This window comes from Spinacia oleracea, chromosome 2 (genome assembly GCF_020520425.1).
Source record: "Spinacia oleracea cultivar Varoflay chromosome 2, BTI_SOV_V1, whole genome shotgun sequence".
In the NCBI taxonomy this organism is placed as follows: Eukaryota; Viridiplantae; Streptophyta; class Magnoliopsida; order Caryophyllales; family Amaranthaceae; genus Spinacia; species Spinacia oleracea.
Window position 1 is genome coordinate 39,371,474 of NC_079488.1, and position 72,089 is coordinate 39,443,562.

Consider the following 72,089-nt stretch of genomic DNA (forward strand, 5'->3'; position numbering starts at 1 on the left):
GTGTGCATTTCCTAATTCCTTTGTCACTTGATGCTTGCTCTTGAACATAAGGTAAGAGTTGTCATCCTTATTATGTCCAGAGGTGTTTCTCGGTTTCAGAGTTCAACTGATCAAATAAACAGATAATCATAGCCTATGATTCATCCGAGCACGGCCATGCATTTCACAGTTTCTAGCTCTCCGAGTGGCCTTGTACAACTTATAAGCATCTCATCCCGATTTATGGGAGGACAATCCCAATCTTGCGATCTTGAGATTAGACTTCGTTTGATTGGTGATTACCTGAGCGTTGCCTTTATAGCCTCCTTTTACGGTGCGACGGTTGGTCAACGTAAAAGCAACCAGTTCTCAAACAAGTAATCTCAAATTACTTAGGTATTGAGGATTTAGTGTCTAATAATTTTAATGAAATTTACTTATGACAGATTTTCATCTCTTACAGTAAAGTTTCATAGGTCTGTCCGATACTAGTCTTCTCAAAGTAAGTATCTATACAAATGATTATGACATTGCCATGTCCACATAGTTCAAGAAACAGAACTACTAGTCATCTTGCATTCTAGTCGTTTAACGTTTTCTATGCGTCCAGCTTTATAGAAAACTCCGACCAGGGACCATTTTCAACTTTTGACATTCAAGTTTCACTTCATAGACATTTCTTAGTCACAGGACTGGTCCTCACAGTCTATCTTGAATATATTGTCAAATTGAAGGGATTCATCATTTAATAAACCACAAATTAAATGGAAAAATGAATTCTATTCATTTATTGTGAATGATTAACAAATAATGTTTTACAAAGATTTAAACTCTAAAACTTTAAAACATTAAATAAGGACATCAAAGCCATTCTCCAATATGCTTGATTCCCATGGCTGCAGTGTGCGAGTTGTGCTTCGCCTGCGGCAGAGGTTTAGTCAATGGATCTGATATGTTGTCATCAGTTCCAATCTTGCTTATCTCGACTTCTTTTCTTTCAACGAACTCTCGTAGAAGGTGAAATCTACGAAGTACATGCTTGACTCTTTGGTGTGTCTAGGCTCCTTTGCCTGTGCAATAGCTCCGTTGTTATCACAATACAGGGCTATTGGTCCTTTATTGGAGGGGACTACACCTAGTTCACCTATGAACTTCCTTGGCCATATAGCTTCCTTTGCTGCTTCATGTGCAGCAATGTACTCCGCTTCAATTGTAGAATCCGCAATGGTGCTTTGCTTAGCACTTTTCCAGCTTACTGCACCTCCGTTGAGGCAGAAGACAAACCCAGACTAATCTGAAATCATCTTTGTTGGTTTGGAAACATGCGTCCGTATAGCCTTTAACAATTAATTCATCATCTCCACCATAGACCAGGTAGTCATCTTTGTGCCTTTTCAGGTACTTCAGAATATTCTTGGCAGCAGTCCAATGTGCCTCTCCTGGGTCTGACTGGTATGCTCGTAGCACTGAGTGCGTACGCAACATCCGGGCGTGTACATATCATAGCATACATTATTGAACCAATCAATGATGCATATGGAATCCCATTCATTCGTCTATGCTCATCAAGTGTTTTTGGGCACTGAGTCTTGCTTAGAGTTATTCCATGAGACATGGGTAGGTAGCCTCGCTTGGAGTCTGCCATCTTGAACCTATCAAGCGCCTTATTGATTGTAGACACCTACTTTTGTCCCCATTCCCGAAAGGGAAAGGTTCGATGATGAAAGCGTAAATCTCCACTTGACAACGCATCTCCTATAAAATAACGAATCTCAATTCCCCTTTTCATTTCACCCGAAACCTGCTATTTATGGAAACCTGCTAAAAATAGTAACTGCCGTAAAGGGTAGCTTCTAAAAGTGGCAAGTCATAAAGATAGAAACCTGACAGAATTAGGTGTTGCACTCCAACATAAATCCTAAATGAGATAGAAAACTGCGAGAATCCTATTCCCAATATGATTCGGAAATAAGAGTTACATATTAATTGAAATCCTAACGAGCCTAGAGTTCGTAACGGGCCCAGACGCATTCCGTCATAAAATTGATACGCACTAAAAGGCTCGATTAAGTCTCAAACACTACGGATTTCAGGAATCCGAATCTGACTAAGAAAACAGCCCAAACATCAATTTCAACGCCCAGCCCTGGGCGCTGAAATTGCATGGGTCCTATTTTCAACGCCCAGAGCTGGGCGCCGAAATCTTTGACGCCCAGAGCTGGGCGCTGAAAATACCTGGGACGTGTTTTTTCCTAATTCTTTGTGGATTAGAACTCTGCAATTCTATCTTTCCACGAACTCTTCCCTATAAATACAGCCCCAAATTCGACGTGAAACACACAACACACAATTTATATTCTGAGTATTGACTTAAACCCTTAGCCTAAGCCTTACGCTGCAAAATTGTTCACGCGTTCTGTCGCAATCGATCCATAAATCGAACAGAACGTATCCTGTCCCATAATTGAGATTCGTTAAATAAAAAGGAGAAATAGCAAAGTCAAAGTGGTTAGTTTTCTGAGAACCGTGACGCACCTCTCAAGGGTGCGTCGTAATGTCCCCCTTTTCGATGATTTAACTGCTTTCCTCGCCCTTTTTATGAACTGTTAAACTAACTAAATCTGATTGTTCTATCACGCCTAACAAATGTAATATTTTCGGGAAATTGGATTATCATGCTAGGTCCCTTAATAATATTTAAATCAGATAATCACGATCGATCTAGTATTATATGTTGCATATTTCTAAAATCAACTCAGATTAGTTTAATAGTTAACGCATGTCCCTTCAATTATTTATGCTGAGCTAGTAAGGATATCTTGCCTCTGGAGTTATCGACGAGCGAAGTACTCCTCTCGGTAGTTACAGTCCCCCGAACCCTCAATCTCTACCTTGCGGGTGTATGTTGAGAGATCCCCACACCAGGGATCACAAGGGAACCTACGGCCGTCGTGGTCAAACATAATTGCACCCCCTTTATGTCACGATAACCGGGTTTTGTCAGTTTTTCTCATTGTCGTTAAAAACTGAATGGCGACTCCTATATTACTAGTCAATTGGGTGTAAACTCACAGGAAATTAAATTACACTTGATTGAATAAAAAGAATCGTCACACCCACGAGGGACGAGGTCACGCATTAAGCCTCCTGCTTTTTCGACCCCCTCACAGTGGCGACTCCACTGGGGATAGTGAAGGAAAGACTCGTGCTTGTAGATAATCAAAATAGCCGAAGGGTGAAACGATCCTACCCCGCGTTTATTTCCCCATCAAGTTGGGACGACCTGAAAATCAGCATATTAATGTGAACGGGCAGAACCGCATAACGAATCTCGGCTCCCTCGGGAGTTGGGACTAAGGATACCTTTTTTCGCCAATAGGGGGGTGCATACGCCGCGCATGTTGCCCACTCGGTACTTGTGCAGGTAGTACACCTATCCCGAACCCAATCGCTCGCTCATTAAGTCCCTCTCGCCTGCATGCCCCCTTGGCTTGCACTTGCGGGTTGGCCTCTTGAGCGAAATTCGTCTGTTGAAGACACTACCTCGACCGGGGCATGTGTTGGATCTACGATAGAAGCGGTACCAAGCCAGGCGCAAATACTACCCATAGAAGCCTATCATAAACTACGTGACATATTTAATTTTCAAATCCATGTTTGTAATGTAGTTATGTGTAGCGAACTATGTGACTATGTTATGATTGTGCGTACGAATAATGCTAGACAAATTATGCTAGAAAACCAACGACCTAAAAAAAAAATTGCCCAAACATTCATGAACCAATTTGCCAAAGAGTTATACCAAAATACGTGTTCCGCAAGCCCGAACGATCGCCACAAAAATAAGCGACGCTCGGGATGGCCGTAACGAATCCCACAAAAGCTGCACAACGCGTAAAGGACGTTATAAGGCAAGCACGCAAATTTAAAGTCGCAAAAACAAAAGTAGACGAAAACTGAAAGCGAGAACCAGCCAGGGACGCATTTTCAACGCCCCTGGCTGGGCGCAGAAATTTCTCACGCCCACTACTGGGCGCTGAAGTTGCTGCCTGGCCTTTTGGTCAGGCACAGCAGCCTCGGTGCCCGCGCATAAAAAAATATATACGTAGCAAAAAAAAAACATTTTGAAAAAAAATTGCTGCGAGGGCGTATGAAAGACACTCGATTCTAAAAAGCGACTTGTAAAAAATAAAATAACTCTTTGTGTCGTTGTTAGGCCTCCTACGACGACAATGCTCGGCACCAAAACCGAACATGCTAATTGAAATAACCTTGAATGTCACATGGGCAAAGTATTCAAAAAATGATGTTCGAATAAAGTCTTCAAGAAAAAAATAATGTTCAAATAAAATAAATAAATCCGAGTCTAGACTAGGCTATGCCAAAGTACAATCTAAATCCTAAGTCTTAGTTGTCTTATCTATAGAATCGGTCCTAATGCTTGGTGTCGTTCTGCAAGTAAAAAGGTTAAACCATATTGAGTCTCCATTCCTAACATTTAAATCAATAAACACCCATATGTAATTGTCATCCCTTGCTAAGAGTCTACGGCCTCAATACTCTCTCTCACCAATAAAAAGAATATACTATAGTATTTGCAAAATGGAAACAGTCTTATTCTGAAAATCATTCCCCATAGTCGCACAACCCCCAAAGTGAACCTAAGGTGTCAATACCATTAGCGAAAATTAACGGCCTCAAGGCCTATGATCACATTGGGTCACGACTATCATAGTCCTCTCGAGCCACTCGCTCCTTTAAATACTCCTAAGTACGGACTAAAAGATTTTCCATGAATGCAACATGACAAACCATGAAAATACCCAAATCGGCATACCATAAGGCTACCATTGGGGTAAAGCAATACACACTAAGAGAGAAGCCGCACTAATGATTCTAGTCTTGCAAAAATAAAAATTCGATCTCCCCAATTAACTACCTTGCCAACATTAAGCAAAATGGCGCATGACAAATGAACACCCAAGGGTTAAAATCTAAAGTGTCAACCAACGAAAGTTATGGTCCAATTAGCCTAAGTCTGAGAGTCGCTTGGTCAAGTATTATAGGCTTATGCCATGTCATTATTTTGAGTCTAGGCCACCTCCTTGTATTCATACACGGGTTATAATCAGAAAGATTAATGAAAGTTTGAGTCTAAATCACAACTTCCAATTAAATCCCGAAAACTGGAATCTGAAAAGAAGCAAAAAAAATTATTTTCGATGTAATTCTTTCGTTAAATTTCAATAAAGTAAAAACAAGATTTTGAATCTACGCCATTTGCACATTTTAATAAATGACTAAATACGCTTGCAAAGTAAAACAATTTAAAGGTCCACCCTAGGCCTACTAAAATTAAAGGTCCACCCTAGGCCCACTAAAGTTAAAGGTCCACTATAGGCCTACCAAACGAGGCTCACTCAGTCTCGCCTTGTGACTCAAAGACCACAACCATCTACCTTTTAGCCCAAATGGATTGAAGGATTTATGTTGGGGAGAAATCCCGAGCGAAAAGAAAAAAGAGAAAGAGAAAAGGGAGAGCGAAAAGAGCGAGCCATGGAATACTTATCCCATACCTCCCAAAGTGCAACATTTACCCAAGTAAACGAAGGAAAAGAACTGAGTCAACCAATCCAAATCATGCCACAAAGCTACATAAAGTTCTACGATGTCTACCCTTTCCAGTCCTTATGTTCTTAGACGCCTTCGCTCTGGGGCCCCTGTTCAGCTCATTTAACCCATCCATGTTCTCATCGCCATAACCCAAGAAACCATTACCTCGACTCTTGTTCTCGAACTTGTTGTCAACCGCAAACCACGCACGGCCATTGACACGTGCGTCATACCCATTATTTCCAAAGCCCAAACCTGCTCTTACGCCACCATTAGTATAATGACCATATAACTTGTGTGGATACATCCTATACCCTTGAGCTGTCCCCAGGCTACTCATTGGCCTTGGTTGATGTAAACTCGTGACACTAGCACGAAGCTGCAAATTGTGAGCCCTAGCAGATATAATCCTCATGCTTGACCAACACCTATACAAATTATCCTATCTCATTCAACCCATCTTTCAAGCCGTCTTGAGTCACAAAAAAAAGGGGGGAAACAAAAAAATATATATATAAAATAATAAAAAAGCAAACTTTGCAAAGCGCCTTTAAAAGTTCGTCTAAAAAGAAAAAGAAGCATTTAGCGCACCAAAAAAGATCCTCCCAGAAGTCATTTTCAGCGCCCATAGCTGGGCGCCGAAATCTTTAGCGCCCCAGCTTGGGCGCTGAATCTCTCTGCTTGCTAAAATTTGTCCAGAAGTGCTCGTCATTTTATCCGCACATGCACGGAAAAATAACGAACACTTGGAGGTGTACAGCATGTATTCAGATATACGTACCACCAAAGAAATACATGTACTCAATCAAAAAAATATAAAACAAACAAATTTTTGGCTTACGGCAAGGCAGCAGATTAAAATAATAATAAACTTCACTTATTCTACCGTTTCAAATAATATGTTTCCACCTCAGAACATACTTATCGAATTCGGCATTCTAAGAAACCATTTTCTAGGCTAAGAACTACGCAAGACCTGATTCCAAATTAAATCTATTTAAGGCGGATACGTAGGCAATCCATGATTCGGTCCAACCAATTTGCAAAAATATTAAAGCCTATAGAATAACAAGAATAAGAAATAGAGTCCCTTATTGAAATTTAATTACTTGCAACCCAAGTCGAAAGAAAATTTAAGTCAAAGGAAGAATCCAAGTCATCAAAATGCCAAAATTAATGAGCACACATCGAAAAATAATAAGGGCACGTACCCTTGCCAGAAGGAGCACTCACACTCCTAGGCACTTAGCCAAGACTCAAAAAGATCGCTTTGCCTCAATTGAATAGAGGGCTAGCGCAAGCGTCCATGACCTCTAAAGTACTCGACTTGACCCTCCCTAAAGCGAACTAACTCACCTAAAGACTTACTTTCACCACTAGACATAGTCGTTCACTTAAAGACCTTCTTTCACCCCTAGACACAGTCATAGTCGCCGACAAGTAGTAAAGGCAGTAAAGCTTGCAATGAAGAGGATTATTCTACGGCATCGCCCCATCGCTCCTTCGAACTCAGGGCACCCGTTCACGGTAATTCAAATGCTTGCGAATCCCCTTTGAAAAAAAATCAGACATTGTCAATAGGACTTGGCACTTAACCGAGGCTCACCCTACTCAGACATATGACACGGGCATCTAAAATCGAAATCTGAAACATCATTAATGGGAAGACATAACAGCAATTGGGGGCTAAAAAATTGAAATTAAAGAGCTAGGGAAAGAACTAAGTATACCTTGACCTTTTGTGCAGACATACATCAAGTAAATCTAAGTCAATTTGAAAACGGTTTATATTCCCGCAATTCTGGAAAAGATGGCCCTAAAAGCCTAAAGCATATGCCGCACGGGCACAAGTAAAATCTTGGCGCCTGCACCCTGGCTTCCAGCAAATCCTTAGACAACATTCCAAAAATCATAACAGTATTTTGATACACCCATGTAATCCTGTACGAACCCTTCTATAAGTCAAACGTACTTAGGACACCTCGGATTGTACACAGTAGAACTCGGATTTTAAATAATTTTCAAATAATTTTCAAAGACTTCTTCGAACATAATAAAGTGTCGTTGGTTTAGGCTAAGTATGCGTTTATCTCGATATTGCAAGCGAGTCAAAAGGATTTCTAAATATGATTATGGGTAAAGAAAGGCACCTAACTTTTGGCCAAGACACACTACAACATGTGACTACCTTGACCATGGCAATGTCGCACAATACGACATTTACAAGAAAAGTAGCAGATCACTACTCGAACGTACCTCGCACTAAACGAGTCTGGTTCAGACTATTCATGATCCATTCGCCATGAATGCATAAAGACGTATGCAAAGCATTATAGCACCAAGCCAATCCCGTAGCTACAATTGGGGGCTTGAGAAAAACACTCTAAAAATGCTCGAAATGAGGATTTTATCGCAAATTCTTGACGCTAATGCTATACATACATCATAGGGGCACAATCCTAAGCTTTAATCGTGTAAAACGAACCTTAGAATGGCTACAACCCCTCCCAAATTCTAAGCACTACTTAGAATATATAAAGTCACCCCACTAACAAGGGTAACTGAAAATCGCGAGTCACCAAAAACTACTGCACATAACGCTCGCCCTACAAGCGCCCGTTATACAGTCTACCTCGTTCCAAAGGAAAAGCGAAAGAAAAAAATCAAGGATAAGAACTGTCAAAATATACCCAGAAATCATTGTCAACGCCCAGAGCTGAGCGCCGATATCTTTAACGCCCCAGCCTGGGCGCTGAATCTTTCTGCTAGCCAAGTTTTGCCCAGATAAAAAAAAAGAGAGAGGAAGAAACACCTATGAATACTCGCATTGAACGAAGTAAGGCGTGATGAAGTACTCCAATGCAAAAATAATAATAATATCCCAACACTTGGAGGAATGTTCTAAGACACGCCGTTAGGCCACACAAGCCTACGTTGCACCATAAGTTCAACCATCCCACAGTACAAGTCTAAAAAAGGTAAGGTACATTGCACTAATGCGGGCACGATCAAAGAGCATGTGTAAAAGAGGCAAAGACTACTTATCGCCCAAATTCAAAATGCAAGCCACACGACTTCTACATTAAGGATTAAAGGTAGCAAAATATTACCTACCACGGAAGGGATAGCTCGCACCTACACGAGCGGAACCCCAAGGCATCTTTCTCGAAAGAACCTACAAAAATCGTACGCCAAAAGGAAAGCATCCCAACATGCATATTTGGCGGCTCCAAGCTACGAAACAACCATAGCAAAATAAAAAAATCTCGAAGCAAGGTTTGAACAATCGAAAGGGCACGATGTTTGAGCCCACCTCGTAAATGGGCCTGACCCCTATCAAGCTTCTAAGCAAACTATTCAAAATCAGTCATTGTTCAAAAAATGATTCAAGCAAACTGATTAATGGACCGCACACGGCGGCCATTCTATGAACGCTCGTTCGCACATACATATCATCATTCTAAGTATCGAACATTCACGAACACATTCAAAAGAAAAAATATGTACAAGAGCGATCAAAATCTTACGCCTCAAGGTATGTTCCTCGGGCCAAATAGACTCGCCCAACTATTGCAATAACTGTACGCCTTAAGAGCAACAGTTCCTTAAAATAAATCGCCCCAAAGCGACAAGCACCGTAGTCCACCAATCGGCTACGGCTTCTCAAGAAAATCATCACGTTCTAAAAATAAAGAAAAAACAAAAGAGAAGAGAATACATAGAACTTCCAAGTGAAATAAACGAATGAACAAGAGGCCAACTGTGTCATCAAAAGACCAGCCCAAACAACATTTTCAACGCCCCACCTGGGCGTGAATTATTTCAACGCCCAGGCCTGGGCGCCGAAATTAACCCAGGCTCAAAAAAGGCCCTAACTTCTATTGGGCCCTGCCGCATCCATTTGACTCGAAAATTGCCAATTTCCTTACTGAAAGTTGCACCTCATGACTCTGTCAAGAGTAGCACACCACTACGAAGATCGCTCGCACTTACGAGCACGATCCCAAACACAATCAAGGACATTACAAAATGCGTATCCCCAAAGAACCTCTTTGACAAGAATTGACCGCCAAGCACGAGTACTTGGTGGCTCGAAAGGAAAAAATATATCTCAAAAAAAAAAAAGGTATGCAAAGTTAAAACAATATTCCCAGACTACGCTGTACGAAGTCCCATGTTTGGATGTCTCAAAAAATAAAACCGGTTTACGACCTCAAGACAAAGGTCGCCGTTGATACCTATACGTAGTCCCCTAATCAAGGACCCAAGTAGTGGCAAGATTGAGCCGTAAAGACTAGCTCAAGACCATGAAAGATGATGACCACGAGACAATGGTCCATCTAAGCCCGTTGTCAACCCATATTCAGGTTGCAACTAAATCCGAGCATCCCTCGAAAGAATCCGCTCCTGCGAGAATGAATAAAAAAGGAAATTCTCAAGAGAAATCACAAAAAACCAAAGAAATAGGAACTTGCCCATCTTCATTTGGCAAGATCGCGGAACGCGAATCCCAAATCGAAAAAACGAATTCAGGGACGTCCACCCTCAACGGACAGGGCTCGCCCACCCTCAGCGGGCGGGGTCTGCGTCACTAGCCGCGCAGGTCCTCAATTTTCGAAAAATAAAGTCTTCAAATTTAAAATAGGCTCGCCATCTTCAGCCGGCGGGGTCTACGTCACAAACCACGTAGGTCCTTATTTTCAAAAAGCACAAACAAATTTCAAAATAGATTCGTCCACTTCTATCGGACGGGGTGTCCACCCTTAGCGGACAGGTTCGCCATCTTTAGCCGGCGGGGTCTACGTCACAAACCGCGTAGGTCCTTATTTTCAAATTTCAAAAACAGATTCGTCCACTTCTATCGGACGGGGCGTCCACCCTTAGCGGACAGGCTCGCCATCTTTAGCCGGCGGGGTCTGTGTCACTAACCGCGCAGGTCCTTAGTCGCTGCAGCGATAACTTTTTTCGGTTTTCCCTTTTTCCAAAAATTAAAAGGATTGGTTTTCCGTTTTTTCGAAAAAGAACGATGTGATGGATTTTCCTTCGTTTTACGTCCCATAAAAATAAGGGGGTTTTCTCGTTTAGCTAGCCCTGAAAATGAGAATCTTTAAAAACATTTGTACCTCGTGATTGGGCTTGGCCAGGCCCAATTACACTTTATAGCTTTGATTTCGAAAATATCTGTAGCTACTCCCAATGACAAAGTGAGGGAGTTTCTACGCCCCTTTAGATCCTTCCAATGACAAAGTGAGGAAGTTTCTATACTATCAGTTGACAAATCCCAATGACACGTGAGGGATATGTCGACACTTCAAAGTGATGACCCTTAAGTCAAATGTTATCACTCGGGGGCTCGTGAGACCCTCGCAAAACAGGTCACATACACCATGGCTTGTGTGACGCACTCCGTCTAGTACTTTGACCATCGTCTTACTCCAAGACTCAGTCAAAGTGGGGGCTAACTGTAGACACCTACTTTTGTCCCCATTCCCGAAAGGGAAAGGTTCGATGATGAAAGCGTAAATCTCCACTTGACAACGCATCTGCTATAAATAACGAATCTCATTCCCCTTTTCATTTCACCCGAAACCTGCTATTTATGGAAACCTGCTAAAAAATAGTAACTGCCGTAAAGGGTAGCTTCTAAAAGTGGCAAGTCATAAAGATAGAAACCTGTCAGAATTAGGTGTTGCACTCCAACATAAATCCTAAATGAGATAGAAAACTGCGAGAATCCTATTCCCAATATGATTCGGAAATAAGAGTTACGTATTAATTGAAATCCTAACGAGCCTAGAGTTCGTAACGGGCCCAGACGCATTCCGTCATAAAATTGATACGCACTAAAAGACTCGATTAAGTCTCAAACACTACGGATTTCAGGAATCCGAATCTGACTAAGAAAACAGCCCAAACATCAATTTCAACGCCCAGCCCTGGGCGCTGAAATTGCATGGGTCCTACTTTCAACGCCCAGAGCTGGGCGCCGAAATCTTTGACGCCCAGAGCTGGGCGCTGAAAATACTTGGGACGTGTTTTTTCCTAATTCTTTGTGGATTAAAACTCTGCAATTCTATCTTTCCACGAACTCTTCCCTATAAATACAGCCCCAAATTCGACGTGAAACACACAACACACAATTCATATTCTGAGTATTGACTCCAACCCTTAGCCTAAGCCTTACGCTGTAAAAATGTTCACGCGTTCTGTCGCAATCGATCCATAAATCGAACAGAACGTATCCTGTCCCATAATTGAGATTCGTTAAATAAAAAGGAGAAACAGCAAAGTCAAAGTGGTTAGTTTTCTGAGAACCGTGACGCACCTCTCAAGGGTGCGTCGTAATGTCCCCTTTTTCGATGATTTAACTGCTTTCCTCGCCCTTTTTATGAACTGTTAAACTAACTAAATCTGATTGTTCTATCACGCCTAACAAATATAATATTTTCGGGAAACTGGATTATCATGCTAGGTCCCTTAATACTATTTAAATCAGATAATCACGATCGATCTAGTATTATATGTTGCATATTTCTAAAATCAACTCAGATTAGTTTAATAGTTAACACATGTCCCTTCAATTATTTATGCTGAGCTAGTAAGGATATCCTGCCTCTGGAGTTATCGACGAGCGAAGTACTCCTCTCGGTAGTTACAGTCCCCCGAACCCTCAATCTCTACCTTGCGGGTGTATGTTGAGAGATCCCCACACCAGGGATCACAAGGGAACCTACGGCCGTCGTGGTCAAACATAATTGCACCCCCTTTATGTCACGATAATCGGGTTTTGTCAGTTTTTCTCATTGTCATTAAAAACTGAATGGCGACCCCTATATTACTAGTCAATTGGGTGTAAACTCACAGGAAATCCAATTACACTTGATTGAATAAAAAGAATCGTCACACCCACGAGGGACGAGGTAACGCATTAAGCGTCGTGCTTTTTCGACCCCCTCACATTGATATAAGTGCTTTGACTAAGTCCAATCATCTTTTTAGATCTATCTCTGTAAATCTTGATGCCTAATATGTACTGTGCTTCTCCTAGATCCTTCATCGAAAAACATTTACCAAGCCAAATCTTGACAGAGTTCAACATAGGAATGTCATTTCCGATAAGTAATATGTCGTCGACATATAATACTAGGAAAGCAATTTTGCTCCCACTGACCTTCTTGTATACACAAGATTCGTCTGCGTTCTTGATGAAACCAAAGTCACTGACTGCTTCATCAAAACGTATATTCCAGCTCCTGGATGCCTGCTTCAATCCGTAGATTGATTTCTTTAGCTTGCATACCTTTTTAGCATTCTTTAGATCCTCAAAACCTTCAGGATGTGTCATAAACACAGTGTCTGTTAAAACGCGTTTAAGAAAGCGGTTTTGACATCCATCTGCCATATTTCGTAATCGTAATATGCAGCGATTGCTAACATTATCCGAATAGACTTTAGCGTTGCAACTGATGAAAAGGTTTCATCGTAATCCACACCGTGGACTTGCCTGTAACCTTTTGCAACCAATCTAGCTTTGAAAACTTCAAGTTTCCCATCCTTGTCCTTTTTCAGTTTGAAAACCCATTTGCTTCCAATGGCTTGGTAGCCATCTGGCAAATCGACCAAATCCCATACTTGGTTTTCAGACATGGAGTCTAATTCAGATTGCATGGCTTCTTGCCATTGCTTGGAGCTAGGGCTCGTCATAGCTTGTTTGTAAGTCGCAGGTTCATCACTTTCAAGTAATAGAACGTCATAGCTCTCGTTCGTCAAAATACCTAAGTACCTTTCCGGTTGAGATCTATATCTTTGCGATCTACGCGGGGTAACATTTCTAGATTGACCATGATTCTCACCAGATTCTTCTAAAGATCTCTGAGTTTCATCCTGAATGTCGTCTTGAGCATTCTCTAGAGTTTGTTGTTCGACTCGAATTTCTTCGAGGTCTACTTTTCTCCCACTTGTCATTTTGGAAATGTGATCTTTCTCCAAAAAGACACCATCTCGAGCAACAAACACCTTGTTCTCAGATGTATTGTAGAAGTAATACCCCTTTGTTTCCTTTGGATAGCCCACAAGGATACATTTGTCAGATTTTGGATGAAGTTTGTCTGAAAGTAATCGTTTGACGTATACTTCACATCCCCAAATCTTAAGAAAAGACACATTTGGAGGCTTTCCAAACCATAACTCATATGGAGTCTTTTCGACAGCTTTAGACGGAGCTCTATTTATAGTGAGTGCAGAGTATTTAGTGCATGTCCCCAAAATTCTATTGGAAGTTCGGCCTGACCCATCATTGACCTGACCATGTCTAGCAAGGTTCTGTTCCTCCGTTCCGACACACCATTCCATTGTGGTGTTCCAGGAGGAGTCAATTCTGACAGAATTCCACATTCTTTCAGATAGTCATCAAATTCATAGCTCAGATATTCACCGCCTCTATCAGACCGCAGTCCCTTAATCTTCTTGCCTAATTGATTCTCTACTTCACTCTGAAATTCCTTGAATTTGTCAAAGGATTCAGACTTATGCTTCATTAGGTAGACATAACCATATCTACTGAAGTCATCAGTGAAAGTGATAAAGTAGCTGAAACCACCTCTAGCATTTGTACTCATTGGTCCACATACATCTGTATGGATTAAACCCAATAGTTCAGTTGCTCTTTCTCCAACTTTAGAGAAAGGTTGCTTTGTCATTTTGCCAAGTAAACATGATTCGCATTTACCATAATCCTCTAAGTCAAATGGTTATAGAATTCCTTCCTTTTGAAGTCTTTCTAAGCGTTTCAAGTTAATATGGCCTAATCGACAATGCCACAGATATGTGAGATCTGAATCATCCTTTTTGGCCTTTTTGGTATTTATGTTATAAACTTGTTTGTCGTGATCTAATAAATAAAGTCCATTGACTAATCTAGCAGATCCATAAAACATCTCTTTAAAATAAAACGAACAACTATTGTCTTTTATTAAAAAGGAAAATTCCTTAGCATCTAAGCAAGAAACTGAAATGATGTTTTTAGTAAGACTTGGAACATGGAAACATTCTTCCAGTTCCAAAACTAGCCCAGAGGGTAACGACAAATAATAAGTTCCTACAGCTAATGCAGCAATCCGTGCTCCATTTCCCACTCGTAGGTCGACTTCACCCTTGCTTAACTTTCTACTTCTTCTTAGTGCCTGTGGATTGGAACATAAGTGTGAGCCACAACCTGTATCTAATACCCAAGAAGTTGAATTTAGCAAGTATACAGTCTATAACGAAAATACCTGAAGATGGAACGACTGTTCCGTTCTTCTGATCTTCCTTTAGCTTTGAACATTCTCTTTTGTAATGTCCTATTCTGTTACAATAAAGACAGTTTGATGTGGACTTGTCCTGCTTTGATTTAGCATTGCCCTTGGACTTTCCACTTTTCTTGAACGGTCTCCCTCTAGCCTTGAGTAAATCTTTGGCTTCACAGTCCAGTATTATCTCAGCCTTTCTGACAAGGTGAACAAATTCTGCAACTGTTTCTTCTCTTGGTTCACTTAGGTATAGTTGCTTGAAGCGACCAAACCCACTGTGTAGTGAATTGAGCAAGATAGAGACTGCCATCCTTTCGCTTATTAGTGTTCCTAGTAGACTTAGGCGATCAAAGTATGAACGCATAAGATCCACATGGAACCTCAGTGGGACGCCTATCCTCTATTTAGTGCGAAGGAGCTGAACATGTGTTTCTTGGACTTCCATCCTATAACACCTGTTGGGAGAACTAACCTTTAGACCAGACATTGATTCAATCAACTCATGGACGTTCAGGTCCCTGTCCTCCGTGCTTCCACGACAGATATCCCTCAGATTCTTGATGAGCGTAAAAGGTTCATAAGCTACAAACCTTCTAGCCCATTCATCAGGGATATTGTTCAGCATGAGACTCATAACCTTTTTGAGATCCGCATCCCAGGCGAAAAATCTTTCAGGGGTCATGTCTCTGGCATAGTAGCTTGGCATGGGATGTAACAGTACATACTCAAGTCCATTGAGTCTGACTATTTCAACTAGCTTAGCTTCTCATTCAAGAAAATTCGATAGGTTCAGCTTGACCATAAGCTCAGAACCCATGATGATGTTTTGATTGTTGTTTGCCATAATTAAAACTACAATTGAAAAGAATAAACAAATAAATAACCATTCACAGTTTCTCTTAATAAACTTAAATTCTAGCATACATGCATAATTCAATGTTCATTAAGCATTTTATTCAAGTTATGTGTTCCGGCAGGTGTGAATAAAATGATTCCAAGATCCTAAAATCCATTGAAGAATTAAGCACAGTTTGTCGACTCAATCATAAAATATCTTAGGTAAGCAAAAACCTTTTGCTAATAGTCTAGAAATTATTCTTGGTTGATAGGCACGTCTAAGAACTTATTAGGTAAACCTATCGATTTTGCCACGACATAAAAGGACTCCTTACTTATATCGTTGAGTTTCACCAAAACTAACATGTACTCACAATTATTTGTCTACCTTTCCCCTTTAGGACCAATAAGTAACACCTCGCTGAGCGAAAACTATTACTAGATTGATGTAAAGGATATCCAAGCAAGTGTATATTTTGGCATGGCACCTTTTAACTCAATTTTTAAGTTTGGAACTTAAGGCTCTTACTATGTTGGTTAGATTTTAAGTGAACTAAAATCCTTAATCATGCAACATAATCAAGCCACAATCTCATGCATAATTAAGACATATTTAAAGCAATAAATAACTTAAAGCATGCATAAGATAAATGTGATCTAGTATGGCCCGACTTCATCTTGAAGCTTCAACTTCAAAGTCCGTCTCGAAAATCTCCGTGGGAGGCACCATTTTCTTCAAATAGGATAAGCTATAATTAAACTAATTACAACTATTTGATGGTACGCAGACCATATTTGAATTGAAAAACAATTTTGGTACTTTAGACCAATTACATTTAAATTAATGGTACGCAGATCATATTTTCTATCCTATTTGGGCCATACTAGTCACTTCATAACCTGCAAAACAGTACATATACAATATATACCATTCACCCATTCATTATCATGAATGGCCCACATAGCTGGTTAGTAAAACACGTTATGCATCACATAAATATTTGCAGCAATTAATCAAGGGCACCAATAATCTACAAATTATTCAGTCCTTATTAATTCTAATCAAGTTATTTTAACCTTAAGGATTTGTAGACCTAATCAAGAGTTTATGACTAAAAGGGCTCCCACTTAAACCAATAAATTCATATGCTTTACTAATTTTAAACATAAAAATGTATTTCTAGTCTAACCGGAAACATACAAATTTAATTAAAATTTAAAGCTCATATAAATTTATAATTGAATCCGCTTATTTAATTTATTTTCAGTCGTATTTAAATTAATTCATGATTTTAATTTTAGTAAAATAATTAGAATAAATGAAATTTATTATAATTATAATATTCAAAATTAAAATCCAAGAAAACAATTTAAATTGTTAATTTTAAAATTAATGTAAATCACGTAAACTGAAAATTTCAAATTAAAATTTTAAAACGATCTAATCGTAACTCAAGGCACGCACCATCACCACGCAACGCACAGCCATAGGCCACACGCACGCAGCCATCGCTGGCCATGTGCGCGCAGCCTATGTGCTGCGTCGCATCTGCTGCTGCTCACCATCGCAAGGCGCGCGCCAGCGCTCGTCGCAACACGCTCGCTGCTCACCATCGCTGGGCGTAGCGCTCATCGCACGCGAGCTTGCGCTCGCTGCGCGCGAGGCTTCGCACGTTGCGCGCGGCAGTTGCGTCGTGGCGCAGCTCGCCTGCTGCCCACACGCGACTGTCGCTGCCTTGCTCTCGCCCTTGCCCACTCGCCCATCGCACACAGCACACGACACAAGGCAGGGCTGCTGCCTTGTGCTCGTGCACCATAGCCTTGCTCATTGCATTCGTACCGCATGGGCGACGAGCTCCCTTGCACGTCGTCGCATGCCCGCACTATACAACACCCCTTAAGGGTAACACGTAGCGTCCATTGCTTGATCCGTGCAAGTTATATGAGCGAATTGCATAAAAAATTAAAAATTTTATTTTCAAAATTAATGACAAATTAAAAAATCATATTAATTTCATGATTTTATGGTGAAAAATCGAAAATTTATTAATTAATTGATTTCCGATTGACATGGATTCAAGTCTAGGTCATAAAAATTTAAAATTTAACACAAATTTACAATTTTTATGGTGGTTTTTAATCATAGGTATCTAATTAAATTATTATCTAATTATGAAAATCAAATTAATTCTAAATAATTCCAATTTTCAACAAATTAACAATAATTCCAAATTAGATTGCATAATTAACAAGGCTAGGCATTCAAACTTGTTAAACATATACAGTAGGTCAATCAAAAATTCAAGATTTAACAACAAGAATCGCAAATATTTAATTTAACATCTTAAATTTACAAAATTTTGCGTTCGAAAAACTAAAACCTCCGAAAAGTCATAGTTAGGCTTCGAATTTGAGAATTCTGGGTTCGGTCGAAAAATAATGTTTTTGTCAAAATTTTAGAATGCCTTTTACATGCGGAATTGACACAAAAATTACTCGATTTGGATGAGTAACGAAGAAACTGCCGAAAAACTGCGTACATATAATTAAATAAACACAATTTGCAATTAATTAACAATTACGAAAATTAATCACCCCTTTTAATTCTTGCAAATTTGTAATATTTAACCATGTTTATGCAATTTAGATTATGAAAATAATAAGAGGCTCGTGATACCACTGTTAGGTTATGATACATATGACAATACATAAATCATGCGGAAAAACCATAAAGCCAGAAAAGCATATTATTTACACATAATCATGTAGCATAATTTAGGAGCATACACTTTGTAGCGTGCCCTCCCTAGCTGCGCCCGAACCGAACAAGAACAAGTCTTTAGGACTCCAAATGTCGTCCCTCCGTAGATAGTCCACAGTACGTCCGGATCCGCCTCAAGATTGACCAACTAGAATCGCCCTTAAGGTGCTAGGAATTTTCGGTTATTGTTGTGCAAGTGTATGGCTGAATTTTCTTTCAAAAACTTACCCTTTGAATACTTCAATCGTATCTGTAAATAATGACCCTAGGCACTTATTTATAGAGGTATGGAAAAGGAACTGGAATCCTATTAGGATACTAATTAATTTAATTAGAATCCTGCTAGGACTCTATTTAAATAAACTTTATCTAATAGGTTTAGGATTTAATCTTTTATCGAATCCCGATAGCTTTAGGATTCGCACACGAGCATCGCACGAGCACCGTACACCCGCGCAGGCCTTGCGGCCCACGCTGAGCGCACAGCGCTCGGCCCATGCTGCTGTCCGCGCGCACCCATGTCTTCGGCTGGGCCTGGCTTGCGCTGGGCCTGGTCGAGGCTTTGGCGTGTGTTGGTGATGCGTGTGGCTTGCTGGGCGATGGCCTGGCTTCGTGCTGGGCCTTCGTCTAGCGAGCCTCGTCCGATGCTAATTCGTACGATACGCTTCCGATTAAATTCCCGATTTCGGAATTCATTTCCGATACGAACAATATTTAATATTTCCGATTCCGGAATTAATTTCCGTTTCGAACAAATATTTAATATTTCCGTTTCCGGAATTATTTTCCGATTCCGATAATATTTCCGTTTCCGGCAATATTTCCGATTCCGGTAATATTTCCATTTCCGATAATATTTTCCGATACGTACCATGTTTCCGTTTTCGGCAACATCTACGACTTGGATAATATTTATATTTCCGATACGATCCATATTTCCGTTTTCGGAAATATCATCGTTTCCGGAGTATTCATTTCTTGCTTGTGACGATCTCAGCTCCCACTGAAACCAAGATCCGTCGATTCCGAATATCCATAGATAGAGTATTTAATGCCATTAAATACTTGATCCGTTTACGTACTATTTGTGTGACCCTACGGGTTCAGTCAAGAGTAAGCTGTGGATTAATATCATTAATTCCACTTGAACTGAAGCGGCCTCTAGCTAGGCATTCAGCTCACTTGATCTCACTGAATTATTAACTTGTTAATTAATACTGAACCGCATTTATTAGACTTAACATTGAATGCATACTTGGACCAAGGGCATTATTTCCTTCAGCAACATGGGTGCGGGCGCGGGCCTCTGAAGCGTTGGAGGCGCAATGAGGCTCAACATGAATCTGAAAACTGCATTTTTGGGCTTGGTGCGGGCGCGGCTCTTTTGGGCGCGGGCGCACCTGCACAGTTTCTTCAGTTTTTCCTTAAACAAAATGTCTTAACGTTTTCGCTACAGAGGGGTTTCCCTTCGAGTGCGGGCGCGGCAGAAATGGGTGCGGGCGCACCTTCATACAAATGCTTCTTTTGAAATTTTCAAAAGTTCCTGTAAGTCCCAACAATTTGGTGCGGGCGCGGCAGATACAGGTGCGGGCGCACCGGCTTGCATTCATGCTCAACTTGTTTTCCATTCTCAACTCCATCCGAAATCCTAGAAAAATCAAACAAAAACGAAATAAAACCAAGGAAAAACGAACTAAACTAAGAGACACTACGAATTCAATTAAAACTAAAAAGTAAGCAAAATCATAGAGCAAAAGGGAAAATAAGAACAAAAATTAAAAGAAAATAATAAGAAAATAAAGGTTTAGAGCGACATAAATGTCGCTTATCAAACTCCCCCAAGCTAAGCCTTTGCTAGTCCTCTAGAAAATTAATCAAGGAACGGGAGGAGAATGAGATTAGTAAGGGACTAAAGGAATGAACACTAACTCACTGTCGTAGGAATCACGGTTGCATTTAAGCACATGCAACAAGCTCTTTGAACCCCACGATCGCTCATGAGGGCGAGTGGGATCTCGCAAGGGTTTCCTAAGAGTTTACCCCATAACTCTTTCGAAAATTGGCCAAGGCAATACCTAAAAAGGAAAATAAACCGAAAACAAGAAAAGAAAAGAGAAGAAGAGAAAACAAAAGAAAACAAAACTACAAAAATCCAAGAATCGGGCTTTTGTTATGGAACGAGCACAAAAGGATGCAAATATTCCTAAATCGATAGACGAATGTACGCTAATCAATGTCCGAGGTCGAGTGAAGCATAGAGAACTAAGGATTTGCACTAATCTATCCCCCTCCAACCGATCTTACTGCGTCAACTCTCTAGATCCTATTCACCCTCAAAGATAGCTTCTCGTGACACCGCGAAGGCACCGGAAAAGACAAGAATCACAAGAGAGGAAAGAAGGCTACTCGACATCTTGGCATGACAATCCCGCTCCACAAATTTGACCAATTCCTCCCTCCACCGACAATGACACAACTCAAAAGGGTTAAGAGGGATTTTATGGTGTAACGTATTGGCTAGGGGTAAGGGTGTGGAATAAATTTGGCAAAATCATAGAGCAAAAGGGAAAATAAGAACGAAAATTAAAAGAAAATAATAAGAAAATAAAGGTTTAGAGCGACATAAATGTCGCTCATCATTCAATTGATCTATTTAAGGTTTGCTGATTACTGTATAACCTTTGACAAACTTCATGTAATACCTTGCAAGCCCTAGGAATCCTCTAAGTTCCTTAACAGTAGATGGAACAGGCCAACTCTAAATAACATTGATCTTGTGTGGATCTGTGTGAACACCATCAACATATATATAGTGGCCCAAATATTCCACTTTATCAGTTGCAAAGACACACTTTCTTAGCATAACATATGTGTGGTGAGCTTTCATGAGCTCAAAGACTAATGCCAAGTGAGTCCAGTGATCCTCAAGTATTCTACTATACACCAAAATATCATCAAAAAATACAAAAACACACTGTCTGAGAAGAGGTTTGAATACTTGACTCATCCAATTCTGAAATGAAGCAGGTGCATTGGTAAGGCCAAAAGGCATGACACGGAATTCATAATGGCCAGTGTGAGTCTTGAAAGCTGTCTTGTAAATATCTGTAGGGTTAACCCTCCTCTGATGATATCCATCCCTACGATCAAGCTTGGAAAATACTGCAGCACTGGACAACTCATCCAATAATTCATCTATCACTAGAGTTGGGAACTTATTATTAACTGTCTTGTTATTAAGATCTCTGTAATCCACACACAACCTCCAAGTCCCATCTTTCTTCCACACCAAAACCACTGGAGAGGCAAAAGGGGAGACACTATTTTGGATAATGTCTTTGTCCAACATCTCTTGAACAAGTTGTTCAATTATATCTCTTTATTTCAAGGGGTATCTATAGGGTATGATGTTATCAGGGTTAGCATCTGGAAGTAAGGGAATTTAGTGATAAAAAAGCTCCTCTTAGGGGAGATAATTCAGTTAGATCTTCAAACACCATTTTGTAGGTAACTTGCGGCTCTTTTAACTCTTCAGAATCAGTTGGCTGATGAGAGTGTGGAGAGTTAACTTCTGCATTCAAGAAAGTTGGATCTTACACCTGTATCAAACACAAGTGAGCTTCTGTAGAAAATAACTTGGAAAAAGGTTCTCCCTTAACTACTTTCAATTTCTTACTTGGAATTCCCTTCAACAATATTTGTTTACCATTCAGACTGAATTCATATGTAATTGCATAAAATCCCAAGAAATAGGACCAAGTAAACTGAGCCATTGTATACCCAATACCATATCACAACTACCCAAGGGAATAAGTAACACATCAGCCACAAATGCAGTGTCCTGCATTTCCCAAGAGAAGCCTTTACAAATGTGTTGACAAGCTAGATGGTTTCCATCAGCCACAATAATGGCTTGAGGTGGGATTATTTCCACCATACATCCTAGTTTGTGTGCTATATTCAAATCCACAAAATTATGAGTGCTTCTCGAATCTATCAAAATCTGTATATCTCTACCTTTCACCAGACCTCTAACCCTCATAGTATTGAACCCTTGACTTCCAAACAATGCACTAATAGAAATTTGTGGCTCATTAACTTCTTTGTCACCCAAATCCATTTCCTCACTATCACTGAGCTCTTCAATTATATCTCCAGGAATTTCAACTGTAAACAATTGTGGTTCTCCGAACTGGCACTTGTGATTTCTGTTATAGGGTGAATCACAGTAGTAGCACAATCCTTTGGCAATTTTCTCTTGCCTCACATCAGTAGATATGTATTACAAATTTTTGGTTCTTTTTGGAGGATATTTGGCTAAGGATAGGGTTGTGTTTGTCTTAGTTTGTGGGGTAAGTAGAAGTGGTGGTTTGTTACTAGGTAGAAGGGGCACATATTGCAAATGTTTAGGGCTGTAGTAAGGCTGTTTGTAGGTAGATTTAGTGGTGGTAACACTCAAGTTTTCCTCCTGTAATCTAGCCAATTCAATGGCTTCGGAAATAGAATCTGGTTTGAATGCTTTGACAAATGGTTTAACGGTAAGACTACCAACAAAGCTTTCAAGCATGTATGTTGCAGTTTTTCATCATCACAATTGAACTAAGATTTTCAAACTCATCAATATAATCTTCAAGTGAACCAGTCTGTTGCAGTTTATTACAATTTTCTACCATATTTTGAGCAAAGTTATCTTTGAACCTAGTGCAGATCAGCCACAAAATCATACCAATCTACTACCATACTCTTCCTAACAGCAAGATAGTTCATCATCTAACCCTCAGCCTTATCATCTCTATTATATAAGCCAAGAGGGGAGGGACATTTCGCTAATCCCACTTTTGGTGTCCCCTTATGAATAGACTTTAATACCCTTTGGTGTCCCATATGGAATAGATTAAAAGAATGATTTTTTTAATATCAAAATTGAATTCATGTAATAAACAGACTATTTAGTGCTATTATCAGTTATCAAAGTATAACGCATAAAAGTTAAATTTGAAAGCAAACCAAAAATTTAATTCCTACTCAAGAACACATATTATGAATTGTAACCGTTTCTAACAAATAATATATACTTAATGACAATTACAAATCAATCTCTCTCCTTAATATATAGTCAAACTAAATTAGTAAAACATCATAAATAAAAAAGGAAAATTGCAATCAAATACTCAATCACATTAAATAATTAAATACTCAATCACACTAAAAAGGGGAAAAAATTACAACTAAATGCTTAATCACAGCAAATTAAACCCACCAAAAATCACGCTAGAAATGTAACAACAAGCAAAAGTCAAAGATAAAAATAGAAATTAACTATAACTACTTATTACAATTACCAAAATCAAAATTCTCGAGTCGAATATTTCAACAAAAAGTAAACCGCGCAACCATCTACATAAAATCCATCACCGTTTCTCCTCCTACGATTGACATTGCCGATTCAAGTAAGTACATTCTCGAAACAGACGTAGTATTTTCTAACATTGTTGTAAATGTTATTGCATTCTTATTTTCGCTAAATATTTTGTTATGATAATATCAGTCGTGTTCTTAAGTACTTTAATAAATTTTATTAAAATTCTTACTTTACAATGTCGCGTGCGAATTGTTACCTTAGAGGCATTAATTTTCTATTACGGCAGAATTAAATGTATTCAGCTGCATAACTTTTTTTTTCTTTTTGTTATATAGACATTCATATATTGTGTCATTTTATGTAATTCTACTTTTATTCTAATTTTTTTTATAGGATGACAGAGTGTCACTGTCTACTCTTTATTCTCAAGGAACAACTATTATCTCATTGATAAATGCTTTTTTCCGATGTCGTGGGTAAATTTTTTATATTTTAGTCAGTTTTTATTAAGTTATTTTTCTATAACATAACTTTTTTCTGATGTATTTTTTTTTTTTTTGGTAGAGTGAAGGCATACAGTGTACTATTTTCCTGCCTCATGTTGAAAATTTATCGAATGGTTTGCAAAGGGGTTCATTTATATACTTCATAGAAGAAAAAAAATCTTTAGATGATCGAGCTTTGTGAACACTTTTTTTTGCCTATTGTTTGTGATGATTAGTTGTAACAACACAATTTTCAATTTGTACATAATCCCGCACGCATCGCGTGCATATAAGATTAGTTCATCTTAAGAGAGGCTAACTCAACCTTATGTTCCTCTGAAATTTTGCACATAATGAAATATTTGCAATATTTTTTCACCCAAATTCTAGGATTCGTACCATCAAATTTAGGAAAAGATAATTTGGGATTCATACCTAAGGTTCTGGGGGAATTGAACCTTGGACTGGTGAATGAGGTCTCATCATGGTTGTTTGCAGAATCCTCGAAAGCTTGCATGAATTTCATCATCTCATCAAACTTCGGATCCATTTTCTTGTTCAGGTCTTCCAGCTTGGAGTTTTGCTCTTCATGTCGTTTTTCCAGGTTTTTGAAGTATTCTTCCATGGCAGCCTTTTTTCTGGTAGCAACATGAGCCAGAGTTAACAAGACATTTACAGAAATCTGAAAGAGAATGGCAACAATCGACTCTGAACTAATGATAAGGGAGCTTTCTAAGCTCACCTCCAATGATGATCACTGGTGATCACTGATGATTTCAGACGAGAGAAATAGATAAGAAGGAGAGAGAATGCAGAAGAGTGGAGGAATAAGTTGTTTGTATTCATTGGATTCCAAAATATAATGTATGTTTTGTTTTATAAGCTGATAAAACCAACTAACAAATTCTAACAAAATTCCTGGTTTTAAGGGAATTACTCTCAACATCTAGCTAACTAACTGCAACTAACTTTCCCACACAAAGCTAGACTTAACTAATTTGATTACAAGGAACAATCTCCTATATCAACGTAGTGCATAAATACGAGTGTTTTGCTTCATTTTCCTTATTTGTAAGTTCTATTTGTCCCCAGTAAGCATTATGAGCTATTTGAAGGTGAAGATTCTCTTATCATTTCCCCTCAAACTTTTTTTTTGACAGGACCATTCCTCCTCACTTTTAATGAGCATAGGTGACAGGAAGTGGGGAAGTATATAGGAGAAATATCAGTTCAGTATGATCCGTTATCTTGGAGAGGGGAAAAAAAAAAAAAAAAACCTTTTTTGTGTTTTTCATTTGCCAAATTCGGAATATATTTTTTTTTTTAGAAAAAAGGGCAAATTTTTTTCGCAGGAAAGGGTCCTCCAAACCAGAAGTTGGATGTGTTGAGTAAGAGGAGCAGAAACAGGGGAGAAAGGTGAGTGATAATGTTGGTTACATTTACAGAGGCAGCAGCAACTGCTTCTACTTCTTCTCTTATCTCATTTTCTCTCTCCTCTCCTCCTAAATTCCATCACAAATCCAGAATTTATGGTTGTAAGGCTACCTTTGGCCTCCGTACTAAACCCACTTCATGGATAGCTGCTGCTTCTCTCTCTTCCTCCACCACCACCACCTCAAGGTCATTAATTGCTAATTATCTTCAGTTTTTCGATCTAAATATTGTTGAATTAAGCATTTCTGGCAGTTGGATGCTTGCAATTTTGTTCTTTGAAACATTTGGATTAGTGGGTTCCATTAGTTTATTTGGATAATTTGATGCAGCGTTATGTTTTCTTTGAAATTTGTGGAAGCGGGTGCCTCTAATTTCTAAGTGTTTATTATAAATGTTGAACCTTGCTTCTTTTCAGAGTATTTTGTGTAGTAGTTGCGGTATTTTTTTCTCAGTCTTCATGCAGATTTTGACTAGAAATTGGTAGAAATTCTCATTGCAATTTTATGCATTTTGGCAATTGGGTGCTTATAATTTTGTTATCTGAAACACTTTTGGAAGAATTGATGCAATTTTATGTTTTCTGTGACATTTAAGGATATGGGTACCTCTAATTTCTAAGTGTTAACTAGTTTTTGTGCATTTATTTCGAATGGCTAGGAATTCTAATTGCAATTTTAATCATTTTATTTGTAGCAGCTGTGGAAGTTCAGTGTTTGATCCATTGGGAATAGAGCAGGATAATTCATGGGGTGTAGCTAGTGCTTGGGATGGTGTTTTGAAGTTTGTTTCACAGACTTTTGAGAGCAGTTCGGGTACACGAAAAGATAGATCATCATCAGCTCGGGGTGTTGCAGGTGTGAAATATAGCCATATTTTGTACTTAAGTGTTACGTATGATTTAATCAATGGTTGTTGTCTGAGTCTTTTTTTAATTTTGTTAGTGTTAAATTGACAGCTGCAATTGAGGATAGTTCCATTGATTTTGGGGACTTCTTTAAGGGTCCATTACCTGGGAAATTTCTGACATTGTTGGGGTTATTGGCCTTGTCTCGACTTGGGATATATGTGCCTCTTGGTGGCGTGAATCGAGAGGCTTTTGTTGGTAACTTGGATCAGAACAGTTTCATTAGTACTTTGGACTCATTTTCTGGCGGTGGTATCGGACGGCTTGGGATATGCTCGCTTGGAATTGTTCCTTTCATTAATGCACAAATTGTGTTTCAACTACTTTCCCAAGTTTACCCCAAGTTGCAAGATCTTCAGAAAAAAGAAGGTGAAGCGGGGAGGAAGAAGATTAAACAGTATACCCAATATGCTTCGGTAGGATTCGCTTTAGTACAGGTGAGGAGGTTATATATCAATTCGAAGATCTGGTTAAACTTTTTTTTCTTGAATTTCACTAGTAAGTCTTCTATAATTTGGATATATGGATATCATTTTTGAACTTTCCATATAAAAAGTTCAATACCAAGTTAACCACTATCAAAATGTACTTTAGATGTTTAATATTTGCTGATTTAGTGCAAATGGAGTATTTTGAAGTGAATGTGTCTCATGTTCTAGAACACTTGTCAGTGAAGCTAATTTGGGCAAAAAACCCTACTGAAATGGCTTCTCACCCTTAATGTTTCTGATTAGGTCGCTTAAAAGCTACTGTAGCCAAAGAATTTGCAGACAACGCTATCATCCTCCCTCACCATATGATGTCTACAGTTTCAACATCTACATTAACGTATTCTATTCAACAATAAGGAAGAATGTTATCTGCGTATCTTTTGGCTGCATTATTATTCTAAACTACCTAATTACAAACTTCTAGTACATGACCCCATTTTTTAGGGACTTTACCCACAAGCCTATGCGTTACTGTTGATTTCTCTGCTGGATTGTATCAGAGCTACCTTGCTTTGAGGTTCACCATTTGAGTCTTGTGTGAGCCACACTTCTGTTCAACTGCAAGTTTCCTATCAGTATCCTTCAACTTGAATAATTCTTCAGAGAAATCAAACTATGTCTTTTATAGGCCTTGTTTATAAACAGCTTAAGCGTTTGCAATGAATTCTCAGATGCTGTCTTAATTTTCAGTGGTTTCATTAAAACTTTGTGATACACTGATAGAAAATAATCATCCTATGTCAGGCAATCGGCCAAGTACTTTTCCTTCGGCCCTATGTGAATGACTACAGTACCGAGTGGGTTCTTTCATCTGTTATCCTGTTAACACTTGGTTCAGTATTTACAACATACCTTGGTGAACGTATCTCTGACCTAAAACTTGGAAATGGTACATCTCTTCTGATCTTCACCAACATCATCTCATACTTGCCAGCATCTTTTGGAAGGACAGTTGCAGAGGCGTATCAAGAGGGGAATTACACTGGCCTCGCTATCATAGTAGTATCATTCGTGTCATTGGTGTTCGGTATTGTATATGTTCAGGTAAATAAAAAGATTTACGTTTTAGTAGTATTAAATAACAGGAGAAGCTAGAAGCTTATATGGCTTTGACAAAATGTCTCAGGAAGCAGAGAGGAAAATTCCAATGAATTATGCATCAAGATACTCTGGTAAAAGTGGAGGACTTCAAAAGTCTGCTTATCTACCCTTCAAGGTTTGTCTTTCATCGTAGACATCAATTTAAATATACAAGCTTCAATAGTTATTACTAGTCATTTTTATATTGACGACAATAGAATGTTTTGGTGTCGCACATATATTTATGAGACCCTTGTGATGAGAGAGAGAGCGAGATAGAGACACAACGAACCAAAAAGGAGAGGTTCATTTATTTCAACACTCCCAAAAATGGGAAGTGTTAACACTTATATGTTATATCAGAACAGAGGAAGTATTTTTCTTCTGTCTCTTCCCAGACTGCCTCTTTTCTTTTAGTAATTGTGTGGATTACTAATCACCACACAGGCACACACACTTCATGTAAGCAAACCTATGAGGCTATGAGACTAGTCATTTTGGATGTTTGCATTCTCTTCTCCCATTAAGGGCATTTTCAACACTAACCATTCAGAGTGGCAGGTTTTAATACCCCAAACTCTTAATTAAAACAGAAGTGGATATGGTGGAGTTTGTTTATTTGGTCTTGGGGAAATACCCTATATTTAACGTGTGACTACATTTGGTGCAAATGAACATGGTCTACTGGAAACTTGAATAATAGTGTAAGTTATAGCGTATAATTTTGAGTTTGCAACTTTGCACATCAGATGATGGATCAATCACCATGTCCAGTACTTCTAAGGCCGGGGTAGGGAGGCAACCTTGCCGCTGCTGGATGCTAAGAGGTTGCTTCTTTTACACCCTTGAATGCAAAAATCTTTGACCGGCCTAATTTATGCTTATTGAAGAAGTGAAGCAATCGTTTTATATGACATTTGATTCAGTTCATTGTAGTTTGACACTGAATTTATTGCTAAGCTTTGGCGTCCTCCGTAGACATGAAAATTTTAATAGAAGTATAGGGTCAAACACCCTTTTTTTGGTTGACAAAAGTAGGAAAGCTGGTGTTATAAAGGTTAACAGTAGATAGATGCTCCACTAAACTAACAAAAAAAATCTACTGTTCTCAAAGTTTTGTAGTAAGTTATGTTTTTTCTGCTCTTTTGAACTAAATTGTGTAAGTTTCTGTTCTGTTCAATACAGTTCAAACGACAAAGGTTAAGTTCTGTTCAGTTCAGTATTCATAAAGCTATAATTCGATTAAATTTCAGTCCATGTCATAAAACTAAATTATTGTTCATTTCCCATTCAATTTGAAAGAACACTAGTGTGCTCCTTATCAATGATAATTTTACCATGGCTCTAGATCTTTCAATCTTCATATACATAGTTCTAGTTCGACCATCTTTCTCATCCAGCAGATAAGCTAATATTGTTGTATGATGAAACAAAAGTGAAGCGGTTTTAAGTTTTTCCTTAAGAATATGATAACTTACCTGAAACCAGACATCATTTTATTTTCTCACTCTTTGCTCTTGTCAAAAAAAATAAAAAATAAAAAATTTTGCAGGTGAACAGTGCTGGGGTGATGCCTATCATATTCTCGACATCATCATTGTCTCTTCCAGCTACACTGGCACGTTTCACTGGTTTAGATATCCTAAAGAAAGCTGCAGTTGCTTTGACCCCAGGAGGTAATACATCGTCAACTATTCCTCATATACTCTGGATTATTTTCCCTTGGAGAATTAGAATTTATGAATTGTCTTTTCACCTTCCATGGCTGCGCCAGAGCATGAGTTTCTTTCATAATGTTTTATACTGCAAATGGTTTTTTTTTAGACAACACAGAACTTTACTTTGGTTAATTCGATGGCTTTTATCAGAGAGCAAGATGTGCTCACAAGCCTCACATAAAAAACTCACAAAGAGAAACCTTAAATCAACACCAATTTGGAAAACTTTTCTTACACCCCGTCATTAGCTGTAAATACCAAAAACTTCTTACGGAGTATTATTTTCTTCCTATAGTATCTCAACACAAGTCTTAAAATTTTCCCAGGGTCCTGTACATGCTCATCACCCTTCTTACTGTCAAAAGACACTTCACCCAACCGATCCACTTAGTACTCCCTCCGTTGCCCCGCTGGGATTTTGTTGCAATTTTAATTATTGGTTGGGCTGAGTTCATGAGAAAATATTGGTGGACCGAAATGTAGTGAGTATGACCGTGTGAGAGTAAAGTGGTGATCCCCATAGTTATTTATAGTATGGGTAAATTGGAAGGGACAAAACAAAAGGGAAACTGGGCCAAAAAAGCGGGATGGAGGGAGTACAACACTACAACATTACCATCTTTTGGATCATGGGCGGAGCCAAGGGGGAGATGGGGTAGGCCATGCCCCCCCCCCCCCCCCCCCCCTATGGCTGTGAATAATATGTAATTGTCGCAATAATTAACACAAAAAATAAGTAGTTGCGATGGTAGATGTGTCCTACTCGGACAATGTGGAAGTTGATCATGTGTTCAAACCTCAACACATGCAATTATAGTTGTCCTTTCCTCCTTTTTTCTTTTCCTTTAAACTTCCATATTCTTCTTTCATTGCTCTGACAACTTTGTTATTTATTTTAAAGGTGAAAAAGAAGATTAAAGACTACTTTTTTTAAATTCTCGAAGGGATATGAATATATTTCGTATAACATACGGAGTACTTTGTAGTATATTTGGCCCCCCAATTAAAATTTTCTAGCTACGGCCCTGTTTCGGATGTGTACTGTTTCGTTAGAGTCTAGATCTTCTACATTACCCACCTGAGGTAATCAGTAAAATATCCATATCCAATTCGAAAATGACCTGAATTAACCTCATTGAACAATTGAACATCTTGCAGAGTGACCAAGTCTGAAATCTCAAACATGGCCTTATGGTATGACCTAGGCTTCTCAAAGTGCCTGCCATCATCATCATCAGAATACTCATAGTCTCACACTTTCATAAGTTGTACAAAGAGCAATCATTCTTTCATTAGTCGAATCAGCCCTATTATCATGTTTACCATTACTATACATAAAAAATTTGTCTGACTTTCATTCGTGTCCCTCCATAAAAAGGAACTCTGGATTGTCTCTTTCAGAGGCGTTAAAAATTTGGTGGGATCATGTAAGATTCATGTCGAGATATATGCTCTGTATATCTACTTTTTATAATTGTTACAAAAAGATAATAAAAGATATTAATGGTTTAGCTTGTGCCCTGGCAACGTGAAACTCCAAATAGGGCATTGTATTTAAAATCGGAGGAATTCATGTCAACATATACTTTTTATAATATTACAAAAACATAATAGAAGATATTAATGGTTTAACTTGTGCATTGGTATCGTGAAACTCCAAATTTGGCATTTATTAAAAATCGGAGGAAGGAATTGTTGTAAATTTGTAAGTAACATAGCTTTCTTATGTTATACAAATACAAATTAAGTGCAAGTGTTACTTATACGTGTTAAAATTAGGTAAACTTGACAATATGATGCAAGGGAAAGAGAAAATCAAGGAAATATATTAATATGTGAGAATGAGAGAAGTATTAGGTTTATCATTTTTTTATTAGTTTGATAGCATTATATAAATGCAATATGTAGTTCATTTTTGTAACACACATTGAGAGGTTATATATGTATTAAAAATATAATAAGTGCCTTTGTTTTTCCTCTCTATTTTATTGTGTGAAATTATTGTCTGTGAGCCTACCCTGTTTCTAACAAATTGGTATCAGAGCATAAACAAAACAAAGAAGTATTATCTTCTACTCTTTTAGTCACTTCATAAAGATTAGAAAGACTTTTATATTTCTTTGGTCCTTCACTCGAACTAGATGATTCTCCACTTGAATGCAATGAAGGTGATGATAAAATTATAAGATTCTTCTTCTATTCTCCAATCCCATATTGCCTCTTCATCAAATTCTACATCTCTGCTAATCACCGATTTGTTCGTGTTTGGATTAAACAACTTATATCCCTTATATTTTTCATCATATCCAATGAAAAGTAATTTCTCACTTCGATCATCGAGTTTGGACCTTACTTGCTTAGGAATCTGTGCATAAGCAATAGATCCAAATACTCGAAAATGTGATACTCTTGGTTTCCGTCCACTCCAAGCTTCTAGAGGCGTCACATTTTCCAAACTCTTCGCAGGGGAACGATTTGATAAGTATATTGCACATGCAACTGCTTCTGCCCAAAATTCCTTTGACATCTTCTTATTTTTCAACATGGATCTAGCCATGTTGAGAATGGTCCTATTCTTCTTTTTTGCTACCCCATTTTGTTATGGTGTTCTAGGAACAGTTAGTGGTCGGCGAATTCCATGGTATTCACAATATTTGTTGAACTCATTAGATGTGAATTCACCACATCTATCTGTTTTTAATGCTTTTATTTCATAACCACTTTCTTTATCTACCAATGCTTTGAACTTCTTAAAAGAATCAAAAGCTTCAGATTTATTATTCAGAAAACAAACCCATGTCTTCGTGCAATAATCATCAATGATAAGAATGAAGTATGAACTTTTACCGAGTGATGAGGTTTAATAGGTCCACATATAAATGCACTAGTTCAAGCGGCTTTAATGCTCTTGTGATAGATTTTTTTGGAAACGGCTTTCTAGAATGTCTTCCAAGCAAACATGCTTCATGGTAATCCTCTTACCATTTTCTTGTGTCCCAGCTCCTTTAGTTCTTCAAATTTAGGTGACCAAACCTCATGTGCCACCTCCAAGAAGGATCTTCAACACAAATATTCAAACCCATTGGACAAACCGTTGTAAATTTATTAAGAACATCCTATTTTGTCATAGAAACTATAGCTATAAGATTTGAGTTTCTATCACAAAGCCATAGCTTTTGTCCCTCCATTAAAATCTTGCAGCCATTAACCTCCAAAAGTTATCCCACATTCAAGATGTTACTTCTCAAATTTGGAATTAATTTGTGAATGAAATCTTTTAGTTCAATCATCATTGTGCCTTTTCCTTCAATCTTTACTTTTGAGCCATCTCCAAAAGTCACATCACCGGTTACACTAGTATTATGATCAACAAATTTGTTCTTAGCTCCTGTCATATGGTTACTTGCTCCATTGTCAAGATACCATGTACAATTATCATTTTTCTTGTCTTTAACTTTGAAAGCTAATAACATGGTTCCTTCTTTATTTTCAATAAGATTTGTTCACCTTTTTTGCATAACATTCGCATGAAAAATGCCCATATTTATCACAATTATAATATTGAATATTAGCCTTATTGTTATTTCTGTGGTAATTATTTAGTCCTCTACCACGTCCACGACACTAGAAGTTTCACCTCTATAAAAAATTTGGGAGTTTTGGTCATCTTTCCTCTTCCTTGACCACGTCCACTGCCACGACCACGACCTCGATGGCCCCTCTACCACGTGATTCATTTGTTTATCACGTGTATCTCATTTATTATTAAAAGAAACTTTGGCTTGCAACACTTGTTGCTCATCTTCCTTTTTTCTCTTTTTAACCATCCTAAGAGAAATCGTCAAAGAATCTGAGTCCTTATTTGACTCTTCAATAGCAACCATAATATGGTTGTTATCAAAATTAAAAGTTCCTAGTATTTATTCAACTGCATAAGAGTCTTGCATTGGCTCACCTAGCCTTTTTATTTGATTCACAATGTTTAAAACTCTTGTGAAATAATCTGAGATGGATTCTTTCTCTAACATCTCAATTTTCTAAAATTCTCCTCTTAGACTTTGAAGCCAAACCTTCTTAACTCTACTTACTACTTCAAATGAAGTTTGAAGAGTATCCCATGCTTGTTTGGAACTAGTTGCATTAGTAACTTTCTCAAACATATCATCATCCAAACCTTGATGGATGATAGCTAGTGCACTTTGATCTTTTTTCCTCTCACTTTCCAACGCTTCTTTCTCCGTATGGGTTAATTTAGACTCATCTTCGGGTTGTGTATAACCATTCTCTCTCCCAAACTCCTTGTGCACCAAGAATTGTTTTCATCCGAACAAACCTCGTATCATTTTTTTTGTGAGTCTAGGATATTGAAACGCTACAACATTATTTTTGTTCCCATATTTTATAACTAGCTCTTGGGGTGGGCTCACACATAATAATTTCACGCAATCTCTCAATGTGTGTGTTACAAAAAGAAATTACATATTGCGTTTATATAATGTTATTGCAAACTAATAAAAGAATGATATTTCTAATACTTCTCTCATTTTCACATATTAATATATTTCCTTGATTTTCTCCTTGCCATGCATCATATTGTCAAGATTATCTAATTATAACACTCCCTCTTAAACTTGACTTACTCACTATACCAATTAACTTTACATCCTATTAAAATCTTCAAAACTTCAGCAGCTTTGATGTCAGCAATTTGATCGAATGACTTTACAAATTTCAATTCAATTTCTCTCAGTTCGATGCATTGTCGGATGAAATGAAACTTTGTTCTCGCTAAGTTGGGCATATGTTAACCTCATGCTCCAACTTAACGGAGGGTGTTGAGATGTTATGATATGTTTTAGGAAAATAGTTGTTATTGTCTAGGATTGTTTCCTAAACTTAGAGTTTTTACAATTAAGGAAGATATGTTTTAAGAACGTAATTGCTATTTTTAGGATTCTTTCCTAACAATTAGTAGAAGGTACACCCAGTTGCGTGTAGCTCTACACGAAATCGGTTAAAACTACGTGGTTTTGAATGTTTTTGGCAAAAAAAAAAAAAAAAGAAAAAGAACAAATATCCTCCTAAGATTCCGGCAGATTTTTGAAAAAGGATAAAATCTTAAACTTCCAAAATCTGGCAAATAATAAGGCGTAAGAAAAGGGAAGTAAAAAAGTAAACCAAATCACCCTACCTCGTTGAAATAGTCTTCCCACAAAAGAAAATAAAATAAAATAATTACACTACCCTAAAACCACAAACGAATCAACAACAATTGCTCAAATTCGTGAATTCCGATTTTGATGACCTTCATCCATTCATGTAAGTATATATTGATGTTCTTTAAATGTCATATCCTTTGGCTAATTTCAGTTTTTTGATTTTTTTTTGATAATTTTATGTATTATTAAATAATGTTTCATGGGATTTTACACCAAAACGGTTCCTCAAGATTAAACTTTTTTGCACAAATAAGTGAAAATAAGAACATAGCGTAGTTACGTGATGTGCTTTTCTTGCTATATATGTTCTTTTATATGGACGAAATAATGTTCTTTTAATATTGTGCTTTTAATAATTTACAAATTAATGTTATTTTTATATTACGTATGCGATTTTCTTGCCATATATGTTCTTTTAAAAATGTATACTAAATAACATTGTGCTTTTAATAATTTATAAATGTTATTTTTATATTAGGTGAGGTGTTTTTCTTGCTATATATGTTCTTTTATATGGACGAACTAATGTTCTTTTAACATGTGCTTTTAATAATTTATATATATTATTTTTATATTATGTATGTGCTTTTTTTGTTATATATGTTCGTTTTTACGTACGAAATAATTTATGATGAATCCTACTGAATATTCTACTCTTTAAACTAATATATATTCACCAATTAAAAGAATATAGTTTTTCCATAAATTTGTAAATTTTTTAAGATATTGATGGAAATAATTTTTAAAGATATTGATGGAATCTTTGACTTTTGGTTTTATTAAAGAAACTGATTTTTTTGAAAACAGGCATGATTTGCGCTTTTTTGGCGGAAGGGAGTTATATTTGTGATTTTTTTTTTTCTTTTGCCAAAAACCTTCAATACGACGTAGTTTTACCCGTTTGCGTGTAGAGCTACATGCAAATGAGTGTAACTTAGAGTTTTTACAATTAAGGAAAATATGTTTTAAGAACGTAATTGCTATTGTTTAGGATTGTTTCCTAAATGTAGAGTTACCTTAATTAGGATAGCTTGATGTACTATATATATTCATGCATAAATTCCATCAAGGTCAGGTTTTGACCCTTTAATCACTTTTCACATTATGGCAGGGCACTGACTAGCTTTAGAGATACTGATGTGGTGGGATTAGATGAAATTTGTATGTGAACGGATAAATAACTAAACATATTTTACTTGTGATTAGAGACGTGAAAATCTAAAGAGGAACCATGTTACAAAGAGGTACGGAGGGGGTACTTGATTTGGCACTTTTTAGCAATATGCGATATGCTTTAGAATCTAAAGTTAATATTAAGTTATAAGATCTTTTAATTTGTTTATGCACGTGTTTTATTTGGTGGTGAGAATACGTTTAGCGGAAGATGGAAGATGTAATGGGATCATGCTCTTTCTTTCTGGGTTTGTCACTTGTATTTGGTTTATTTTATTGTTGTTGTTAAAAATAGAGAGCATCATTCATTGTCTTTAAATTAAGAATTTATTTTTAGATATTACTAAGTTACTTTTGATTTAGTTTTAATATCATTCAAATTTAAGTTAACTATTTACGGTGTTTATGTAATTAAAATAGTTATATAAGCAATTATAAGATATACGAAATATATCATATTAAAAATATATTAAAGAATAATATACTCCCTCCGTCCCTTAATACTCGCACCAGTTTGACTGGTGGGGAGTTTAAGACACTTGAATTGACTTATTAATTTAATTGGGTGTTATTTGATAGTGGGGTATTTTTTTGAATATAGTTAGTGGGAAATGTGTAATGGGTGGGGAGTGGTGAGTGGGGGGTGTGAATTTTTAAGTGATTTTTTATAGGGTGTAGGTGGGTTAGTAGGTTAGTGTGAGAAATAATATAATATTGGTAAAAATTTTCATTTATAGAAGCGGTGTAAGTATTAATGGACGACCCGAAAAGGAAAGTGGAGCGAGTATTAAGGGACAGAGTGAGTAATCGTTTATTATATAAGTATTGTTTATGCTCTGATACCACTTTTTGGATATTGTGCTAATTGTGCATAAATGATACTTCCTCCGATTTTTAATATTTCCAACGTTGGTAACTTTTACGCATGCCTATGCAAAACTTTGATCATTAATATCTTAAATTCTCTTTAAGAAAAAAATATAAAAAGTTCATATTTTGAAAATACAAATTGAGACGAATCTAACAAGATCCTACATGATTATGTTTTATCTTATGTATATAAATCACCAACAATAGTCAAAATTGAATATGTGAATAGTGTAAAATACACAAACGTTGCGAGTATTAAAAATCGGAGGAAGTATATAATAAACGAATATATTATTATTCAATACTCCATCCGTCACAGATTAGTTGTTACACTTTCCTTTTTCACCCGTCCTAGATTCGTTTACACTTCTAAATTAGGAATGACTCCACAATTATTATATTGTCTCTCTTTTCCCACTAATTTTCTTTTTGTCCCCACATCCTCTACATTCAATTAAAAAAAATACCCCACTAACTTCTATTACATCTACTTTTCAATAAAATAACAATTGATAACCAAACAACCACTTATCACCTAAAACTTTGTGCAAAGGTAAGTATAACAACTAATCTGGGATGGAGGGAGTATAATTTTTGATATGATATATTTCTTATATTATAATGCTTATGTAACTATTCTAATTACAGAAACACCGTAAATAGTTAAGTTAAATTTTGAATGATATTAAAACTAAATCAATATTAATTTAGTAATATCTAAAAATAACTTCTTAATTTAGAGAGAATGAAGGATGCTCTAAAAATAACTTCTTAGTCTACTGATGGGTGAAAGCATAACTGAGCAACGGGTGGTGCAGAAAATGTTATTAATTTGTCAAAAAGATTCAATACGGTTGTACAAATAATTGAAGATGCAAATGATCTCACAACATTATCTCTCGTGGACTTTCTTGGTTCTCTATGAAGTCATGAACAAAAAATGACTATTAGGGATAATGAAACATCTTAAGAGGGTCTAGAAGGAGCTTTTCAATCAAGCAGAATAATTCATGCAACAATAAGGAGAGAGATCGAAAAGGTAAATTTCCTCCTTGCAAAATTTGCAAAATACAAATCATGAAGAAAAAAATTGTTGGCACAAGGGAAAACCTCAATGCAATTATTGCAAGAAATTTGGTCATACAGAAAACGAATGCAGGTTTAAAAAGCAACAAGCGAGTGTTTCAGAGACAATTGATGAAGAAGATATCTATTTTATGCTAATCAAAACGATAATAAATCTATTTTATGCTAATCAAAACGATAATAATAAAATAGATGATTGGCTTATAGATAGTGGATACACAAATCATATGACCAAGCGATCTGACATTTTCACCAACATTGACACATCTGTTAAAATCCTTATCAAAATGGGTAACAGAGGAATGGTGAAATCTGAAGGCAAAGGTACAATCGCAGTTCAAACAAAGATAGGAACAAAATTGATTAAAGATGTTCTTTATGTCCCTGGTTTAAATATGAAAATCTGCTTAGTGTTCCTCAGATGATTTAGAATGGATATTCCGTCCATTTTAAGGATGAATCATGTGCAATATTGGATCCGCAAAGAAATCAAGTTGCTAATGTCAAAATGCAACAAAAACGTTTTCCTTTGAATTGGCACAAGGAGATGAAGTTGCATGGCACAAGCGTTTTGGTCATAGTAATTTCCAAAATCTAAAACTTCTTTCACAGAAAAATATGGTGAAAGGATACCAGTTATCTCAAATATAAATGTTGTCTACAAGGTTGTCAATTAAGAAAAATGAAGTCAACCATTTCCAAAGGGACTTGCACAAAGAGAAACAAAGAAATTGGAGCTCGTAATATAGATGTATGTGGTCCAGTGAGAGCTCTTTCTCTGGATGATAGCAAATATTTCATCTTGTTCATTGATGATTTTCTAGGATCACATGGGTATACTTCAAGATCGTTTGGAAGTTTTTAAAATATTTAATAAATTCAAGAACTATGTTGAGAAAGAAAGTTCTTCACAAATAATGAATCTTAGAAGCGACTACGGAAAAGAATATACCTCATTGGAGTTCAACAATTTTTGTGATGAGGAAGGTATAACATCAACTAACCGTTCCGTATACACCGCAACAAAATGGTGCAACCGAAAGAAAGAATAGAATTGTAATGGAGATGGCAAGATCAATGCTCAAGGATAAGGAAATGCCTAACAAGTTTTGGGCATAAGCAGTCTATACATCCGTGTATCTTCAAAATCGACTTTTTAACAAAAACAATAGAAGGTCGAACACCAATTGAAGCATGGACTGGATATCAATCATCAGTAAGTCATTTAAGGGTGTTTGGATGCGTATGTTACACTCATATGCTTGAGCAAAAACGTCAAAAACTTGATGATAACGATGAAAAAGGTATTTTTCTCGGCTATAGCTCTCAGTCTAAAGGATTTAGGGTATATAAAATCAAAGTTCAAGTTAGTAGAGACGTAGTCTTTGATGAAAATGCTACATGGAATTGGGAGCAAAATGACTTTGAAAGAAGGTATGTTACAACACCAACATTCCAAAAAGATCGTCCTACACCACCAATTTCATCTCCGAATGACCAAAACAGGTCTACATTCGCAGGAGGAGACTGGTAATAATTCAAATGAACCCGACTCTCACATACATGAATCACCTCCTAGAAGGACTCGAAGAATTTAAGACATATATGACACTATTGAAAGAATTCTAGATCTTGATCTAGAACAATGTGAATTTTGTTGTCACGCTACACATGAACCAGTTAACTATGAGCAAGCCTCTCAAGAACAATGGAGAGCTGCTATGAAAGAAGAAATTCGCATGATTGAGAAAAACCAAACATGGGAAATGCAAGATAAGCCACCTAACAAAGATGTCATTGATGTAAAATGGATATACAAAACAAAACTCAATCCAGATGGTTCAATTCAAAAGCACAAAGCCAAACTAGTAACGAAAGGATATTCACAACAATTTGGCATTAATTATAATGAAACATTTGCGCTCCGGTATCAAGACAAGATACCGTAATTCTTGCTCCAGATTCACAATGAAAATAGAAATTTTATCAACTAGATGTTAAATCTGGCTTTCTAAATGGATTTCTTCAAGAAGAGATCTATATTGAACAACCTCTTAATTTTGTCGTGGAAGGAAAATAAGATAAAGTATTGAGATTGAAGAAAGCTCTATACAGACTCAAGCAAGCTCCGCGAGCTTGGTATAGTAGAATTGATGGTTACTTTACTCAACAAGGTTTCAAGAGGAGTCTTAATGAAGCAACCTCATACATCAAGAAAGATGGATCACACATTGTCATCTTATCTCTTTATGTGGATGACCTATTCATTACTAGGAATGATTTATCAATGATAGAAGCGTTTAAGCAAGATATGATTAGTCAATTAGAAATGACTGATCTTGGCTTAATGAACTATTTTCTGGCTACGGAGATTAAGCAAACAGAAGAAGGGATCTTCATAAGTCAAAAGAAATATGCACAAAACATCTTAAGAAAGTTTAAGATGAAAAATAGAAAACTAACATCCACTCCTTTAGCTCAAAATGAGAAGTTGAACAAAGAAGTTCAGAAGATGCTGATCTAAACAATACAAAAGCATAATTGGGAGCTTATTATATCTAACTGCTACAAGACCAGATATGATGTATGCTATAAGCATGTTAGCAAGGTTTATGCAGAAACCAAGCCAAATACATTTGCAAGCAATTAAGAGAGTTCTTCGCTATCTAAAAGGAACCTCAGATTATGGAATATGGTATACGCCAAATAAAAATTTGGAACTAATTGGATATTCGGACAGTGATTGGCTGGATCTATCGATGATATGAAAAGTACATCGGTATACGTGTTTTCACTTGGAAATGGCGTATTTTCTTGGCTTAGCCAAAAGCAAGATACTGTGGCTCAATCTACGGAAGAAGCTGAATATATTGCAGTATGTGCAGCCGCAAATCTGATAATATGGGTTAGAAGAATTTTTGCAGAAATGGGTGAAGTTAAAAAACAACCCACAAAGATATTCTGCGATAGTATATCTGCTATTGTTATAGCCAAGAATCCAGTTCTACACCGAAAAACAAAACATATCAAAATAAAATATCACTTTGTTCGAGAAGTTAAAGTGAAGGAAAGATCAGCGTTGTTCATTGTATTTCTGAAGAACAAATTGCTAACATATTTACAAAAGCACTTCCGAAAGCAAGGTTTGACCGATTAAGAGAAAAACTTGGCGTTCAAAGGAAGCTCTTCAAGGAGGAGTGTTAAAAATAAAAGAGAAATTTTCTTTCTCTCTAAATTAAGAAGTTATTTTTAGATATTACTAAATTACTATTGATTTAGTTTTAATATCATTCAAATTTAAGTTAACTATTTAAGGTGTTTATGTAATTAAAATAGTTATATAAGCATTGTAAAATATAAGAAATATATCATATAAAGAATTATATTAAAGAATAATATATTCGTTTATTATATATTTTTTATGCACAATTAGCACAATATCCTAACAATTCTCTTAGCATAGGCATAGCACAATTTGATACTACTCCGTATGTTTTAATTAATCAGTCGAAATGAATGATTTGCATCCAAATGCTATCACCAATTTCTTTCCCTCCCTTACCTTAGCCAAACCCAATACCTAACACAACATGGGAAAATGGACCCCCTTTTCTCCCCTTCCCTCCAAACACACTGTTAGTATTTAAACTAGTACTTTAGTGGTATGTTCTTGTCAATGTATGTGGCATGTAATAGGTTTTAGTTGCATTGTCATTTGTCACAAACTCACTGGGTGCTTTAGTATATACTTGTATTTTTCTTTTTCCTTACCGCTACAGGCGCAGCCCTTCCTCTGCGTTGCATCTTTATGCTAAAAGAGTGATTTCTTCACTGTCCATGACCTTTATTTACATGCATGGTTATCCTCTGCTGTGTGTTTACTTAAGAAATGCAAATGTCTATCTGTCTTTAATAATTTGTTACGTAGTACTTGTGGTGTTTGACATGGACACACTCTTGGAGTAACAGAATGAGGTTGATGTAAAAAAGCTTGACGGTGAAGGTCCTGAATTAAAATGCGTTTTAGTTTGGCTGTCTAATACTATATTTGAATTTTGGATGTGCCAAGTTAGACTTAGAGGTAGTAATTTTGTGATGCTATCAAGTCATGTTATAATCGTAATTTTTTATGTTTTGAACATCTGAATTTCACCAGTTTTTTTGTTGTTGTTTTGCAGGTTCATTCTATCTTCCAACAAACATCCTATTGATAGCCTTCTTCAACTATTACTACACTTTCTTGCAATTGGACCCTGATGATGTGAGTGAACAACTGAAGCGTCAAGGTGCATCAATTCCACTTGTCCGGCCTGGTAAAAGTACAGCTGCATACATTAAAACGGTAAACCTTTTTTTAACGGTAAACTGTGTTAATTCTAGACTGTTAAGATAGCAGCTATATTGCTTTTGTTTCTAGCTAATGATACATAGGGCTGCAAATGAGCCGAGTAATAACCTTATCGAGCTAAGCTTGTTAAGGAATATTGGTGTTCGAGTAGGCTCGAGCTTGAACGAGCTTTTATTTTTTTGTTCGAGCCAGGCTCGTTTAGTAAAATACTTGCCCGGGCTCGGCTTGAGCTTGCTCGTTTGTATTTCGAGCTCGAACTCAAATCGAACGAGCTTTAGTAAACGAGTTTTGCAACCCAACCTTTTTATAATGATAAAAAAAAAAAAACTATTTTAATAGTTAAAAATCATCAAAACTGTAATATCAAAATTACATCGGCCATTGCAATTTGCAAATGATAGTCTGCTAGTCTGAAGGAGTAGCTAATTTGGAAGTCAAGAAAAATTCTTGCTGATTGTCGTGATTGAGAAGACTAGGAGAGGAAGCATGCAATATGAATATAAGATTTACGGATTTTGATTGACTTAATTGACAAAATTCAAGCAAATATACATTGACTATTGAGATTCTAGATATAATTCCTAAAATTTGTTTATTTTTTACTCCCTCCGTTTCTTTTTGTTTGTTACGTATTCCTTTGTTTATAAAAATTATCACATCATGCCGCCTCTCCAACCTTGTATAGACATACCCATTTTACGGAGTATATAACAGAAAATTGTCTGCCCCTTTTTTCTTTTTACTTGATCATCAAAACTAGCTCTACTGTTTAGGCATTTGAAACTTGTATTACGAATGTGTTTAGCTTCTGCAATATGCTGTTATGGTGCATACTGCTGCTAATTATGAACTGTTGGACATGCAGGTTCTGAGTCGAATATCAGTCCTTGGTTCGGGTTTCTTGGCAATACTAGCTGCTGGTCCAGCCGTAGTTGAACAAGCTACTCACCTCACTGCATTCCGAGGGTTTGCAGGCACGTCTGTCCTCATCCTTGTCGGTTGTGCAACAGACACTGCCAGAAAAGTTCAAGCCGAGCTTATTTCTCAGAAATATAAGAACATCGAATTTTACGATCTTGAAAAATGATCTTAAAACTTCAAGGCGTAGTACATATGTGTTGGTATTGATCTCCTCAGTTACATCGTGCAGTAATTTTCCTTGTATTTCTAAATCTTTTACTCTATTATATATTTATATATATATCGAAAACTTTCTAAATTAACACAACAATACTGAACACAACTCAAATCATACAAAAGAGAGGTCTTGTCAAAATAATATGATGTGAATCTGTATCATCTTATTGATTTCAATTTTCAAGTAGAGATTATTGCTTTGCTCTTCTCAACTGATTTCTTTACTGAACTTATTACGTTCAATTCTTTTTGTTGAACCTTAATTTAACTAGAGACAGGATCAAATTGAAAGACGATGTGAGAAATGACAAGACTTACATTAGCTATATATCTAGTCATTTGCACGATCGGCCTGCCTTTAAAATGCCAAACCAAGATATCTATCCTCCGGGGAGGAGAGAATGTTGCATTAGCACAACTGACATAGATCATCCCCTCTGATTTTAATATAATGAAAATTCAATTATTCAAATATCTTAGAAATTTAAACCTAATAAAAAGAAGGGCTGGGTTAGGCCATGGCCAAAATTTCAGCCCATCATCTCGGGCTGGGTAAAAATTCGGGTCATTTTTGTGCCCAAACCTACTATTTTGGGGCCATTTTGGTCAGCATGAATTATAAACTTTCCAGCCATGTGGACGTGAATACAGACCCAACAAGTTCGAGCTTGTATGACACACCGATTAGGGCTGGATCATCATCTTTTAGAAGGTAAGATGAAGAGTTATACAAGGCTGAAATCCCGCACAGGTCAATCCGGCCCGAGTTAGGGGGTTGGACACTTTAAGAGGGGATGTAATGGTAAAGAGAACCCTCCTTCAAAGTGCACCCAGTAGGAATTGAATCCCTAACCTTTTGGTTGAAATCTGCAATCCTTTCCGGTATGCCAAGATATTGCTCGGTTGAAGTTGAATCATCATACTCTAAGATCCTGGATAGAGACAATTAGCATTATCCACATCTAGTATTCTTGGTATATTTTGACAAGGACTAGGAATAGTATAAATGGCCGCAAACTAAGATGGATGACATTTGAACTTCGCCCGTGATGGTGCTACCTAGACACTTGTACTAAATCATTTTCCGAGTTTTAATGCCTAAAGTCGACGTCAACTGCAATTTATTCGTCGGTCAATGGCAACACCGATCAATTTGTTAAAGCTAGCATTCATCACAAATAGTGGTGGTACCAATTGTATTACAATCAAATTCAAAGTCTACTTAATTAATTGCGAAAGGTAATTTAATCGATTGTCACGGGTCATGGCATACTATGCGCGTTGGCTAGAACTTTGGACCATCAATTGTATTGCTTGGAGTTGTATGCAACTACGTCCATAAGCGGAGGAAATCTAAGAAATCTATTTTTCAGAGGCTTAACTGATTCAAGTCGTATTCTAACTGAGTCCACCATTTTACAAGATTTGTACGATGGTATACCTAAATAAGTTGATCGACATCATAAAGATTTAAAGCTAAGCTAAGGTAAGGCCCATTAATAAGATTTACAGATAGATAATGAAGCTTGGCAACAAAATAGAAAGATTGTCCTTTTGTGTTAAAGAAGAGAACTTTTGCAAACATGATAAAAGAAATTATTTTATTTGGTTAAGGGAACATGTAAGCGTGGAGTTGTACACCTTCAAATAAAAATGGGATGGCCCATAAATCATAATAATAGTATGTTGGAGTTGGTCATCTTGTTTATTGCAATTGCAATTGCTCACTTAATATTTAATTCTGCCTTTATTATTGATGTGGATTGCTTTCTTCAATTAATTTTCTTTTTGGTTAGAAGTTAGGACAAGTCTTACATGTATAGGATCATATAAGGGTATTTTTGTATCATCATTTTAAACATTTTGACAAATATATATCTTAATGCTCTATGATAACGATAAAAGGTGATTACGGTCAATGTTGATAGGGTCCTTGTTATACAGTATATGTTTACTGGATTCAAATCTCTTATACAAAATAGATGTAAATTTTGTTGTAAAAGAGTCTGGTAAACTAGGGATGTTATTGGTACTTTTATAAACAAAATTACTTTTTGATTATGAAGATATACCTTTTTTGTAATGTTTATGTCAAACCAAATTACAACCGAGTAAAAATGAGTAATTCTGGATATACGTGAAAGGGTTACTTATTTCAACGTAAAAAAAATGAACAAATCAAACAATAAAGCATAACACAATAAAATAAAGATAAAATGAAATTCTTAATTTTGGGTAAAGGTAAAGATAATTAATTTCTACGAAGAGACAAATAAGGAGAATGTTTTTATAGTGAGTTTGATCATACTATTCAGCGTTTTGCTTAGCATCTCGTCTCTCCATTTGCTATTTACTCCCCTCTGACCCAAAATATTTGTAACCGTTTGACTTTTTGTACTATTCACATCATTTATTTTAAACCTATTTTATTTATAGTATATGAAAATAAGTGTTAGCATATAATATATTGTTGGTTTCATTTTAATATATATTTTCAAAATATTAATATTTATAATTTTTTATAATATAAAATGGAATATATTGATAGTCAAAGTTGTGCATTGACAAACGTATCAAGTCAAATTGTTATAATTATTTCGGGACGGAGGGAATACATATTTGAGCGTAAATGATCATCTAATTACATCAACAGAAGCTTCATTTGCCGACCCTTGATTGTTGCCATGACATTGTTTCCCATGCCTTATATAGGTCACCGATCCAGAGCCATTTTTGCTATTGATCTCCTTATTGAAGATTGAATTGCAGCAGGTTTTAAATATTTTGTTGGTACTTTGGTGTGTAATCTATGTAAGGGGTTTTAATGGTCCTAGTAAGTTAATAAGTTGTAATAGGTAAACTATCTTTTATTTATGCAAATTAAGCGTATGTCAAAAAAAAAAAAAAAAAAAAAAGCGCTTGAATCAGTTAGTAATAGATTTGTTTCAACTTAACCGAGATCTCATGCATCGAAATCAAAAGATTTAACCGTTCATGACATCTCATTAGAATAAAGTAAATTCGGAGAAAATTAAAGAAATAGAAAAAGACGTAAGAAGAGTGGTTGAGAAGATTTTGTTGTTATTCAAAAAAGGCTAATCTTACATGGGCAACATACATATACAATGCATGTTGGAAGTATATATGAAAAGATGTGATATTAAAGTTGCCTAATTAATTTAATTACTTCGTATTATGGAGTAGTTTATTAATTATTGATAACAAACAATTTGGAGTATTTTAATGGGTTTTGAAAAGTTTGGTTGTGGTTGGAGAAGAAAACGCCACAACTTTGCCTTTTCAATATTCTTTTGACACTACTTTTTGTGCCAATTAGTATTATCACCTTATCTCTTAAATCTCATGCTTACTTTTTAATTATAGTTAATTAATTATCATAATCCTATGTTTGTATCCTTTTTGGACACTTGAACCTCACTTTACTTAATTGAATCATATCATTCCATATTACTATTTTAATCACTTTACTTTATTTTGGTTTTACCTCACTCACTTTTTTGCATTTTGTAGATACTTGCAACACATTTCATTACCTACTCCAACTAGGTACTATTACTAATTAGATATTAATAGCATGATTTTACCTTTTTATAAGCTTCTAAAGCTTATTGGCCCCAAACATGATTAAAGGGTTTTTATTTTATTTTATTGCATCATGGCTTGATCTAAAGTTTTGCCGTTTTGATTTCTATAAGCTTCTTATCCTTTAGAAAAGTTTACATCGAAATTGAAGATTAAAAGATACTAGTTATTGGACTAAGAGATGCTTCAAATCACTTAAAACAATTAAGTAATGAAATATATACACTCCCTCCGTCCCGGAATACTTGCACCGCTTTCCTTATAAATTCGTCCCGGAATACTTATATAGTTTCTATAAATAACACATTTTTTCTAATTTCATATTGTTTATCTCACTTACTTAAGGTCCCACTTGTATTACTAACATTTAAAAAAAAATTAAAAAATCACCCACACCCTCCACACCACCCTAAAAAATTGACACATTTTTTACTAACTATATTAAAAAATACTCAATATCAATCACCAACTAGTTAAATAATAAGTCGATTAAATTGCGTTAAACTATGTGTCGGTCAAACCGGTGCGCGTATTCTGGGACATAGGGAGTATATCTTAATTTTAAAATGAAAAACCTGTAAAGTGGTAATGATACCAAAATAACAACATACTTTAAGGTAGTAAATTACCAAAAAAATAAAAAATAATAAGCTAGTTAATACAAAAGGTGATGTATTTTTAAACCAAAATTTCTTAAGGAGTAATTTTTTCGAAAATGATTTTGTATGAAAAACGCTTATTTTTCTCAAATGAAAAAATAATTTCTCAGAAAAGACACAATTAAGAAAAATTGACATTCCTTCATTATAAAAGAAAAATCACTAGTGGAAAAAATGCATATTGAAGCGGGTATTTCGGGCTTGTTGAGGTGAACATGGCCCGCTTCGACAGAGGGGGCTTCAACAGGTCATAGGTATGTTGAGGTGGGCATTTGAAAGCACGCTTCAACAAGTAGGAAAAATATGTTGAAATAAATACATGTTGGGGTGCACATTTATAAAGCCCGCCTCAACAGAGAAGCTTGTGTTGGTGAACATTTAATTGCCCGCCTCAACAGACAAACCTGTTGAGGCAAATATTTAATTGCCCGCCCCAACAGGCAGTCTTAATCAAAAGCACTACCAGTAAGATTCTGCGTTTCTTATTGTGCGTTAGGTAATAGAAGAATTATAATTGTTGTTCCTGGTTTTGGTTGATGACACACACTGCAAACTTCCTGATTGATGTTGTTGATAAGTGTTGACAGTTAAATGGTCAAGTTCCTTTGAGGAACTGGGAATAGCTGCTGGAGTTCCTGGGTTGGATACAGTAAAGGCTAAAGCACCAAGGGTCAACAAAATAGAAACAAATCCACCTGCAATCAAGTGATCCTCAAATATGCAAAGACAGTTGCAGTTTCTAACCTGGAGTTCCTCTAGCTACCAAATGGAACTCGTTACTGTTCCAGAGCTAGAACAATTGAAGCTTCTGAGTTGTAAGCTCCAAGAAAGGGAAAACATAAATATCTAGGTAGTTTATTTTTCTTAGATTTTATGTAAAAATATTAAGGTGCTAAAAGGTATACAAGGAACCCGGGAACTTGAAATTACTTGGTCTATTTATCAAAAATCTGGAATCAAAGTTTTAAAGGAAATTATTTTGTCGAAGTAAATATCTATTCTTGCTTAATAAAAAACTAATTTTTCCTAAGTGTTTATTTCCTAAATAAAACAGTTTAAACACTCCTAAAGCTTCTCCTATTATTTTGATAAATTTACAAACTGTTTTGAAGGAAAACTGAAGAGATTGATGATAGGTTATGATACATATGACAAAACATAAATCATGCGGAAAAACCTTAATGCCAGGAAACATATTATTTACACATAATCATTTAGCATAATTTAGGAGCATACACTTTGTAGCGTGCCCTCCCTAGCTGCGCCCTAACCGAACAAGAACAAGTCTTTAGGACTCCAAATGTCGTCCCTCTGTAGATAGTCCACAGTACGTCCGGATCCGCCTCAAGTTAGACCAACTAGAATCGCCCTTAAGGTGCTTAGGATTTTCGGCTAGGTTAGTGCAAGAATATGGCTGAATTTTTCTTTCAAAAACTTACCCTTTGAATACTTCAATTGTGTCTATAAATTATCACCCTAGGCTCTTATTTATAGAGGTGTGGAAAGGAAATTGGAATCCTACTAGGATACGAATTAATTAAACTTAGAATCCTATAAGAACTCTAATTAATTAATTTATCCTTTTAGGAATAGGAATTTAATCATATACCAAATCCTAATAGCTTTGGGAATCGTGCATGAACACAAACATTAAATAAGGACATCAAAGCCATTCTCCAATATGCTTGATTCCCATAGCTGCAGTGTGCGAGTTGTGCTTCGCCTGCGGCAGAGGTTTAGTCAATGGATCTGATATGTTGTCATCAGTTCCAATCTTGCTTATCTCGACTTCTTTTCTTTCAACGAACTCTCGTAGAAGGTGAAATCTACGAAGTACATGCTTGACTCTTTGGTGGTGTTTAGGCTCCTTTGCCTGTGCAATAGCTCCGTTATTATCGCAATACAGGGCTATTGGTCCTTTAATGGAGGGGACTACACCAAGTTCACCTATGAACTTCCTTAGCCATATAGCTTCCTTTGCTGCTTCATGTGCAACAATGTACTCCGCTTCAGTTGTAGAATCCGCAATGGTGCTTTGCTTAGCACTTTTCCAGCTTACTGCACCACCGTTGAGGTAGAAGACAAACCCAGATTGTGATCTAAAATCATCTTTGTCGGTTTGGAAACTTGCGTCCGTATAGCCTTTAACAATTAATTCATCATCTCCACCATAGACCAGGAAGTCATCTTTGTGCCTTTTCAGGTACTTCAGAATGTTCTTGCCAGCAGTCCAATGTGCCTCTCCTGGGTCTGACTGGTATCTGCTCGTAGCACTGAGTGCGTACGCAACATCCGGGCTTGTACATATCATAGCATACATAATTGAACCAATCAATGATGCATACGGAATCCCATTCATTCGTCTACGCTCATCAAGTGTTTTTGGGCACTGAGTCTTGCTTAGAGTAATTCCATGAGACAAGGGTAGGTAGCCTCGCTTGGAGTCTGCCATCTTGAACCTATCAAGCACCTTATTGATATAAGTGCTTTGACTAAGTCCAATCATCTTTTTAGATCTATCTCTGTAAATCTTGATGCCCAATATGTACTGTGCTTCTCCTAGATCCTTCATCGAAAAACATTTCCCAAGCCAAATCTTGACAGAGTTCAACATAGGAATGTCATTTCCGATAAGTAATATGTCGTCGACATATAATACTAGGAAAGCAATTTTGCTCCCACTGACCTTCTTGTATACACAAGATTCGTCTGCGTTCTTGATGAAACCAAAGTCACTGACTGCTTTATCAAAACGTATATTCCAGCTCCTTGATGCCTGCTTCAATCCATAGATTGATTTCTTTAGCTTGCATACCTTTTTAGCATTCTTTGGATCCTTAAAACCTTCAGGCTGTGTCATAAACACAGTTTCTGTTAAAACCCCGTTTAAGAAAGCGGTTTTGACATCCATCTGCCATATTTCGTAATCGTAATATGCAGCGATTGCTAACATTATCCGAATAGACTTTAGCATTGCAACTGGTGAAAAGGTTTCATCGTAATCCACACCGTGGACTTGCCTGTAACCTTTTGCAACCAATCTAGCTTTGAAAACTTCAAGTTTCCCATCCTTGTCCTTTTTCAGTTTGAAAACCCATTTGCTTCCAATGGCTTGGTAGCCATCTGGCAAATCGACCAAATCCCATACTTGGTTTTCTGACACGATTTCTAATTCAGATTGCATGGCTTCTTGCCATTGCTTGGAGCTAGGGCTCGTCATACCTTGTTTGTAAGTCGCAGGTTCATCACTTTCAAGTAATAGAACGTCATAGCTCTCGTTCGTCAAAATACCTAAGTACCTTTCCGGTTGAGATCTATATCTCTGCGATCTACGCGGGGTAACATCTCTAGGTTGACCATGATTCTCACCGGATACTTCTAAAGATCTCTGAGTTTCATCCTGAATGTCATCTTGAGCATTCTCTAGAGTTTGTTGTTCGACTCGAATTTCTTCGAGGTCTACTTTTCTCCCACTTGTCATTTTGGAAATGTGATTCTTCTCCAAAAAGACACCATCTCGAGCAACAAACACCTTGTTCTCAGATGTAATGTAGAAGTAATACCCCTTTGTTTCCTTTGGATATCCCACAAGGATACATTTGTCAGATTTCGGATGAAGTTTGTCTGAAATTAATCGTTTGACGTATACTTCACATCCCCAAATCTTAAGAAAAGACACTTTTGGAGGCTTTCCAAACCATAACTCATATGGAGTCTTTTCGACAGCTTTAGACGGAGCTCTATTTATAGTGAGTGCAGCTGTTTTTAGTGCATGTCCCCAAAATTCTAATGGAAGTTCGGCCTGACCCATCATTGACCTAACCATGTCTAGCAAGGTTCTGTTCCTCCGTTCTGACACACCGTTCCATTGTGGTGTTCCAGGAGGAGTCAATTCTGATAGAATTCCACATTCTTTCAGATGGTCATCAAATTCATAGCTCAGATATTCACCGCCTCTATCAGACCGCAGTGCTTTAATCTTCTTGCCTAATTGATTCTCTACTTCACTCTGAAATTCCTTGAATTTGTCAAAGGATTTAGACTTATGCTTCATTAGGTAAACATAACCATATCTACTGAAGTCATCAGTGAAAGTGATAAAGTAGCTGAAACCACCCCTAGCATTTGTACTCATTGGTCCACATACATATGTATGGATTAAACCCAATAGTTTAGTTGCTCTTTCTCCAACTTTAGAGAAAGGTTGCTTTGTCATTTTTCCAAGTAAAAATGATTCGCACTTACCATAATCCTCTAAGTCAAATGGTTCTAGAATTCCTTCCTTTTGAAGTCTTTCCATGCGTTTCAAGTTAATATGGCCTAATCGACAATGCCACAGATAGGTGAGATCTGAATCATCCTTTTTGGCATTTTTGGTATTTATGTTATAAACTTGTTTGTCGTAATCTAATAAATAAAGTCCATTGACTAATCTAGCAGATCCATAAAACATCTCTTTAAAATAAAACGAACAACTATTGTCTTTTATTAAAAAGAAAAATCCCTTAGCATCTAAGCAAGAAACTGAAATGATGTTTTTAGTAAGACTTGGAACATGGAAACACTCTTCCAGTTCCAAAACTAGCCCAGAGGGCAACGACAAATAATAAGTTCCTACAGCTAATGCAGCAATCCGTGCTCCATTTCCCACTCGTAGGTCGACTTCACCCTTGCTTAACTTTCTACTTCTTCTTAGTCCCTGTGAATTGGAACATAAGTGTGAGCCACAACCTGTATCTAATACCCAAGAAGTTGAATTAGCAAGTATACAGTCTATAACGAAAATACCTGAAGATGGAACGACTGTTCCGTTCTTCTGATCTTCCTTTAGCTTCAAGCAATCTCTCTTCCAATGCCCCTTCTTCTTGCAGTAGAAGCATTCGGATTCAGAAGTGGGTTGACTGACCTTCCTCTTTTCAGACTTGGCGCCAGTTTGCTTAGTTGGGCGGGCCTTGTTGCCACCTTTCTTAGCATTCCTCTTCTTTCCAGATTTCTTGAACTTGCCCCCACGCACCATAAGCACATCTTGCTTATCACTTTTGAGCGTCTTTTCAGCGGTCTTCAGCATACCGTGAAGCTCAGTGAGCGTTTTGTCCAGACTATTCATACTGTAGTTCAGTTTGAACTGATCATACCCGTTATGAAGAGAATGGAGGATGGTGTCTACAGCCATTTCCTGAGAGAATTGCTGATCCAGCCGACTCATATTCTCAATGAGTCTAATAATTTTGAGAACATATGGACTTACGGGCTCGCCTTTCTTAAGCTTGGTCTCAAGAATTTGCCTATGAGTCTCGAATCTTTCGACTCGAGCCAGATCTTGGAACATGTTCTTCAACTCACTAGTGATTGTGAAAGCATCTGAGTTGATGAACGTTTTCTGCAGATCTGCACTCATGGTGGCGAGCATTAGACATTTCACATCCTTGTTGGCATCAATCCAACAATTGAGGGCTGCCTGAGTGACCCCTTCGCCTGCGGCTTCGGGCATCGCCTCTTCCAGGACATACTCCTTTTCTTCCTGCATAAGAGCTATTTGCAAGTTCCTTTGCCAGTCAAGGAAGTTTTTCCCACTCAACTTCTCCTTTTCGAGAATTGATCGAATGTTGAATGAATGGTTGTTTGCCATAATTAAAACTACAATTGAAAAGAATAAACAAATAAATAACCATTCACAGTTTCTCTTAATAAACTTAAATTCTAGCATACATGCACAATTCAATGTTCATTAAGCATTTTATTCAAATTATGTGTTCCGGCAGGTGTGAATAAAATGATTCCAAGATCCTAAAATCCATTGAAGAATTAAGCACATATGTAATTAGACTTAATTCTAAAATCTTTTAGGTAAGCAAAAGCCTTTTGCTAATAGTCTAGAAACTATTCTTGGTTGACAGGCACGTCTAAGAACTTATTAGGTAAACCTATCGATTTTGCCACGACATAAAAGGACTCCTTACTTATGTCGTTGAGTTTCACCAAAACTAACATGTACTCACAATTATTTGTGTACCTTACCCCTTTAGTATCGACGAGTAACACCTCGCTATGGCGGAAAACTATTACTAAGATCGATGTAAAGGATATCCAAGTAAGTGTTATTTTGGCATGGCACCTTTTAACTCAATTTTTACGTTTGGAACTTAAGGCTCTTACTATGTTGGTTAGATTTTAAGTGAACTAAAATCCTTAATCATGCAACATAATCAAGCTTTGATCTCATGCATATTTAAGACATATTTAAAGCAATAAATAACTTAAAGCATGCATAAGATAAATGTGATCTAGTATGGCCCGACTTCATCTTGAAGCTTCAACTTCAAAGTCCGTCTCGAAATGGAAACTTCGTCTTGAATTTCACCATGGGAAGCGCCATTTTATCCAAATAGGATAAGCTATAATTAAAACTAATTACAACTATTTGATGGTACGCAGACCATATTTGAATTGAAAAACGAATTTGGTACTTTAGACCAATTACATTCAAATTAATGGTACGCAGACCATATTTTCTATCCTATTTGGGCCATACTAGTCACTTCATAACCTGCAAAACAATACATATACAATATATACCATTCACCCATTCATTATCATGAATGGCCCACATAGCTGGTTAGTAAAACACGTTATGCATCACATAAATATTTGCAGCAATTAATCAAGGGCACCAATAATCTACCAATTATTCAGTCCTTATTAATTCTAATCAAGTTGTTTAACCTTAAGGGATTTATAGACCTAATCAAGAGTTTATGACTAAAAAGGGCTCCCACTTAAACCAATAAATTCATATGCTTTACTAATTTTAAACATAAAAATGTATATCTAGTCTGACCGGAAACATACAAATTTAATTAAAATTTAAAGCTCATATAAATTTATAATTGAATCCATTTATTTAATTTATTTTCAGTCGAATTTAAATTAATTCAAGATTTTAATTTTAGTAAAATAATTAGAATAAATAAAATTTATCATAATTATAATATTCAAAATTAAAATCCAAGAAAACAATTTAAATTATTAATTTTAAAATTAATTAAAATTACATGAACTGAAAATTTCAAATTAAAATTTTTTAAAACGATTTAATCGTAATTCAAGGTGCGCACATCACCACGCAACGCACAGCCATAGGCCACACGCACGCAGCCATCGCTGGCCACGTGCACGCAGCCTCTGTGCTGCGTCGCATCTGCTGCTGCACACCATCGCAAGGCATCAATCGAAGCACGCTAACCACTGCTCGCTGCGCGCGCCAGCGCTCGTGCAGGCGTAGCGCTCGTCGCACGCGAGCCAGCGCTCGCTGCGCGCGAGGCTTCGTTGCAGGCGTAGCGCTCGTCGCACGCGAGCCAGCGCCCGCTGCGCGCGAGGCATTGATCGCTGCGCGAGGCAGTGCGCGTTGTGGCGACTGCTCGCTGCCTTGCTCCTCGCCCTCGCCCATTCGCCCATCGCACATAGCACACGACACAAGGCAGGGCTAATGTTTTGTGCTCGTGCACCATTGGCTTGCTCGCTGCATTCGTACCGCATGGGCGACGAGCTCCCTTGCTCGTCGTCGCATGCCCGCACTATACAACACCCCTTAAGGGTAACACGTAGCGTCCTTTGCTTTGTGCGTGCAACATTTATGAGCGTTTTTCATAAAAATTTAAAATTTTTAATTAAAAATTAATGACAAATTAATAAATTATATTAATTTCATAATTTTAGGGCGAAAAATCGAAAATTTATTAATTAATTAATTTCCGATTAACATGGATTCAAGTCTAGGTCATAAAAATTTAAAATTTAACACAAATTAACAATTTTTATGGTGGTTTTTAATCATAGGTATCTAATTAAATTATTAATTAATTATGAAAATCAAATCAATTCTAAATTATTCGAATTTTCAACAAATTAATTATAATTACAAATTAGATTGCATAATTAACAAGGCTAGGCACTCAAACTTGTTAAACATATACAATAGGTCAATAAGAAAATTCAAGATTTATCAACAAGAATGGCAAATATTTAATTTAACATCTTAAATTTACAAACTTTTGCTTTCGAAAAACTAAAACCTCCGAAAAGTCATAGTTAGGCTTCGAATTTGAGAATTCTGGGTTCGGCCTAAAAATACTAATTTTGTCAAAATTTTAAAATGCCTTTTACATGCGGAATTGACACAAAAATCACTCGATTTAGATGAGTAACGAAGAAACTGCCGAAAAACTGCGTACATATAATTAAATAAACGCAATTTGCAATTAATTAACAATTACGAAAATTAATCACCCATTTTAATTCTTGCAAATTTGTAATATTTAACCATGTTTATGCAATTTAGATTATGAAAATAATAAGAGGCTCTGATACCACTGATAGGTTATGATACATATGACAAAACATAAATCATGCGGAAAAAGCTTAATGCCAGGAAACATATTACTTACACATAATCATTTAGCATAATTTAGGAGCATACACTTTGTAGCGTGCCCTCCCTAGCTGCGCCCGAACCGAACAAGAACAAGTCTTTAGTACTCCAAATGTCGTCCCTCCGTAGATAGTCCACAGTACGTCCGGATCCGCCTCAAGTTAGACCAACTAGAATCGCCCTTAAGGTGCTTAGGATTTTCGGCTAGGTTAGTGCAAGAATATGGCTGAATTTTTCTTTCAAAAACTTACCCTTTGAATACTTCAATTGTGTCTATAAATTATCACCCTAGGCTCTTATTTATAGAGGTGTGGAAAGGGAATTGGGATGCTACTAGGATACGAATTAATTAAACTTAGAATCCTATAAGAACTCTAATTAATTAATTTATCCTTTTAGCAATAGGAATTTAATCATATACCAAATCCTAATAGCTTTAGGAATCGTGCATGAACACAAACACACACACGCACGGCAGCCACGAGGGCCGCCCATGCGCGTGCGTGCGAGCAGCAGCCCACGCCACAAGCCCACACAGCCGTGGCCTTGGCGCGCGCTGGGCCTGCCTTGCGGTGGGCCTGGGCGCTGCCTTGGTTGGGCGTGTGGAGCGCGTTTGGTTTGTTGGGCGATGGCCCGGCTTCGTGCTGGGCCTTCGTCCGGCAGGCCTCGTCCGATGCTTATTCGTACGATACGCTTCCGATTAAATTCCCGGTTCCGGAATTCATTTCCGATACGAACAATATTTAATATTTCGATTCCGGAATTAATTTCCGTTTCGAACAAATATTTAATATTTCCGTTTCCGGAATTATTTTCCGATTCCGATAATATTTCCGATTCTGACAATATTTCCGTTTCCGGCAATATTTCCGATTCCGGCAATATTTCCATTTCCGATAATATTTTCCGATACGTACCATGTTTCCGTTTCCGGCAACATCTACGACTTGGATAATATTTATATTTCCGATACGATCCGTATTTCCGTTTCCGGCAATATCATCGTTTCCGGAGTATTCATTTCTTGCTTGTGACGATCTCAGCTCCCACTGAAACCAAGATCCGTCGATTCCGAATATCCATAGATGGAGTATTTAATGCCATTAAATACTTGATCCGTTTACGTACTATTTGTGTGACCATACGGGTTCAATCAAGAGTAAGCTGTGGATTAATATCATTAATTCCACTTGAACTGAAGCGGCCTCTAGCTAGGCATTCAGCTCACTTGATCTCACTGAATTATTAACTTGTTAATTTATACTGAACCGCATTTATTAAACTTAATATTATATGCATACTTGGACCAAGGGCATTATTTCCTTCAATTGACTTAGTCTAAACCACGACCAGTGATTGAGGAAGTTAAGGGAGAAGTGGTCTTCCCTTGTTCCTCAAGTCAAGGGACGTGGAAACCTAAGATTATGTTAGTTGGAAGTTGAGTCTTTGAAGGGAACAAACCCTAAGGATAAAACTCTATAAAAGGCCAAATATATTTTCTGGAAAAATACACAAACATTCTAAGAGTTTTTGCATTCCTAAAACGTATTTTCAAAGATTTTCTAAAACAGTTTGTGTCCTAGTTCATTCGAAGTTCCTAAGTTCCTTATATATACAAAAGCTTTATTAATATCTAGAGTTTGAAACACGAATTGTATCAGAGAGGATAAAGTTATCCCGCATAGACTTAGAGTTTAAGTCTGAGTGAAAGAGAGGAAAAGAAAGTTGTAATTTGAGTAGATTACAGAGAGAAACACGAGTTTGAGAGGAACTTGTGTTAGAGAGTTGTTGTAATCGAGGTATTGCAATAATAAAAAGGAGTTCTCTTCTTGATTAGTGTCAAGAAGTTTTCAAAATTGTTATTTCTGTCTTTTCTATTCTCAGTTCCTTTATTATTCCTAAGTTTTCGAAGAAACTTTATCAAAGGTCGAATTATAATCCCCCCCCCTCTTGTGTGTTCCTACTGGAATATCAATTGGTATCAGAGCCAGTATTTATTAAAATCACAGGAAACCCTGTTTGAGTCAAGTTCCTGATAGTATGAACTCATAAGAGAAACTGGAAGAAGGCTACTCCATGCAAAGGCCACCTATGTTCAATGGCAAGTTTTACTCATACTGGAAGAACAAAATGGAGATATTCATCAAAGCTGAAAACTATCAAGTTTGGCGTGTGATAGAAGTTGGAGATTTTGAGGTAACCAAAACCAATGCAGAAAACGAGGTAGTTCCTAAACCAATGTCTGAATTTGACAAAGAAGACTTTGAAAAATATGAGATAAATGCTATGGCTGTTAAAATCTTGCACTGTGGACTTGGACCCCATGAACACAATAGGGTCATGGGGTGCAAGAACGCAAAACAGATTTGGGACTTACTACAAGTAACCCACGAAGGAACTAATGAAGTTAAGCGTTCCAAAATTGATCTTTTAATGTCTAAATACGAGAGATTTGAAATGCTTCCGGAAGAAACTATTCAAGAGATGTTCACTCGATTTACTAACATAACAAATGAATTAGTTTCTCTTGGTAGAATCATTCCCACAGATGAACAGGTGAGAAAGATACTAAGGAGCATGCCACAAGATGATCGTTGGAGAACAAAGGTCACAGCACTGTTTGAGACCAAAGACTTTACAAAATTCAACATTGAACAACTTGCTGGTTCCTTGATGACACATGAACTGCATCTTGGAGCTGTTGTTCCTGAGAGCTCCAGAAACCGAGGACTTGATCTAAAAGTTGAGGAACTCAATGAATCCGAACCAGATGAAGAAGAGGCAGCCATGCTGGCCAGAAGGATGAGAAAGCTATATAGGAACTTCAAACCAGGCAACCAGAAAGGAAGGAACTTTGCAAGGAAAACTGCTAGTTCCAAAACTGAACAAGGTTGTTTCAAATGTGGAGAAACTGATCATCAAATACGTGAATGCCCTCAGTGGGAAAACGACAAAGCCAAAGGAAAAGGAAAGGAACAGTTCAAGGAGCGTTACAATAAGTCCACCTTTAACAAGCCAAATTTCAAAAAGGCTATGATAGCTGCATGGGGCGAAGCAACTGACTCAGAAGATGATGAGGAACAACCAAATGAAGAAATTGCAAATCTTTGCCTCATGGTAAGAACAGATGGAACTGAACGAGTTCCATCATATGAAGTAAGTTCCTCCACTCTTCAGTGCCTTTCAAAGTCAAAACTCATTGAACTGTTTCTAGAAACTCTAGATGATTACAAAAAGCTAAGTATGCTAAAAGCGCAAAGTGATAGAGCCTTGGAACTCAGTAAAGACCACATGAATTATCTAAACAATGTTAGATCTGATTTTCAAGGTAGGTTCTTTGAATTGCTAGATAGGAATACCACCATTAATGAGTCATTCGAGAAAATTAGAAATGAAAATATCCTTCTACAAGTGGAACTCAGTCAATATAAAATGTTTAATCTAAGTTTAGACCCTACAAAATCCTTGGAGATTAACATGGGAATTTTCAATTTCGACCTAGAAAGATTAAACAAAGATCTGATCACCACAAAGGAACAGAAAGCGAAACTAGAAAGGGAACTAGCCATGGCCAGGGCACAGAAACAACCACCTAAAGTTCCTCCCAAGTGGATTGAGAATGCTCAATCTAAGAGAACAGAAGGTTTAGGTTTTAACTATAAAACTAGTCATAAGAAAAAGTATGTGAAACTCCCAAGTGTGAAAGTCTGTTTCTCATGTGGAAGTGGAAGTCATGTAAGTACTGAATGTTCCAAGATGAAGGAACTCGATCAAAGAAACATAAATTATGTAAAGCAAAAATGGGTTAAGAAGTCAGATATTGTAGTTCAAAAGGAACTCGAGGAAACCCGAGTTCCTGTAACTAACCTTTGATTTCTTTACAGGTTCTACTGAAGGGGAACAACTCGTGGTATCTCGACAGCGGGTGTTCCAAACACATGACATGAGACAAATCTAAATTCCTCTCACTAGAAGCCTACAATGGAGGAACTGTGACCTTTGGAGACAACATGAAAGGAGAAATTGTTGGAATTGGAAAGGTTGGAAGGTCAAGTTCCCATGCCATTGAAAATGTATTTTTAGTCGAGGGTTTAATGCACAGTCTACTAAGTATTTCTCAATTTTGCGACAAAGGGAACTCTGTAAGTTTTACTTCTGAAAATTGTCAAATTATTAACAATAACACTAGGAAGGTTATTTTGGAAGGAACTCGTAAAGGGAACACATATTCTGTGGATCTCAATACGGTTCCAAGGAACAACTTAACCTGCCTCAGTGCAATTGAAGAAGACCCCCTACTATGGCACAGGAGATTTGGACATGCTAGCTTCTCATTGCTTGACAAACTAAGATCAAAGGAACTGGTTCGAGGACTCCCCTCAATCAAGTTCCTAAATGATAAAGTTTGTGATGCATGTGCAAAAGGCAAGCATGTCCGAAGTTCCTTTAAGCCAAAGAAATTGGTAAGCACAACAAAACCATTGGAACTTATCCATATGGACTTGTGTGGTCCAATGAGAATTCAAAGCAGGAGTGGAAAAAATATGTTTTAGTTATTGTTGATGATTATTCTCGCTTTAATTGGGTTATATTTCTAACAAGCAAAGATGAAACTTTTGATGAGTTTGTCACATTTTCAAAGAAAATCCAGAAAACCACAGGTCATCAATTGATTCACATAAGATCTGATCATGGAACAGAATTTGAGAACTACAAATTCGATGAATACTGCAAGGAATAAGGTATGGATCACAACTTCTCAGCTCCTAGAACTCCACAACAAAATGGAGTTGTTGAGAGAAAAAAAACAGAACCTTGGAAGACATGGCTAGAACCATGTTAATCGCCAGTTCCTTGCCCAGGAACTTCTGGGCTGAGGCAGTTAACACAGCTTGCTATATTGTTAACAGAGTTATGATCCGAGCAATCTTAAACAAAACTCCCTATGAACTATTAAAAGGTATCAAACCTAACATCTCTTACTTTAGAGCTTTTGGTTGTAAATGTTTTGTCCACAATAATGGTAAAAGAAACTTAGGGAAGTTTGATGAAAGAAGCGATGAGGCAGTGTTCCTAGGGTATGCCTTAAATAGCAAAGCCTACAGAGTATATAACAAAAGGTCAATGTGCGTAGAGGAAAGTGTACACATAATATTTGATGAATCTAACAAATTTGATGCAGCACAGGAACAAGAAAATTTCGAAATTGGTTTGTCTCGTGTTGCAGACAATGATGAGGAGTTCCAACCAAGTAGACAAACAATCAGAGGAACTCTTCAACAAAACCGAGAAGTTCCAATATATGAGGAACACGTAGAAATTCAAGAAGATCCAGCTACAAATGAAACAGAAGCAACTCATGAACCTGAGGAACTCCACACTGACCAACAAGGAACTCAAGTCACAGAAGGAACTGAAGAAAATACCACAACACCAGCAGCATAGTTCCAACCAAGACCTTGGAAACATCAAAGTTCTCATCCAATGGAACTCATTATTAGAAAAGGAACTCAGATAAGGTCACAACTAAGGAACTTCTGTGCATTCCATGCGTTCCTCTCCATATTTGAGCCAAGAAATCACATAGAGGCTCTGGAAAATGTTGACTGGATCATAGCCATGCAAGAAGAATTGAATGAATTCGAAAGAAACAAAGTATGACACTTGGAACCCAAATTAAAACACCAGAAAGTAATAGGACTGAAGTGGGTGTTCCGGAACAAGAAAGATGAGCATGCGACAATCATAAGGAACAAGGCAAGGTTAGTGGTCAAAGGCTATAACCAACAGGAAGGTATTGACTTCAAAGAAACTTTTGCACCTGTTGCTAGATTAGAAGCCATTAGAATTTTAATTGCTTTTGCTGCCTTTATGGGTTTTAAACTTTATCAAATGGATGTTAAATGTGCTTTCTTAGAAGAAGATGTCTATGTGGAACAACCTCCTGGCTTTGAAAATTCCGACCAAATCATATTTACAAACTAGATAAGGCTCTCTATGGATTAAAACAAGCCCCTAGGTCTTGGTATGAGAGATTATCAAAGTTCCTCCTACAAAATGATTTCAAAAGGGGTAGAATAGATAAAACTTTGTTTCTTAAATCTAGAGGAACTGACTTGTTAGTAGTTCAAATTTATGTTGATGATATATTATTTGGAGCAACTAATGAGATCTTGTGTAAGGATTTTGCAAACTTGATGAGCAGTGAATTTGAAATGAGCATGATGGGGGAACTCAACTTTTTCCTTGGTTTGCAAATCAAGCAAACTCAGGAAGGAATCATGATCCACCAACAAAAGTATGTGAAGGAAATCCTAAAGAAATATGAGCTAGAATCAGCCAAAGTGAATCACACTCCCATGGGAACAACTACCAGATTAGACACTGATCCAAATGGGAAAAGTGTAAATCAAACTAAGTATAGAGGTATGATTGGATCACTGTGAAATCCTAAAGAAATATGAGCTAGAATCAGCCAAAGTGAATCACACTCCCATGGGAACAACTACCAGATTAGACACTGATCCAAATGGGAAAAGTGTAAATCAAACTAAGTATAGAGGTATGATTGGATCACTGTTATACTTAACTGCTAGTAGACCTGACATCTCTTTTAGTGTAGGACTATGTGCAAGGTTTCAATCCAATCCAAAGGAGTCACACTTAACTGCTGTAAAAAGAATACTCAGATATCTCAAAGGAACAGATAACCTATGCCTATTCTATCCAAGAAGTGGATCATTCGAGTTAAAAGGATACGCTGATGCTGACTATGTAGGTGACTTAGTGAATAGAAAAAGCACATCAGGTATCGTACAGTTCCTAGGTCGATGCATGGTTTCTTGGGGTTTCAAGAAACAAAACACTGTTGCTCTATCCACAGCTGAAGCTGAGTACGTAGCTGCTGCAGCGTGTTGCTCACAAATACTATGGATAAAACAACAGTTAAGAGATTTTGGTATTATCTATGATTGTGTTCCTGTCTATTGTGATAATACAAGTGCTATTTGTATTTCAAAAGATCCGGTTCATCATTCCCGAGTCAAACATATCCACATCAGACACCATTTTCTTAAAGATAATGTTGAGAAAGGCTTAATTAAATTGGATTTTTTCCAAACTGATCATCAAATTGCTGACATTTTTACTAAGCCATTAAATAGGGAGAAACATGAGAAAATGAGGATGGAACTCGGGATGATCAAACTAAGGTAATTGCAATTGAAGTTCCTCCAAGGTAAAAACAAAAACTGTGGTACATATAGACTATTACGAACACAACTTTACGTGTGCAAACATAGTTGAAGCTTACCATCGTAGACGATCTACTCACACAACAAATATAGTTGGTAAGCTATTATCCTACAAATTAGTAATACAAGGTACAACAATTAAGCAAGTCTTTTATACACTTATATATATATATATATATATATATATATATATATATATATATATATATATATATATATATATATATATATATATATATATATATATATATATATATATATATATATATATATTTTATTAATTTTTAAAAACGATTTTCAAAATTCAAAACATAGTCACCCTATTCAAAGTATTTTCTCAGTTCCCATTGGCATTAAATAGAAGGAACCCCTCATCTCCCCCATTCACTCCCCATCTCAACATTTTCCACCACTCCCACACGTCTTCTCCTCTGCCACCATCAAACCACTCACCTATCCACTCGCCTATAAAATCGGCTTCACCATGGTGCTCACCAGTCACAACACCGATCTCACCAACCTCAAACGCAAAAGAAACCCATCTTCCCCAGTTCCCATGGACACCTCACCCATGCAATCCCCAATTCCTCTTCAGATGCACACCCAGTGCTTGCTCTCACTCAAGGGGAACACATAAACTCCAACGAAGAGATGACCACTCCAAACCCTACACCTCGATCATCCACAGAAAAACCAAAAAACGCCGCACCGAAGAAGCCGGCGATCAACTCGAGGAGGCGGTGGAGAGTCCTCGTTCTCAGGGGGAAGAAAAAGGGTCAGCGAAACTCACGGCTAAGGACAACAACTTGGTGGAGGGGTTCGCAATCAATTCGACTTGGTGTGCGGCCAACCAATTCAACGAATTGATGGAAATTCTTGAACAGCAAAAGTGGGTAAGTCTATTGAGTGTTTATGCTAAATCCCCTTTGATTCCTAGTGCCATGAACGAATTTTGCAAGAATTTTTCGTGTGTTGACAATGTGTGTTCCAGTATGGTCAATGGAACCAAAATTGAATTTGATGTTGTGTATTTGGAGAAATTGTTTGGAACTCCCAATTCGGGATTTGATGATTGGGTTAAAGGTCAAATTAAAGTGACCATAGGAACCGTCAGTGAGAATGACATTGTAGGATCAATTGGAGGGGACTGTAAAATTTCTACTTCCACTCAACAAAACTCCTTTTCTCCTTTACAAAAACTTTTGTTCAATGTTGTTTGGAGAGGCATAGTTCCTCGCACCCAAAAGAGGAACATTGCCAGCCTTTCTGATGCATGCCTAATGTACTGTCTTGAACGAAAAATACCAATCAACTTCCCGACTATTATGATCAAACACCTCTCCACTTGCATCCCAAAATACAAAATCCCCTATTCTTCACTACTCACCTCAATCTTTGAGAGTTTCTCGGTTGATCTAAGCAAAATATGCTACCATAGCCCTAAAATCCACTCAAATTGTTCAATCCGAAATGCTTACCATGTTAAAACTAAAAATAATTGAAGGAAAAGTCATCAGATGTGGTAAGGAAGAGAAGAAAGAAGAGGAGGAGGATGAGGAACTCACTCCCTTGCGAGTTAAACTCTCTCGAGTTCCTCACTCCTCCCAAAAGAAAAAGGATGTTGCACAGACTGGGAAAAGGAAGAGTATGAGGGTAGCTAGTAGGGAGAATAAGAAGAAGGGACCAGTTTACATGGATATCACAGGGGAGGAAGGAGTAGAGGTTGACACACTGGAACAGGAGAACAGGATGGTACAGAGGAACCTGAGTATGAGGTTGATGTTCCCATCAAGAAAGAGGAACTGGTTCAAGCAGCCGAGCTGAGAAACAAAGCCAATACCCCATCCAAGAAATCCTTAACTCGACCAGTCCCTCCAGCTCAGAAACCTGCTTCAACATATGGTGGTTCCTCGGGTTTTGCTGGGTTTTCTGAGAGTTCCAAGGATCACCACATCATGGAACTCAGAGCTACAGTGTCTCGCCTGGTGGAACTGCAGGAGGGAACTGATCACAGGATCAGTCAGCTGTAGGCACATGTAGGTTCCTTGGTTGAAGCTGTGAAGACTCTTCAAACCAACCTTCAACACTACTCTGATCAAGCAAATGCAACTCGAGCAGCCATTCTTTCAAAGATTGACAACTTGGAAGCTGTCGAGGAAACAATTGTTGAAGAAACAACCGCATCTGGTTCCCCATCTCAAGCCTAAATCCCATTCTGCCTATCTTTATTTTATGCCTATGGAACAATTTCTTTTTGTGGTTTTGTATAACTAAACTCGGGTGGCACTTTCTCTATTTTCTAAACTTTTATGACTTGCTTTGATTTGGTATCTTCTATTCTACTAGTTTCTTGGATATTGCTTCTTGTTATTTTGTGGTGTGATTAGTTCCAACACTTTGAGGCTAGCTTGACTTGCCAAACGTTGATCGTGGGGCATTGTGTTTGGAATTTCTATATTTCGTGCTATACTTTTTGTCAATGCCAACAGGGGGAAAATATGTTGCAAACTTCCAAGGTGGATAATCAACCCTAATTCCTGACTCCAAATCTTGTGGTCCTCCTCTGTAAGTTTTTTTTTCTTCTAATTTTTTTATTATTATTTTTCATTGTTTGTTGTGAAGGAAATAATGCCCTTGGTCCAAGTATGCATTCTATGTTAAGTCTAATAAATGCGGTTCAGTATTAATTAACAAGTTAATAATTCAGTGAGATCAAGTGACCTGAATGCCTAGCTAGAGGTCGCTTTAGTTCAAGTGGAATTAATGATATTAATCCACAGCTTACTCTTGACTGAACCCGTAGGGTCACACAAATAGTACGTAAACGGATCAAGTATTTAATGGCATTAAATACTCTATCTATGGATATTCGGAATCGACGGATCTTGGTTTCAGTGGGAGCTGAGATCGTCACAAGCAAGAAATGAATACTCCGGAAACGATGATATTGCCGGAAACGGAAATATGGATCGTATCGGAAATATAAATATTATCCAAGTCGTAGATGTTGCCGGAAACGGAAACATGGTACGTATCGGAAAATATTATCGGAAATGGAAATATTGCCGGTATCGGAAATATTGCCGGAAATGGAAATATTGTCAGAATCGGAAATATTATCGGAATCGGAAAATAATTCCGGAAACGGAAATATTAAATATTTGTTCGAAACGGAAATTAATTCCGGAATCGGAAATATTAAATATTGTTCGTATCGGAAACGAATTCCGGAATCGGGAATTTAATCGGAAGCGTATCGTACGAATTAGCATCGGACGAGGCCCGCTAGACGAAGGCCCAACACGAAGCCAGGCCATCGCCCAGCGAGCCGCACGCAACAACGCATGCCTCGACCAGGCCCAGCGCAAGGCCAGGCCCAGCCAAGGGCGCGCGCGCGCAGCACAGCAGCATGGGCTGTGCGCCTGTCGTGGGCCGCAAGGCCTGCGCGGGTGCACGGCTTGTACGATGCGTGTGCGGGAAATCCTAATCCTATTAGGATTTGTGCAAAGATTAAAATCCTAATCCTATTAGATTTGCTTTGTTATTTAGAGTCCTAATAAAGTTCTAACTAGCAAATCCACATCCTAGTAGGATTACAATTCCTTTTCCATACTCCTATAAATAGGTGCCTAGGGTCACAATTTATGGGTACGATTGAAGTATTCAAAGGGTAAGTTTTTGAAATATAAATCAGCCATACACTTGCAATAAGAGCCGAAAATCCTAAGCACCTTAAGGGCGATTCTAGTTGGTCTAACTTGAGGCGGATCCGGACGTACTGTGGACTATCTACGGAGGGACGACATTTGGAGTCCTAAAGACTTGTTCTTGTTCGGTTCGGGCGCAGCTAGGGAAGGCACGCTACAACATGTATGCATCTATTCTATGCTAAATGATTATGTGTAAATAATATGCTTTCTTGGCTTTATGGTTTTTCTGCATGATTTATGAATTGTCATATGAATCATAACCTAACAGTGGTATCACGAGCCTCTTATTATTTTCTTAATCTAAATTGCATGAACATGGTTAAATATTACAAATTTGCAAGAATTAAAAGGGGTGATTAATTTTCGTAATAGTTAATTAATTGCAAATTGCGTTTATTTAATTATACGTACGCAGTTTTTCGGCAGTTTCTTCGTTACTCATCCAAATCGAGTGATTTTTGTGTCAATTCCGCATGAAGAGAGGATAAAGTTATCCCGCATAGACTTAGAGTTTAAGTCTGAGGGAAAGAGAGGAAAAGAGAGCTGTAATTTGAGTAGATTACAGAGAGAAACACGAGTTTGAGAGGAACTTGTGTTAGAGAGTTGTTGTAATCGAGGTATTGCAATAATAAAAAGGAATTCTCTTCTTGATTAGTGTCAAGAAGTTTTCAAAAATTTTATTTCTGTCTTTTCTATTCTCAGTTCTTTTATTATTCCTAAGTTTTCGAAGAAACTTTATCAAATGTCGAATTACAATTCACCCCCCCTCTTGTGTGTGTTCCTACTGGAATATCAATAATACTTACAAAATAGACAATTTAAAACAATTAATACTGAAATATATTATTTAATGTAATTTTACAATATAAATTCACACAAAAATAATTTTTGAATCTTCATTTCTACTTTTACAAAAATAGCTGCAAAAGGGAGTATCAACACTACTACAACAACATTTTGTTCCTTTATGCTCTTCCTCTCTTACTAATCATGAAGAAAAGGTCATCCACAGTTCAAAGACCTTCGTTTAATGCAGAACAGATCATGTCGCATTGTAATGTTTTGTTCTCTATGTGCTTCCGTGTAGAACTGCATTCTGATTTATCGGGTCTCGTATAATTGTTGCTTTGAAGTTCAAAACATATTATTAATGTATGGATGAGCAACAAATTTATTCCACCAACTAATACTCCCTCCGTCCCTTAATACTTGCACCGCTTTCCTTTTCGGGCCGTCCCTTAATACTTGCACCGCTTCTATAAATGGAAATTTTTACCAATATTATATTATTTCTCACACTTACCTACTACCCACCTACACCCCTATTCCCTACAAAAAAATCATTTAAAAATCAACACCCCTCACTCACCACACCCCACCCCTTACAAATTTCCCACTAACTATATTAAAAAAAATACCCCACTATCAACAAACATCAATTAAATTAATAAGTCAATTTAAATGTTTTAAACTCCGCACCGGTCAAACCGGTGCGAGTATTAAGAGACGGAGGGAGTATAAATTACGTGTTTAGAATTGGACTATACAATTACACTGCACAAGATCTCATGATCCATCAACTAACAAGATAATCAACTAATAAGAGAGATGATAAAAGTAAATAAATCATCAATGTACGACAGTGGCAGAACGCTCGTAGTACACAACGGTTGTATAAAATTATATCAGTTTCTACTTTAAGTAGGTATAAAACTGAAAAGCACCGATAAAAAACAACAACGAAGAAGTCAAATCATAAACCTAACACGAACTTGTTATAAAAGCCAAATCAATTAAGAAAGACCAATCTGATGACTAGATAACAGTTAAACCATTAACACAAAGAAATTAGTCTACGATATAAAATATAAATCTTATAATGCAATAAATTAGTCTACGATGATCTGGAAACAAATACATAGACAAGTTAAAGTATGTAAAAGTCATAGAATCGTGTAAATAAAGAAACTTATACAACTGCAACCAAAAGATTGGAGGATAGCAACCAAATGAAATAATACTTTTGCTTTCTTAGTACAGGTAAGTTTATGTACATGGAAATTGCATTCTTGTCAAAACCCTTCGACTCCTTAAGAGTTGTTATAGCCTATAATATATATAAGGCTATCCAGCGTAAACAAAATAAAGTAATGAATAATAATCATTGTCAAAATACCAGAAACCCTATCATATCAACCACACATTAAACTCTACAAAGTAGCTTCTTAACTTGCACTCTATTGTACCATTTTGTAGTATGACTTACTACAAAATAATACAACTTAGAGCCATGTTTCTGCAATACCACTTTGTAACACCCTAATAATTCCTTGCTTTTTAAAACTATTTTTCTTTAATAAATAAAAGGAATTACCAAGGCATTACCGCCACCATGAAAATGGTTAAAGCTATTATCAGAATTTTACAGCGGATATTAACCACTACTAATTAATGTGTTTTGCAAAGTCTTAAAATTCAAACAACTTGCAACCATTAAAGGCCCATCGAAACATTAATTCAAAGTCCTCAAAACATTTAATTAATTAAAATCCATACTTGAAATAAGTACGTAAAGAAAATACTTATTAAAAGTGTTTGAAGCATAATGAATCATTCACACTCAACCCGGATGAAATGACAATGGAATGCTTCTTCACTTAACGCTTGTGTGACCTGCTCACCATAATTACAAGGTTAAAGTATGGATCATCGTAGGGTCGTTAAGGAAAAGGTGTGAGGGGGTCGAAAAAGCACGAGGCTAATGCGTGACCTCGTCCCTCGTGGGCGTGACGTTGTCAGATCAAGTGTATTTGTATTTCCTGTGAGTTTACACCCAATCGACTAGTAATATAGGAGTCGCCATTCAGTTTTTAACGACAATGAGAAAAACTGACAAAACCCGGTTATCGTGACATAAAGGGAGTGCAATTATGTTCGACCACGACGGCCATAGGTTCCCTTGTGATCCCTGGTGTGGGGATCGCTCAACGTACACCCGCAGGGCAGAGATTGAGAGTTCGGGGGACTGTAGCTAACAAGAGGAGTGCTCATCGATAATCCAGAGGCAGGTTATGTTAGGTTATGATACATATGACAATTCATAAATCATGCGGAAAAACCATTTAGCCAGGAATACATATTATTTACACATAATCATATAGCATAGTTTAGATGCATACTCTTTGTTGCGTGCCTTCCCTAGCTGCGCCCGAACCGAACAAGAACAAGTCTTTAGGACTCCAAGTGTCGTCCCTCCGTAGATAGTCCACAGCACGTCCGGATCCGCCTTAAGATTGACCAACTAGAATCGCCCTTAAGGTACTAAAGAATTTCGGCACTTATTGTCAAGCAATGTGTCTGAATTTTCTCTCAAAAACTCACTTTGAATACTTGAATAATCTATGAAAATATGTGACCCTAGGCACCTATTTATAGAGTTATGGAAAGGGTTTTGGAATCCTATTAGGATACTAATTTATTTAATTATAACCCTACTAGGACTCTAATTAAATAATCATTATCTAATAGTTTTAGGATTTAATCACACTTCGAATCCCGATTGCTTCAGGATTCCCGCACAAGCATTGCACGAGCACCGTACACCCGCGCAAGCCTTGCGGCCCACGCTAGGCGCACAGCGCTCGGCCCACTGCTGTGCTCCGCGCACGCGCCCAAGGCCTTGGCTGGGCCTGGCCTTGCGCTGGGCCTGGTCGAGGCTTGGCGTGCGCTGGTGCGCGTTGGCTCGCTGGGCGACGGCCTGGCTTCGTGCTGGGCCTTCGTCTAGCGGGCCTCGTCCGATGCTAATTCGTACGATACGCTTCCGATTAAATTCCTAATTCCGGAATTCATTTCCGATACGAACAATATTTAATATTTCCGATTCCGGAATCAATTTCCGTTTCGAACAAATATTTAATATTTCCGTTTCCGGAATTATTTTCCGATTCCGATAATATTTCCGATTCTGACAATATTTCCGTTTCCCGCAATATTTCCGATTCTGGCAATATTTCCATTTCCGATAATATTTTCCGATACGTACCATGTTTCCGTTTCCGGCAACATCTACGACTTGGATAATATTTATATTTCCGATACGATCCATATTTCCGTTTCCGGCAATATCATCGTTTCCGGAGTATTCATTTCTTGCCTGTGACGATCTCAGCTCCCACTGAAACCAAGATCCGTCGATTCCGAATATCCATAGATGGAGTATTTAATGCCATTAAATACTTGTTCCGTTTACGTACTATTTGTGTGACCCTACGGGTTCAGTCAAGAGTAAGCTGTGGATTAATATCATTAATTCCACTTGAACTGAAGCGGCCTCTAGCTAGGCATTCAGCTCACTTGATCTCACTGAATTATTAACTTGTTAATTAATACTGAACCGCATTTATTATACTTAACATAGAATGCATACTTGGACCAAGGGCATTATTTCCTTCAGTCTCCCACTTGTCCTTAGGGACAAGTGTGCATTTCCTAATTCCTTTGTCGCTTGATGCTTGCTCTTGAACATAAGGTAAGAGTTGTCATCCTTATTATGTCCAGAGGTGTTCCTCGGTTTCAGAGTTCAACTGATCAAATAAATAGATAATCATAGCCTATGATTCATCCGAGCACGGCCATGCATTTCACAGTTT

General features: G+C 37.2%; 1 protein-coding gene across 2 annotated transcripts; it reads left to right on the plus strand.

Annotated features, from left to right (window-relative positions):
• Positions 1 to 25,603: 25,603 nt before the first annotated feature.
• Positions 25,604 to 43,999, plus strand: LOC110791659 (preprotein translocase subunit SECY, chloroplastic-like). 2 transcript variants are annotated; one of them, NM_001426420.1, is made up of 8 exons: positions 25,604 to 25,947; positions 26,458 to 26,615; positions 26,717 to 27,102; positions 27,901 to 28,200; positions 28,283 to 28,372; positions 29,789 to 29,912; positions 42,481 to 42,644; positions 43,516 to 43,977. In NM_001426420.1, the coding sequence occupies exons 1-8, from the start codon at positions 25,754 to 25,756 to the stop codon at positions 43,735 to 43,737; spliced, it is 1,638 nt and encodes a 545-aa protein (NP_001413349.1). In that variant the 5' UTR covers positions 25,604 to 25,753; the 3' UTR covers positions 43,738 to 43,977. The 2 variants fall into 2 exon arrangements, with proteins under 2 accessions (NP_001413349.1, XP_021852115.1); XM_021996423.2 differs by having other exon boundaries at positions 25,667 to 25,947; positions 26,455 to 26,615; positions 43,516 to 43,999.
• Positions 44,000 to 72,089: the final 28,090 nt, after the last annotated feature.

What these genes read in the sequence shown, in the direction of transcription:
- LOC110791659 (XM_021996423.2), top strand. Translation starts at nt 25,754, where the DNA reads ATGTTGGTTACATTTACAGAGGCAGCAGCAACTGCTTCTACTTCTTCT. An exon ending in CTGCTTATCTACCCTTCAAG is followed by an intron (nt 28,373 to 29,788) that starts GTTTGTCTTTCA and finishes AAAATTTTGCAG; the next exon opens with GTGAACAGTGCTGGGGTGAT. An exon ending in CAGCTGCATACATTAAAACG is followed by an intron (nt 42,645 to 43,515) that starts GTAAACCTTTTT and finishes TTGGACATGCAG; the next exon opens with GTTCTGAGTCGAATATCAGT.